Raw genomic sequence first — 72089 nt, forward strand, 5'->3', positions numbered from 1 at the left:
CAAAAACAAAGCTTCCGGCGTAGGTTCCGGCGAAGGCAAGCCAACCAATGATGTGAAGTTTAAAGTGAAAATTCCTTTTCAAGTTGAATATCACATAGTTCACAACCAAGCAAAACCGGTACCTACCGGTAATTTTGAAGAGAAGCCTAAACCGGTACCTACCGGTGTTCGTGTTATTCAAGTAAACACCAGATCATTTTTTACAACAAATGAAAGATGGAAAGATCGAGAAGAATTACTTGGTTGTCCTCTACCACCTCCTTCTAAGGAATGGATGACTCACAAGATTGGTGTGGCGGAGCAATGGCTTTTTCAGTTTTTGGATAGACAAGCCATCTTCGATGAGCTCATGTCTAAGGAGCCGATGCCGCCAAAGAAACCAACAAATGAGCACAATCCTATTAATTTGGACACTCCGAAAAAGCCAAAGCAAGATATCGAAGTCATGGATGAAGATGAAGAATAGGCACTATCAATAGTCTAGTTAGATAGGTTATGACACTTTTGGGTCGGTCGGTGTTCGTCATATTTTTTTGTGGTATTACACCCCGACATATTTTTTGGTGGCCGGTTGTGTAATTTTGATATTTATGGCCAATATGTAACTAATATTATATAAATATATGAAATGAATTATTTTGGATCGTTTACGTGTCATTAAGTGTGTTTAAATTATTACTGGTAATTACCGGCGAATTTGTGAAATTTGGACCGTTTGGATCGTTTATGCTTGATTACGTGATTGTGAGAAAAATGAGGTTTTTGAGTAATTTGGATCGATTACGCCGTATTATCCGATAATCTTGTTAAACTGGCGTAATTCAGTTAAGTTATGAATGTGGCGTGATTACGGGTCATTCTACACTTTTCAAGTTTCAGTTCTGTTACTGCACTGCATTTATTGCAGTTTCTGTTGTCTGCTATGAACGTGAGTTAACTCACGCTAGTGCAAATGGCAACGTGAGTTAACTCACGTTTCACAATACACTAGCGCATGTTAACTTGTGCTAAACATTCAACAAATAACTCACAAATAACACTAGCGCATGTTAAGTCACGCTACTTATCTTAAGTTACATTATAATTTGCACTAGCGCATGTTAACATGCGTAGGGGCATTTCGGTCATTTACTTTGGGAATGAGCAAATCCATTTGGATAATGAGCAGAAATCTATGAGACCCTCTTGAAGATTCATTGGGCCACCCACCATTTATGTCTACGAACCAAGCCCAATAGCGCTAGTCGTGACAGAGTGTGTTAAGAGTCCCACATCGGATATGAGATGGTCTGACAACCGTTTTTTTATCATTGTGGAATTGAAAGGTTTAGACGAATCTTGAAAGGTTGGCACTCAAAGTAAGCACATAATAAAACATTAAAAGGGTCCCTAAAGAAAGCAGGAAAGGGGTGCTTCATTTCATCTCTGATAACAACTGTTATAGGGGAAAGAAGAATGAGCAAAGAAATGATCTTGCAAGCAGTGGCGGAGCCAGGAAATTTATAGAGCCTGGGCAAAATAAAATAATGATAAGTTTTACCTACGGAAAAAACCGTAGGTAAAGGTGGAAAACATGTCGTGACAGCCATTTGACACTGACAGATGGATTTAGCAACATAATTTTTTCCTATATTGACGGATTTTGGCCGTCACAAAAATTCAAATTTGTTGTAGCGATACAAAGAAAGTATGCGCAGTGGCGGATCCTGATTATATTTGATACGGGTGCCTAAACTGTATATAATATATATAGAACCGTTTCAATATATAACATGAAGTGGTAAGTAGGTAAAGTGGTTAGGTTGTTTTAATTTTAGTGTGGGGGAGCCGGTTCAAGTCCCTATTGGGACACAAAAATTGTTTTGTGGTTCCACATAGCGTAAAATTAATTTTGTAAAGTGAACTTGAGTAATTACTTTTAAACCCTTCATTCAGATAAGCAAAAAATTCCCCAAGTGGAGATGCATTTTCCTCCTCCCTCTTTGAAGTTGGTTCCTTTGGATTAAGTTTTTTTTTTTTTTAGCAAATAGATTAAGTTTCTTTTGTTATAAGTGCTTTTGCAATTCGTGTTTCTTTACTTTAAAACAATTCAAGTTATATTGGATTGGAAAGGGACATGTCAACTTAAAATCAAAATGAGTTTGTTGTTAATATTTTTCCATGAAGTACATGGCATGATGGTATCATATATCCAACAAACCGTAGACACTTTATCTTACTATTCATCATTTCCCAAAATCAAACTCGTCAATAAATAGTAGTATCAAAAACATAGAACAAAAAACAAAGATACCACAAGAAATTCATATAATATCTGAGTTATGGGTTAAGATGTTGCCATGAGTTTGGCAATTAACATAGAGAGAGTGGAAGCATGGGTCATATTAGGCGCACCCATGAAATAATAGGCAATTATTTTGTAACGTACAATGACAATGCATGCCAATTATAACATAAATACATAAGAGATGTGGGAGGATGAAATTGGAAAGATGTGACAAAAAATGGAGGACAAAATAATTTAAAAAGGATTTCGACAAACTTATATTTAAATAATGTCTATTTTTTTTATGCAACAAATCAATTATTTTAGACATTAAGGCTGAAACGGCATCTCACTTATTTTTACAGTTTTAGATTTTTAGTTCTTTATGGTATCACATCAAGTCTTGGATAGGTATCTATGGAGCAGATCCTCAAAATATAATGGATCATTTCTATCAATTCATACATTATTTAGGTTACTCAAATGCTCGACGGTCGTTTCTTCAATTGATTTGACTGCTTTGTGTGTGGCTCGTGTGGCATGAACGTAATAACAAGTTATTTAATAACATCGAAACACCTATTGATCAGCTTTTAGAAAAGGCAAAATTTCACTCCTTATGGTGGTTAAAAGCTCATAACACTGTTTTTGTTTAAGGTTATCAAAGGTGGTGGTCGGATCCCTTATTTTGTTTAGGTATCGGCTGACTCCCTTTCCTGTAAATTCTTTGTATGCCTGTTTGATTTCGGGGTGGCTTATTTGGTACACCTTGTACTAAGGAGTATTACGTCGCCGTTGTTAATATATCCCATTTTAATTTCTTCAAAAAAAATTATTTTAGGCATTAATTGTATAAAAAAAATCTTGTACCAAGAAATACACGAGGGATGCTAGCAACATGCCAATACACACTCTAACACATTTTTCAACAAACTCTTTTTGATTGTTAAAAATTCACATAGATCTAAACAAATCATGTGGGTCCCATATGAATTTGGTGGGTACCATATAAATTTTAATTAATCGAAGATAGTGTATTAAAAAGTATGTTTTAAAATATGTGTTGATAGCATCAATTATTTTTTATGCATGTCAATCAATTAATGTCTATTTTTTATGATGTAGGAGTATCTAAAAAATCTAGATTTGTGCTCGTTATCCACAAAAAATTATCCACGGAAAAAACAATTGGCACGAGGACAAACAGTCCAAATAATAACGATATATATATATATATATATATATATATATATATATATATATATATATATATATATATATATATGAATAATAACGCTATTTTCAGTTTGATTTGATTGGGTTTCACGTGGACGTACACTTACAAATGCAAAATACTACAGAAATCAATAATCAATAATGGTCCCTATTTTCCTACACCAAATGAATCAGACACGATCCTATATACTGCCAAAAAGTTATCATATAGATTTCGTCTATCACACTTATTAACGAAACTCGAATACAAAAAACATATTTATTATGTGAATGTTTTTTTGTTTTTTTATATTTTGTTTTTATAAATATGTTAACTTTTTATTTTTATAAATATGTTAAATTTTTATTTTAGTCTTTTAAATTTATTTTTTTCAACTTTAAGTTCTCAAAAAGTTTTTTATTTTTACTTTTGACCTCTTTTAAATTAAACTCATATGTAAAATTTATTTTTTTTTAATAAAATTTTGCATAAAAAATTTATAATATTATAAAAATCTCTCTAAAAAAATTAAAATTTTTGAAAAAAAACATGAATTAAATATGAATTTTTCTATTTTTGGAGGTTAAAAATTCATATTTAATTTATTTTTTTTGAGAGATTTTTACAATATTCTACACATTTTCTGCAAAAAAATCATTAAAAAAATACAAAAGTAGTGATTGAAAATTTTATAGGGACTAAAAGTTGAAGAAATTTTTTAGAGGGATTAAAACGAAAAATTGATATATTTATATGGACCAAAAACGTTTTTAACTCATGTTTTTTAACACACTTATTATAAGGAGAATTCATTAATAACTTCAGAGTTTGGTTGAATATTGGTATCTATAGACAAAATAAGTTTAAATTTTAAATTTATTTAAATATAATTAAATATAAAAAATGACATAACATTGTATAATTGAATGATTAATACATATCCAAGCAATCTTTAGATTTAATGGAGTTTCACCTTACTATTACTACTTGTCCACATTTTTCTTTTGTATATATATATTTTATTGTTAAAGTATTTACTTTAATTTAGTCTAATTCAATTATGTGTTTTTAAATTTCTAACTTTTTTATCAAAGTTAGAAAAATTAAAATGCAAACCAAGTAGGAATAGGCTTGAACCTTATTACAACAATAAGCAAGCCAACTACGCCCAAGCTCAACTAAAATAAATCTCAACTAAAATAACATATATGCTAACAAGCAAATCAACTGCTAAACTAAGCTGACAAACAATTAGCTTCTAACACATATTAAGAAACATCTCATGACAGTCAACCATATTTGAATTGCTTTTGATTACACTCTTTTTGGAACGAGTTTGGATGTGCTACTTGTGATGCCATCAGAGCCTTTGCCTCTTGCAGAGCTGCTACCAGCCAGCTTCTTAGTACTGCTTTTATTCTTTCTTGACTTCCTGCTAGACTTAGCATCTGATTGTGCCTCCAAGTACTTCAAAACCACAGGGTGCATATTCATCTTTTCACTCTAATAGTGTCAGGATCCAAAGTGCCATCTGTTGTGTGGTCAAAGTCCACCACATCTCCCCAAAATTTACTAAGAATATGGACAATTTTCTTGCCTGCCTCTGAGCAATGCTTACAACTATTAGCTTTCTGAATTTTTCCATTGTTTGGTCCTAACATTTCAGTAATAGTCACAGGTTCCACCAATCTATTTGTAAAAGGCATCTTAGCAGAAGCACTCACAAATTCCACTAATTGAACAACAAATCGTGGCTTCCTTTTTCCCAATTCACTAGAAAACTCACAGTTTGTGTTGTCCACAAGACAAGCACTCTCCTTGGAAACCAATTTCTCAGGTTCAGTGTTATCCAAAGAAACCTTTTAATTGATATTTGGACCCATGTGAGCTAGACAAAACTCCCCAAAAGGATGTTTATTTTCTACTTCAAGCATATTGAAAGAGTTATGAAGAACTAGTGTTGAAGGAGCATTTTCTTTCAAGATTATTGGTACGACAATCACATCTCCACTAGTCCCTTCCTTTCCTGAAATGTCCTGAGCAATAGATTGCTCCCAAAATTCCAAATATGCAGGCATTTCAGTTGTGTTATAGTTTTGTGCAATCTCATGTTGAACCAGTTCAATGTCAGGGATGGCAACAAGAAGATTATCAGTATGTTTCTTGCCATTCAGCTCAGACCCAACATGATTCTTGCAGACAAGGTACGAGCAACAATGTTCTTGCCAGGCATAACATTGTCAACTTGTTTCTTGCTAGACAAGCCATTATCAACTTGTTTCTTTCCATTCATATCATTCCTAGATTTCAATCTTGTTGGGCCTTCATTTTTTTTTTTGTTATTCAATTTCATACAATTTTGCAAGCTATGTCCCAAAATCTTACATTTATCACATAAAGATGGTTGTCTCTCATATTGCACATCAATGGACAAGGTGTGACCCTCCCTTTCAACAACAAATATTTCAAATAGCTTTTTAGATAGATCAATATCAACAATGACCCTAGCAAAGAGCCTAAAACGTCTATGTTGAGTTGCTTCATCAATGGTTAGAGGGGTTCCCAAACCTGAAGCTATCTCATAGAGAGATTGTCTCCTCCATTGTTCTTGGGGCAAATGCATGAGAGACACCTAAATCTGAGCATGTGTTTGCACAAGAGCTTGGGGCTTGAAATCTCTAGTCCAACAGTAGAAATGTAGAAACCCAGGTTTCATATTCATAACACCTAAAGCCCAAACCTTGCACATATCATCAATTGAACTCGAAGAAACCCTTTAAGCGGAGTGAGGTTAGAATTTCGCAAATTGGGCCATAAATTGGTAAGCTTTTGCTTCAAATCTAAGGTTGTTAATGGAGAATCTCCTTTGCGTAGAGTAATTTTCCCATGGAGGTTACATTTACAGTGGCGATCCCAGATTCATACTCAGCTTGGGAGATTTTGACACGCATAAAGTTTCCCATCACTACATTAGGAGGTAGTTGATTCAATTGTAATTCACAAGAAGAAGAGAGAGCTTGCATGAAGGATTTACTAGATTCTGGTGGCTTCACCGTCGTAGCCGCTGCCGGATCCATAGTAGCTAGGCAAGGCTAAGGACAGATTGAAGACATCAAAACGAGCACCAATACTTAGCGAGAAAGAGATCTGCAGTAGAGAACTTCAGAGATGAACAACCCCACGCCGTAGAGAACACCGAAGCAAAACACCACCACCAATCCTAAAACCCAGCAAAACACGGCATGTGAGAGGTTGGGAGAGAGGGAGAAGCAAGCAACTCCTAAGATCAGCGGATAAAAGCGATAAAAACAAAGGAGAAAGGGTCACGCTTTGCCGGAGTTAGTTAATCTGCCGAGAGAAAAAAACGGTTATGGAGGAGAAAGAGAATTTCCGTGGAACATTTTTCTTTTGAGAACTTCTACGGTACACTCACAAAATAAGGTGTACCGGTACTATTGCTTCATATTTTATAAATTAACGATAATTTTTTATGTAATAAATAGCTATTTGTCAATATTTATATTTTATAGAACATCATTTTATTAGAAAAAACATCATTTCATTGTTTATAAGAATTATAGTAATTATTTTTACATATTATCGTAAAAAATAATCAATGTTCTCAATTATGAGTGATAAAAATTCAAAAAAAATAATTTTATTTCGTTGACACTTTTGATGAATAAGATTTAATTGTTATAATTATAAATGATAAAAAAATAATATTTTTCTTCAAAAAACAACTCTTTTAACTATTAATTTAAAGAGTGGGTGTATCGGTACACTCAAATATATTGGGTGTACCATAGAATTTGTCTTTTCTTTTTGATCTTGAAGTGAATAACTTGAAAATAAGATTAAATTGTTAAGGGTAAATTTGTAGTAGGAAAAATATTCACCTAAAAAACAGTTAATTTTCCATATTCCACATAATCATGATGTAAATTTAAATTTAATTTTAGGAAAGAGTTATGTTTTTTTTAGAGGAGAAAAGAATTTTCTTAAGCGTAATTTTGTCTAGAAAAATATGTAACCAAAAGATAGTTACTCGATAATTAATTTAAGTTGTCTTTAAATAATGGTATACTCCCTCCGTTCTAAAATGTAAGTAAAAATGGATCAACATAAGTTGATGTATCTGACACAAATTTTGTACAAAATACATTAATTTTTGTTGACAAATTTTTGCTTACATTTTGAGACAGAGAGAGTAAATTATTAGATAAAAGCGAATGTCAAATCTTGATCTCCAATCAAAATTATTATATTTTTTGTATTAATCTTTCAGTTCTTAGTAGAAATGATCCTTGATAATCTCGAGTTCAGTTAAAATGTAAATAAAAACGGTTTCAGAGTTGTTTCATTTAGAAATAAAAATCCGATCATTTTAAACAATTCATCCTTAATGAAACTTATTAACCATTTGATTCAACTGAAAATTATTATCATTGGCTTGTGTATATAAACATTAATTAAATTAACCAGTTCAATATTAATTATTCCATCTTTTCTGCCAAAACCTGCAAAGGAGAAATAAAGGAAAGATTAATCAATTTCTTTTGGTTGTTATTTTTTTTCTCTTCCAGGTAAACCATTTCTAACAAAAAAAATTTCTTCCTTTTGAGGGACAAAATAAAAAATAAGTAAAACTATTTTTCTCCCTTCCATTCTTTCCTCCAAAGACTGTTTCCAGGACTTGAACCCGTAACTTTACCGTCATATGATAACAACTTTAACATTTACATCAAGGTTACAAAGTCATATTATCTATGTGTAAATAAAAATATCATTATCACCAATGATCGATGTCAACTAATCTTTTCATGCATAGGTCCAAGCTATACAGACGATACGTTGCTATCTACCACGAGGCTTAGAACAGTACTGGAGATTTTATTTTTTGAATAAAGAACTGTACTGGATATTGTTTTCTTGCATGTGTGATGATAATTAATTTGGGATAAGAATAAGATCACATTAGTTCAATTATTATAAAACAACATTAAAAAGTTATATCATCATTAAAGAAAATGAAGAGTAGTTTGTCCTTACACCTTAGATTGATTTTGGAGTTTGGGTGAATAATAATACATATGTCCTCTATACTCATTCCATTTTTATATAAAATCATTTTGATTAGAAAAGAAGAAGAGAAAAAAAAAAACACGATTTCCAGTTTTATGGCTTTGAACAATGCATCGTCAGTGTCACCTTTACTATTCTTTTAGGGGTCTTGTTAACGAGTGTCCCTGAGACACTTTTTAAAGATTTCAAATTTAGAAAATATTCTTTAAAAAAGTTAAACGTTACAAATTCAAATGCATTGATTACACAATTTTTCACAATTTCTTAATATTAAAAGTGGTTAAAGAGTGCAGCGGTTAACATTTCCCTTCTTTTAATAGTAGAAGGTCAGTGTCGGCTTTTAATTTGTTGCATGTACACCTCTCTCATCATATGTGTCCTGAGTGAATATTTCATGCATTCTTGAAAGAATTTTTATATTATGTGTAAATTTGCAAATATTAAAAATTTAAAAAATATTAAGTTTGTATTGTAATTTGAGCATTTTATATTAAATATAATTTTTTAATATATAATAGTTGTTTTTTAATAATTATTTTCTATTTTCCTTATTTTGAGAAGGAACAAGTAAGAAATGACGAGAAATGAAGAATGAATGAATGAATATATATATGTTGAAGCAGGTAGGACTATTTATAGTCATAAACATATTTTAAATTGTAACTTCAGTCAAATGAAAATGTTTACGATGCATAAACTGACCAAAAATACATTAAACATGTCACAAAGCGTCTAAACCTTCGGTGTAATTAACACCACCGTCCACACAATCTTGGAGGGTTTAAATTATATAATCTGAAACTTTCTATAACTTTTCGAATTGTATAATTTTAACAGCCCTAGACTGTGTTTAAGTTTGGAATTTAGGGTTTGGATGTTTGATTCTAGGATTGGTACGTATATTATTGAGGGAACCTAAGGATTTGTACGTGTTGTTTGATTCTAGGATTGGTAATTATTGAGGGAACCTAAGGATTTGTACGTGTTGTTTGATGCTGCATTTTCATGGCTTATAGAGGGCAGAAGTATAACTAGGTGGTGTTGTTGCTGCACTTTCATGACTGTGTTTTCGGGAAATATTTGATATGCGTTTAAATTTAATGGAAAGATTTGATATGGCTGTGTTTTCTGGAAAGATTTGATATGCATTTGATTTATTTATTTTTAATCTTAATTGGACAAAAAAAAATGAAAAACAAAATTAATTAGTCAACCCAGCGTGCCACATAAGGCGTTGCTGCATGAGGGTTTAAAATCGAAGAATCTTGAAATTATAAAAGAAAACCTAAAAAAATATATTTTACAGGGGATAAACCAAAACTTGTTCAAATGACAGGGGTAACCATATATTAACCATAAAATAATAACATAACAGATCACGAATTAGCTAAACTAATTTATTTGTCTGGTTCATCTAGCAGAGCCCTAATCTTTTCGTAGTTTCGAGAACATTGACCCTTCAACTTGGAGAGCGTGAGGTGGCTTTCCACCGTTGTAGTAAACTGCAGCTATGTGTTCGGATCAATGGTCGAAAGTGTCCATAATTTTTTGTTGTGGTTTAGTACTTATTAAACACAGACACATTAATTTATAAAAGTTTTAGAGCGTCGTGGACCACAGAAACTGTCGGTGCAATGTGCATCACATAAAAAAAAATCATGTACCTAAGAGTTTTGGATCTTATAATTCGAAAGTTATCTCACCCTACAAAGTACAAAATTTAACACATTATTGAACCGGTTCAAATTATATAATTTGAAATATTATGGAACAGTTTCAGATTATATAATCCAAACTAGCTTAGAGTTTGGACGATTACTTGTTCAACAAGAATAACTCTTGGAATACGTTTTTTGACCCTATTTATGAATCGTTACACTCTGTGCACCTATTCTTCATAAATTTTCTCTATAGATAGCATTCATGAAAACTAATAAGTGTATCTTAGTGTATACACACACTTTGTGAAGATATTGAATGTTTATCAAATATTGACCTAAAGAATAAAATAAATTAGTGGTGTGTAGGCGTGAAACCCACTTGTCAAATAAATTTGTGTTATTGCTATATTAATGTTGTATAATGGTGTAAAAATGTGCTCACTTAATGTATCACTTGTTGAAAGACAAATGTGATATGAATTTTGTGAGTTTTGCTAGAATCAACAAATAATATCATTTTTGGTTGATAGTATATAACATTCAAGGTGTAAATTAATTTCATTAAAAACCATGTGCATAAATTCAAATCCAAAATAGTAAAGACAAAAAAGTGAACAACTATACGTTCAAGAATTTGGAAGAACTATATTTTCTCTCTGTCATTTGAGCTTGACATCTTCCTTTGTTATCATTGTTGTGAGAGACATTTTGTAGAAAACAAAGAGTATATATAGCTACTCTCCATCAAATAGGTTACACAAATAGTCTCTGTCTTTCATTTCTACCACAAAGTAAACATACAACAAATCTCTTTTTACATAACTATTAACGTACTAACATTTGTTTATCTAGAAAAAAGAAAATTAACATACTAACATTTGCAATTAAAAAAAACTAAAAATAAAAAATAGAAAATACAACAAGTCTTTTCTAGAGGCATCATGGCTTTCATAACACTTTGATATGCATGTTTGAAACTGCAACATCTAGAAATCTTTTATTGGCAATTTTTTTTTTCTTTTCACATAAATCTGTACATGAGTGAATTCCATATCACTATTTTCTAATCCTAAGTTCATTTAAACAGAACACTTTTCTTGGCAAGATTTTTTGAGGAAATTCTTGAACCAATGTGCCGAGAGTTTTGGGTGTCTTTTCAAGTCGTCGTTATAATCCACAAAGACGAGTCCAAATCGCAAGCTGAAGCCAGATTCCCATTCATGGTTATCCAACAATGACCATGCAAAATATCCCTTTACATTCACACCTTCCCTGTTATGCATAAAGCTCAATAATAGGTAAATGTAAAAATGAAGGGTAGAAAAAATGCATTGTGAATTGATATGTATAAAACCTACAAATCAATAACTAGAAGCTTAGAGGTTCTTCTGATAAAGCATTAGTTACCTGATTGCAGCTTGAACATAATAAAGATGACGATAAAAGTAATCGATTCTATAAGTATCTAAAAGGGATTCTTCAAGTGACAGTTTAGGATCGTTGAACTCATCACGACCTGTCAATTGATTTTGTCACACTTTCATTAGCTTAATTAATGTTTCAGTACTATGCACATGATATCTTAGAGAATAAGAACTATAATAGAGTTATTACCATTTTCAGTGATGTAAATTACGGGGTTGTTATACTTATTCTTGACGTAAAGCAACAGGTTTCCTAATCCTCTCGGATAAATGCATAACCAACTTGAAGCAGACTGCATATAATTAAAAAAAAAAAAGGTTATCGTTATATTTTAGAAATTATATTTTGGACCACAAAAGCTACAAATGAGAAGCATTGATATGCAAGTTAGATGCTAATGAAATGATAAAATATATACCATTGGACCAAGGGGCTTGCCATCACGATGAACTGTCATCGAAAAAATAATAAACAAATGATTAGATATAAATTTTAGAGTATGTATAATTACTTTTCTTTCAATTCTGTTTGGAAATTCAGCAGAACACAATTAATTAGTGCAAGCATATATTTAATTTGATAATTACATGTAGCATTGATAAGAGAATCAGTTTGTATGGCGGGTCTGGCATCGCGTAAGTGAGGTGCATCAGCAGCATAAGAGGATGAGTAATAGTTTAGGCCAAGAAAATCGAAGGACCCCTTAAGTTCCTCGGATTCTTTTTTGGAGAACTTTGGTAGCCGGCTTCCAACCAAAGATCGCATGCTTTTTGGATAGTTTCCTTTTGTGATTGGATCCATATACCTACAGAAAAAATGCAAAATGCAGATGCAATCAAAAAAATGTATTAGTCTTCTTTGATTTCCTATATTACTTTGCACAAATGGCATATAGTTACATTTGAATTCAGAAAATCTACATAACTTATTTCTTGAGTTGAAAACATAGAGTGAACCAAAATCAAATGTATTTCACATTCAATATTAACCAGATTATCATGATCATATCATGATCACATTTTTAGAAAAATTAATTAATATTTTCAAAAAAATTCATGATCATATCTGTTAATGTTGCGCTACGAATAGTTAAGATTAATCTTTACCATCCAAACATGAAGTCGAGGCCTCGTTGTGCAGCATCAACATCTGCTTTCGCTTGAGAGGCCGGCTCATACCAATGAGAGAGTAAGGTAATCCCTATTATACCATATTGAGATGCCTGCATTTTTCCAAATTTTGGTTATGTGGTTAGAAACAGCTCTAATTAGTTCACACTAAAAAATGAAGTATGATCTATCAAAAGAAAGCAATTGTGTATGCTTTTGTCCGACTTTCCCTTCTATTACAGAAGATCAAGTCTCATGTTATTTGAATTTCAGGACATAAAGATTTCAGTGCCGAATTTGAATAATATTTTTCTTTTAAAAACAGAAAACCTGATATTTGGTCTTGTATAGTTTTGTAGCAGCAGCATGAGCAAGAAGTTGGTAGTGTGCAGTCAAATATGGCTCGGTCCCTGAATCGCCTCCTGTGCAATTCAGATTTAACCAATCTGAACATCGACCCGGTGCAAACTTTCCATATGCATAAGCATTCATGCTCACACTCCATGGTTCATTCAAAGTAATCCAATGTTTCACCCTATCACCAAATTCCTTGTAGCAAAGTTCAGCATAGTCCTTAAAATCATCTCTGCAAGCTCGCGAATTACACATGTTAATCACTTATTTAGATTTACCGCAATCTTTCCCTAAATAGTCATAAAGAAATAGCTCTATATTGAAAATTGGTGTCACTCACACAATCCGTGGGCTTAAAAAACCGTCATACTCATCCTCTAAGGCTTGGGGAACGTCCCAATGGAAAAGGGTCACATATGGCTGCAAACCTGCATTATTCTCAATGATTATTTATGATTGACAAACCACATGGATATGAAAATAAGTAAATAAAAATTGATGAATCTTTACCATTAGCCAATAGTTCATCGATGAGGTTGTTGTAGTAGTTTATTCCCTCTTGGTTTACACCTCCACTAAGCTTTCCTTCTGCAAATAGTGATAGGATCATAGGAAATTTATGATGGTTTCTATAAATCACCAATATACAAGGAGGAATATTAACAAAAATAAGACTTACTTGGTAGCACTCTAGACCAAGCAATGGAAAATCTGTAAGCATCCATATTCAAATCCTTTATGATTCCAATATCTTCCTGAAATACATAGAGTAGCCTATCATGACTCTAAATATATGTTACATTTGTATTTTATATACTTCTGCAAAACTACATACCTTGTACCGATGATATGCGTCGTCGGCTACATCTCCATTACCTCCATCTCTTATTTTTTCTGCAAGCCATTTCATTTATATATATGAGAAGTCCATTCATGCTATGTAACTAGGCAATTCAATATATAAGTAAAGCAAGCAAAAACTTATGCTATGTTGGATCATCAAGGTATTCAGATGCTACTTATGCTGAAAATGACTATTGATCAAGATTCTAGCATCAAATACATCATTAAGGGAAAGATAGCAAATTGCACAAAATTTCCTTTGTTATTTTTTTTTTTTTGAAAAGGAAAATGTTGCACTAAATTGAATATGGAACTTGCAATATCTGACATGCCTAAAGAAAGGAGTTCCGGTCCACGTGAACATATCTCACTTAGCATGGACAGTGCAATATGTAAGGGGCTGGGTTCGAACTCTGGATTCTTCACTTATTCGCATTAATTAAGGAGTAAATTTCTAGCCATTAGGCTAATTGAAAAAAAAAAAAAGTAGTTCCACATGTCCGTTGATTTTTTCCCCAAATGAACGGCCATGAATTCTTTATGGTGCAGGTTGGACCGTTATATTAGGATAGCTATAGAGAGTTTCCCTCTCTTAATCTAACGATTTATGATCAGATGTGCAATTAAGCGTGATGTAGAGGATCTATTTTGCATATCAACATTAAATTTAAACACATACATATTTTTTTCGACGGAAAACACATGATATAATTTGTCTTATAAGTACATCTCAAATGGTAATATGTTGTAAGTTTGAACCCACATTACCCAAAAAAACATGATATTAGTATTTTCAAAATTGCAAAATGAAAGAGAAGTAATTAAAAATAACCTGGGTGTTCATGAGTGAAAGTATCCCAAATACTTGGTCCTTTTCCATCTTCAAATGCTGCACCTTCATACTACAAAAAATTAAAATAACATGAAACTTAATTAGTACACAAAATCAAATCTCTAATAGCTACATTTCTACATTGCATGCATATTGCATAAATAATAATAATAAAATTGAAAGATGTTTGTTTGTGCATGCCTGAAATGCAGAAGAAGCTGTTCCGAAAACAAAGTTTGGCGGGAAACAGCTCCGATTGAGATCGGAAAATTCGCGAAGATGGAGAAGTGAAGAAGGTTCAAAAGCATTGATATGAGTAACAATGGTAATGGTAATAATAGAAAAAATGAAGAGTAACGAAAACACGTTGAAATCAAATGCTGCCATATTAATTATGTTTATGCACAAAGTGAAATTAAATGGAATGTAACGTTCTATGGTTTCCCTTTATAGAAGGAGGAGGGAGGAAATTTCCTTGAATAAAAATAAATAAATTAAACTAAAAAGTAAAATAAATAATAAAATAAAATTATGGATTCGATTATTTAGGAAGTTACGTATTACTAGTTTCTTCATTGCTGCTTGTTTAGATTTGAAGTAATGAGCACGATTGTTTTACGGGGTCAGTTTTATTTTATTTAATTATTATTTTAAAAACTATTGTCAATATAATCAAATTCAATTCCTAAAAAAAAAAAATATAGTCAAATTCAAATTACCTACGTTTAATAATGGATAGGGTTGACACATAAACTCTTTAAAAGGAAGGTTTGACACATAAACTCTTACAAGGAAGGTTTGACAAATAAACCTTGCTCACGGATATATTCAAATCAAATAAAATCTAATAATTTTTAATTTGATAACATATATAAAAGGAGAAAACTTAGATGCAGTTCCCTGCATCCTGTAGGTGCTGTTCTCCAATCGACACATGACACGTCAATTATTTTGTCCACGTCAGATGTTAAGAGATTAACAGTAAACGTTTTGTTCAGTTACTGTTTCTTTCCATCTCCTCTTCAACTAACCTGATCTTCTCTTCGAGAATCAACATACCACAGCCACGCACTTTCCCCCTATCGATCTTCCATACCTCCCCCTCTGTAGGGCCACCAACGTATGTGCATCAAAACATGGGACATGATAAAAGCCCAAACTCTTTGATATAGACAAAACATTGACAACTTATTCTTATATAATCAAACAAAATATCTGTCATGGAGGAGGGTTCAGTTTGTGCTGCAACGGTTTAAGAGGAAATTTTACATACGCTCCTGCTTGGATTTTCTTAGATTCTTGTTTCTTTCCAAAATTTCAGCATATATGGTTTCTTCTTTCTTTTACTGTGTTGGTGTTTTGCTTTCTCTCTTGCATTGAGGGATCTGATTGTTATCTTAAAGTTTAATTACAGGGTGGGGTTTTGCCACTGTTAGTTCTTAGTAGTGATGATTTGACATCTATGAGAATGTAGATTGTGATAGAACGCAGATGATCACAACAGTTGCGAAGACGAAACATTGAAACGGAAAGAAATTAACGGACGTTAAATCATATAATTTAATATAATTAAATATCCAGGTGTCCTATTTTTATTCGTGAACAGTAAAAACTGTGCCTATGCAACTGTACATAAGTTTTCTCCTATATAAAATTCAATAATTTATAAGAATATTACTTTTATAAATAGTTATAGCAGAAATATGCTGTTGGAAATGATGATGCTACGATGAGTATGCACTAGTTAGTCTTATCGTGAAAAATAGTTATCATAAATTCAACAACCCTAGTCATGTCTTAGGTACGTACCACGTTAATGATAGACGACTCGGTTCTACGAAATTGTTGTTATTTGGTGGTGAGATTTTGATGTTATATGCATGTGATTTTCATGTTGTGTGTGTTTTTTTTTTTTATCAAAATAAAGTTAACTATTATCATTAATCAATCAATGTTCAATACAAAAAGAATAAGAATAAAAAGTACGGTGATTAGCTCAAAAACATATCACCCTAGATAAAGTATAAGCAACCGTGTTCGTTTGTCTCTTAACAAACTTCACCTCGAAGTTGGAATGTAAAGATAACTGATAAATAATACTAGAAACATAACATAGAATTTTGAATCACCGTGGCCCAGAGACGGTAGAGCTTGCACTAGAGTAGCTGAGTCAGACTCAAAGACAACATAATCCCATTAGTAAAGTGAATGACATCGAGTAAGGCTACTGTCTCCACTTCCAAAACTGTCATACATAACTATGTCGTTGTCGTATCTTTTCTTATTTGTACAACCATTTTAAAATAATTTTGTGACAATTTTTTTTCTTATACTCAAATTATGTTTTTTACTTTATCTTTTTATTGTTTTGGTTTTTGTATCGACACCTATTTTTCTTTGTAAATTTATGGTTGTCCCATAAGTTGTCATACAAATGATTATTCAAATAATCTAGTTAGGAACATGCTCATCAAGGTTTTGATGAACTACAAGAGGAATATTTTCTTGCTCCAAATTAGATATTCTACATGTAATTTTATCCTCTGTTGCTGCATCACTTGAAAGAATAACTAGTGCATATCATGAATTATGTTTACATGTTGCTACCCCTCTTTGAACCATATCATCTTACTTGACTAGATATGATAACGCCAAGGGTGTCACATTTTTATTTAAGTTTGGTTTATATTTTATTTATTTATTTGATTTAATTTTGAAACAAATTCTTAAGTTTAAACTTTGATCTTGCAAGTTTCTTCTGATCACAATTTGTAAAAATAATTTTACAAATAATTATTGCTATTAAACTAATAATGTGATGTAAAAATATTTAAATTCGTTTTAACAAATAAAAAGTATAGAAAATTAATCACATTTCAATTTTAATTAAGTTTGACTGGGTTCTGAAATTTGGTTGATCTAATAGTTTATCATGTAATTAATGGTTTAGCGTAATATATGTGTTATATTACGCTTACTTGACATGCGAGCAAGTCAAATACTACAATGCTTTTGAAAAAAGCAAGGATCACATCAATCAAATATTGATCATGTTATATATATATTTTTTTCTTCATATTTTGAATAAATATCAATCGTAGTTGAATGTATGATAGAAATTATTAGTGAAGAAAATACATGTCAAGCAAGTTTTTAAATTAGTGATTGAATTGTTTATCAATACTGTAAAACTTACTTTTTTTAATTTCTTAACACATACAAACTTATACATGTTAAAAAAACCATTATTAATACATAATTATCAGCATGATTAGTTCGGCACGATGAATAATCCGATAGTAGATGCTCTTGGAGTTAATGCATTATTAGATGTCGAATATGATGAGTTGCAAAATGATGTTAAATCAAATGAATCTCCAAATGAAGAAGCATAAATTTTTTAGAGTCTTTTTGAAAGATACAATTAAATCATTGTTTGAAGGATCTTCGAACTCAAAGTCAACAATGTGTGTTAGACATTTATGTATGAATTCTCAATTTCATGTTTTTGAATTGGCTGGTGACCAAAATGATGTTGGATGCAACACCTATAATTGTCAATTTGTCTCAAATTTACTTATAATTAGTGTCGAAGCTAGGACTAATGGTGGAAGATCAATTAAATGTTGTGTTAATGGCAACAAATTTGGTGTAAATGACCGAGACCTAGGTGAATGTAAAATTTGTCAGCAACCAATGTATCGTGGTATAAGCTTGAGATCTGGGAGTGTGTTGCTCCTCCTCAAGGTCTCAGGTTCGATTTTCTCTAGTACTAATTTGAGGGAGTTAGTTTAACTTCTTCAAAAAAAAAGTAGGGGAAAACATGTTCCATGCATGGAAAGCAATGTTCTACTTACCTGATAGAAACAAAAACAACCACAGCAACAATTTTCCAAGAATAGACGAGCAAATACCCACACTCCCCTATCCATGCCAGCAGAAGCAGCCACACCAACAATCACAATTCTGGAAAATGTATGTATTAGTATCAACAGACCCAGCTAGCTTCCAATCTCTCTAGGTGTCTTCATCAGCTCAGAGGTCATATTTGTCTGGTTCTTTTGAACTCAAAGATGAAAACATTAACATATGATAAATTCAATGAGTGTGGATTTTACTTTTAAGGGTTTACATAAGAAATTGCCAGCAAATAATCATAAAATCTAAAGAAATTCAGCGGAATTTACATATGAAATTACAAAAAATTAGGGTCGGAGTCCAGGCTCGCCGGGCCTTAGAACCGCCCCTGATTGTTATTTAATTTTAAAATTTAAATGTATTATTAACTAATGTTTAGTTAATGTGTGTTTTATTAAATTTAAATAATTAAATTTAGTTATTATTAATTATTGGTTATGAAATCCTCAAGTAATTACTTGCAGTCTAGACCACCATTACGGTCTTTTTTTATTTTATTTTTGAATTTATGACCAATTTTACTAAAGTAAAAGTCTGCTAGTAGCATTACCTACCCAATTATTTACTAGTAATGGCAGATAGAAATTTGGTCGTTACTGGTTAAATATGATCGCCAGTAATTTCATATTTTCTTGTTATGCAATGTTGCACCAAAGCAGTACAACTATGAGAATCTTTGTGTGTTATAATTTAATTGCGGCTGAAGAGATGCAAGACTCAATATCAAGTATTTCTAGGGATGCCGTTGAAAGCAAGGAAAAATTAGATTTGGAAACTTGTTAGATTACAAACGGAAAGTCAAATTTCGCAACTTTTGGTGCTACCTCAAAAGGATCTTGGAAAGTTGGATGCAAACTCTTCAACAAAGGAGAAGACATTCTAAGGATTGAAGAGATAAATGTTAATCTTATGAAACTACAAAATATATTTGGATGCAAAGACAAGCAGTAAGGTGGTTGATGATTAATTTGACATTACCGTCGATTTAGAGGCAATGAGGAGAATTATTGAAAAGTGTCGCAAGATAGATTTTTTTTTTACCATTCTACCAATTTACGCATAGGCCTGAGAGATTTACGCTCATGCACGCCATAACTTTGAGTCTGGTGTTTTGCATCCAGGCGCAGTTGCGCAATCAGGCATATAAAAATGCAATTTTGTGCAACTTTTTGTGGAGAATTTGGGAGACCAAATGAAGGAACTTTTACTATTAAAAGTTTAGTGCTTTTACACTACCAAAAAAAAAAAGTTTAGTGCTTTTGAGAAAATTATTCTAGGATTGAGAAACACATTTGTAAACACAATTATGATTTTACTACACACATAGGTTGCTAGTTTTGTTACTTGAGTTGTTTAGATTGTTTGTTGTCATTGTTATTGGTTCCGGACATCATTGAAATTGAAACCATTGTCTTGGTGTGATTTTTTTTTTTTTTGTTTGTTTTTGAAATTCACAACAAATGCTTTTTTTTTTTAATTTTAAAGTTTAATGATGATGAGTTGATGATACAAAACAATTTTGCACACATAATCAATCAAAATACTATGAATTGCCACGTAAATTAAAAACATTAAATGATGTGACAATTCTAAATGTTTTTATTAATTATAGGTGCAAAACTATTTTGAACTGTCAACCACCGTCATTAAAGTCTATTTATACCTATATGTATATATAAAAGAGATATAAATTTTTGATTTATCCTTTGTAATTTTAAGGATTTTTCTATCATGAGTAAGTTTACACATGCGCTTGTATCAGAATTTGTGCATTTTATATTAAATATTTTTTTAATAAATGATTGTTGTTTTTCAATAAAAAATCGTTTTTTTTAGTTCATTTAACATGTGCAATATTGCACATGTTAGATAGACCCTTCTTTTAATTTGACTCTTCATTTAAATAAAAAAGTCATGTAAAATATTTAAGACATTAACATTGTTAAAATATGATAATGAAGAAATAAATATATTCAATCTCAAGTTATCCTCCACTCATTCTAAGTCACAAAGGCTAGACAAAATCAAATCACACAATCGATTATAACATAGTACACGTTACTTTCTGTCATAAAAACATGGTACACGTTATATTGATACGACAAGGGGAACAAAACAAATTATTTTCCGTTTTCAACAATTTCATGCGCATCAACAATCTGAGGCTATTGATGCAAATGACAAGAAGATATCATTAGACTATTTTATCCTGATTTAATTTGTTGTTTGATTTATTCTGGTGGTCTGGAGGTTGGGGGGGGGGGTGCTTAGTAATTTGTTTCGGGTGTTAGATGGACCGATCGCTTTTGATTTGAGATTACGAGTCAGTTTTCTAAGCTTGTTTTGGTGTCTTCCCCAACAAACTGGATTAATTGGTGGTGGAATCTGAATGAAGAATGTAACAACTCCTTTTCAGGTGTTTAATTGGACTCATTTGTGGTGATGGGAAGACGAGGTGCTCTTGCTAGGGGTTTTGGTGGGTATGATGGGTTTTTGGAGGGTTTGGTGTGAATAGCGAACGATAGGTGTTTGAATTTAGTTTCTATGGGCATTCACAATGGAGTTTTGGGGTTTTTACTCAACTTTTTGTTTATGTTGAGTTGTGGGGGTTTAATATTGGGTTTTGGTGTTGGCTTTGAGTTTGGAGGTTTGCTTTTTATTGGTGTTGATGGTAATCGTCGATGGAGTCGTGTCTTTATTGGTATTTGTGGTGTAAGGTGTGTGAATTTTATTTTGGGTGTTCCGCATATATGCGGCGTCCTTTGTTGTGTAATTTATGTTTTGCTAGTCTTTGTTCTTCTTCTGCAGAGATTTAATTATTAATAAATTTTACTGTTAAAAAAAAAAATTCATTTATAATCCTATCCTACTCAACCTTTTATTTACTCTTAGAATACTTGCTCGATTTGCATTTGTGAAGTCCTTGATGGAGTAATTTATGTATGTATAAAAATGTTTTTACAATATTTTGTTGGTTGTTGTTTTATTGCTACTTATGTGTATGACATTTTACTTTTGACGTTATATTTCTTTTTGGTTATTAATTTGCTTAATTTAGTGCTAATTTTGTGTTTGAAAATTTTAATTTTTGCCAATGAATTATTTTTACAATTTAATTGATATTTTTCATCACTTATTATTGTTTTTTTGTCAATTAAAAATATGAAAATTAATTTTTTATTCTTGAAAAATATATATATTAATTTTTTAATCTCACTATCTATCTTATTTTTATTCATATGCCTCTATCTTATCATTCATATTAGAGTAATGATACATAGACACCCTTTATTCCCATACACCATTGTACACCCCATGCATTAAGAAGAGAGAAGAGGAGAGAAAAGAGAAAATGTGCTTGTGCGGGGTCCACGTGACTACGTGTCAAATTTTTATGTGGGTGTCAAAGGGTGTATTGCCATCTAAGGGTGTCCATATATCATTACTCTTCATATTAAAGTGAGCTCTCCCCTCCCTTCTCCTTCTAAGCTCTCGATCCAAACACACCTTAAACATGGTAAATGTTGACATGAATGGCCAAAACAAATCCTGCATATTCCAAGATCACATCCTTCGTACGTTGTAACAAAGTAGACGTGTCCAATATGATATGGTGTTCGAATGTTGTGAAGTTAATTTTATGATTGTTACGTGTCATGAACATGCACGAATTAGTTGTCGTGCCGGAACGAATTTTTCTATGCATGCATGTAAGGTCAAATATGGTGTCCTTTAAAACTACTGTAGTCACAAAAATTTCATCACTAGCTCCAGGTATGAATGACATGGATAATGGAAAATCACATTATGATGTGTCTGTTTTTTTCTCTTTTTGCACAAGTATTACAAAAATGATAATGTAATCCTCCTTTACCACATTTGTTGAATCAATCATCATATATCAAAGAGGACAGAGCCGTGTATAACTTTGATATTACTAAACGTACACTAATTAAGAAGAATTAAGAATGTTTTTTTTAAAGGAAAATAATGAAATATATCAAACGGAAGGAGCGTCTACGTAAGCTTAGCTCAGTTGGTATGAATAATGCATAATATATCCAATTTGATAACAACAACCACATGAGCAAAGAAATCTCCAAGGATGCTGCTTTATTCCAAACATTGTAAAATAAATCCATAACTCAGTCTGCACCGCAAAAGAGAGCAACTGATAGGCATCTCAACTTGAATCCCCTTTGTCTCGATCGAGACTCCAATCCCACCTATCCTCCACATACTATCCTGCAATATATTATATATTAGACTTCAAAAGACTACACCCCTATCTACTCTTCCTCCCACGCCAACAACATATGCTTCCATTTCCAACCATCCTTCCCCACTCCCAGACCTAATAAACACATCTCAAGCACTGCCACTGAATTGTTCTCAGATAAGTCAAATAACTGTCTAAACTTGTCATGCAACACACCGTATTCTAACAACTGATCTGACCAAAATAACATATTGGTCCCATCGCCCTCTACCTCGACCTTCCTCTCATCAAACCAACTTCCCACACACAGTCCTACACCTCTATGAATTTCCAAGATATCACTCCCCCAACTCGATACTATTCTCCCTCCCTCCTTCACGCTTCCTAAGAATTAAGAATGTTCTTTAATTTTTTTTCTAGTTGAATAAAGAGCAAGGAGGACATTAATTAAGGAGAGTAGACACCCCGACTAAGTCTGCACTCCCAAGGAACTTTCATCATATGTCACTTGCTCATAATAATATATATTATTAAAAAAGAAAAAATATGTACAAGAGGGAGCCAAACCAAAACCTTCTAAGGCCATAAAAAAACAAAAAAAAAACATAAAAAGACAACAAAAAAGGTTATAGAAAGCGAAAAATTAGGTAATACATAACGATCTCTAAAGAAGTTATCCCACCAAACCATATCAATTATATGATGACCATGGTTCGCCAACTTATCCGCACAACCATTGCCTTCCATAGAAATGAGAGATAAAATCACTCAAAGACTAAGAGAGATATAATTTGAAAGCATTTCTAGATTTGGAATTGCCAATTGATGTTATATTCCAGCCAAAATCTTCATTGAAAAAAATTAAAAGGATCAAGACCCTTAAAACGGGTTTGGTAAGCTCTATTCAACTTTTTCCTTTGGTTCTTAGATAAGAAATTAATACTTTTTCCTTTGACTCTTCGGAAATTTAATTTTATTTAGTTTTTTGATGTAATTAAATAAATGATTACTATGTTTTTAATTGACATTTCTCTTCATTTCATTTTTCCATGGAAACATTTTGTTTGAATGGGCTATGGTCTATGGAAACATATTTTTATTATTAATTTAACAGCTTTTAATAATTTCCTCATAAATATATTAGATTAATTGAAAGTTTTGTTTAACCAAAAAAAAGTAACATGAATTTCAAACCCGTAACTTTCAGTGACACGCAAGCACACGATGAAAAAACATTGCAGCAGCATGTGTCTGTTTAAGAAAACTAAGTCAAATCCATACTAGTAGGGAAAGTCGAAAATGTTAACATCCTCTCGATGAAAAACAATAAAATTATGAAAAACGCTGATCAGTTCTCATAACACTTTTCAAGACCTTTAAAGTTTAAACAGTATCATTTTCGTCAAATAGTCTAAGGACTATAACTCACACAATTTAATTATAAAAAATTGGGGGGTTTGCGGTTCGTACCCCAGTCTCTGTAAATAAAATGCAATATCCCTACCAACTGAGCTAAGCTCACGGGAATAAATACTATCATTTTCATAAAAATTTGTGTTTGGAAATTAAAATATTTATTTATTTTTTTATGAAAAAAGTTTCTTACGTTAGGATCCTTAAAAAATAGTTTTTTGACCCTCCTTAACAACAAGACTTTTAAAATATAAGCTTACTATATATGTAAGGTTCTTTGAGAGTGTCTCGCACCATTTTTGAAAAGCCGAAATAGCTTGAGTGAGGTTATGAAATCGAGTTAACATCATTTTCATTTTTTATCCTCTTCATTTCTTATAATTTGAGAGATAAAAACAAAAAAAAGTTTAATAAAAAGTATATAAAATAATTAAAGATGGTGGAACTCACTTGTTAATAGGATCCACTATAATTTTTTTGTATTTATTTCTTTTCAAATTGTACACTCTATTTATCTATTTTTCTCAGCAGTGCGGATAACTTAGAGTAGAAAGATCTAAATTTGAACACAATAACTATATATTCCGAAGATAAGCAAAAATTATCCATAATGTTAGCAACAATATGAGCTTGAGATTTTTTAAATTTAGGCTCCTAATCATTTAATTTTATTTGTTTTCTGAAACAAAATTTTGAGTTTGTTAGTTACAAATTAAAATACTAATGATTTTTATATTGCATAATTTTAAAATTTTATAAAAAATAGAATTAAATTTGCGTTTGTTTACCGTACTAATTTTATTTTTTTAATTAGTTAGTCTGTCTATAAAAAAAAATTGTTACAAAATTAATTCAATATGTTGATGCTTATTTAACATTTTCTCGTTAATTTTTTTTTATTCTAATTTTTTTTAAAAAAAAACAGTAACAAATTGATACAATCAATACTTTTTATTTTTAGGAATATAAAATCGATACTTTAAAAAGTGATTATTTTCTTAAAAAATCTACTAACAAATTGCCTCATTTGATTTTAATTAATTTGATCTAAAGTATATGTATATGTGTCATCTCTATCCACTATTAAATTTGATCCGATTTTTATTTGACTGTATTTCCTTAATTTAATCCATCAAGGAAAGTTCCTATGTCATCCTTATCTAATATTAAATGCAGGTAATGTCGACATAAGTTTCAAGATTAAGTGACAAAATTTTCCATATAAAGTAGGTGACATAATTTTCTATATAATTTTAATTTTTTTATATTACTTTTAGTCAAAGAAATGTCCTCCATCCTTCTATAAAACGAACCGAAAGTAATTTAGTTACTGAATTACACTTTCTGAATAATAATCAGAATTAAGAATGGCACCATTTAATTTCAACGTGTTTATGTTACTCTCTCTTTTATCCATTGTTGTTACTCATATTGATGCTATTAAACCTCTTCATCTTCAAGAATTTTCTGATTTCAATCGGACCAGTTTCCCACCAGGCTTTGTTTTTGGAACAGCCTCTTCTGCATTCCAGGTATGCACAAACAATCATCTTTCAATTTATGCAACATATATGCATGCAACGTAGAAGCGTTGTTATTAGACTATGAAGGACAGACACGGACATCTGACACGACACATACACTATATGCTGACACAGTTGATAATTTGAAAAAATCACACAATTCAGTGTAATTATGTCGTGTCGGTATCATGACACGCCTAATCCAAGGATTGTACGTGTTTCATAGTTATTAGACATTTAATTGTGTACTGATTTTATATTTTCATGTTATTTGAATTTTTAGTATGAAGGTGCAGTAAGAGAAGGTGGAAAAGGACCAAGTATATGGGATACCTTTACTCATAAATACCCAGGTTGTTATTAATCACTGTTCTTTTTATTTTTTATTTTTGAAACAAATATGAATATCGTCATGTGTTCTATTTTTATGTTCATTTGTGGCAAAAAATTGCATCATGTCCTGTATCTTTGAAACAAGTATCATGTGTTTTTTTTATATGATAAAGTATCATGTGTTCTATTTGGATTGGTATCACCATCTAAAAAGGTTTAGCTATGCAACAGAGCTTGTTGTCAGCTCGTCTTCGACTCATGTGTAACTTTCTTTTGTTTGAATTATATATAAAAGTATACGTGTTTTGATTTAATGTTTATTTGCAAAATGGACCCACTGCAAGCCAGTAGGATTAGTCTGATCGGCTGCAGTTAGTAAAGTGACACAGTCCTGTTTCGGTGTCTGTTCGATCAAGATCAGACGATCCTGATTTGAGTTAGGTATTTTATGATTTTTAGTATAAAAATCAAATCTGTTTTTTCTGGATCGTCCAATCAACATCGGACGGTCATTGATGACTCAATTACGTGAATGCGGGAAAATAGTGACTGAAGTGAATTTGATTTCGATTGGAAAAAATGGATCCGCTGCATCAGGCTTTACAGTGCATCTCACAATAAAGCCAGCTGTAGAGAATTGATGTTTGTTCATTTGGGCCGGGAAACATTTCATCATACCCTATGTATTTGATCATGGTTTTAAATTGCGGTCGTTTGTTAATGCAATTGTGGGTGGGCATTGTGGCTGTTGCGATGCTTATTTTAATTGCCTAGTTACATAACATGTAAATTCCTCATATTTATCAATGAAATGTCTTGCAGAAAAAATTAGAGATAGACATAATGGAGATGTAGCCGACGACTCGTATCATCGGTACAAGGTATGGTCCAAATTGTAGTTTTGCAGAGGTATATAAAATGCAAATGTAACTTATACTTAGAGTCCTGAAAGACTGCTTTATGTATTTTAGGAAGATATTGGAATCATGAAGGATTTGAATATGGATGCTTATAGATTTTCAATTTCTTGGTCTAGAGTGCTACCAAGTAAGTCATATTTTTGTTAATATTCGTCCTTGTATATTGGTGATTTATAGTATCCATCATAAATTTCTTATCAACTATTTGCAGAAGGAAAGTTTAGTGGAGGTGTAAACCAGGAGGGAATAAACTACTACAACGACCTCATCAACGAAGTATTGGCTAAAGGTAAAATTCATCAAAATTTATTTTGGTTTTCACTTTTCACACTGTATTAGAATTTAAAATCATATTTATATTGTTGTTAATGATAAATAATCATTGAGAATAAATAATGCAGGTATGCAACCATATGTTACCCTTTTCCATTGGGATGTTCCTCAAGCCTTAGAGGATGAGTATGACGGTTTTTTAAGCCGTCGCATTGTGTGAGTGACAACAATTTTCCATCTAGAGCTATTTCTGTATGATTATTTAGGGAAAGATTACGGTAAATGAAATTAACTGATTAACTTATGTAATTTACGATCTTGCAGAGATGATTTTAGGGACTATGCTGAACTTTGCTTCAAGGAATTTGGCGATAGGGTGAAACATTGGATTACTTTGAATGAACCATGGAGTGTGAGCATGAATGCTTATGCATATGGAAAGTTTGCACCGGGTCGATGTTCAGATTGGTTAAATCTGAATTGCACAGGTGGTGATTCAGGGACCGAACCATATTTGGCTGCACACTACCAACTTCTCGCTCATGCTGCTGCTGTAAAACTGTACCGGACCAAATATCAGGTCCGCTGTTTTAAAACCAAAATGTTATTCAAATTCGGAACTTGATCTTTATGTCTTGAAATTCAAATAAACGAGATTTGAATAACCAAGATTTTTAAAGATGGAACTTATTGTAGCTGTTGCTAACTAAAATTTTAAAAAATGCAGGCATCTCAAAATGGTAAAATAGGGATTACCTTACTCTCCCATTGGTATGAGCCAGCCTCTCAAGCAAAATCAGACGTTGATGCTGCGCTACGAGGCCTTGACTTTATGTTTGGCTGGTAAAGATTAAACCTAACTATTCGTAGCTCAAGACTAACAATTTTTGAAAATATGATCATGATATGATTTAGTTGTTTATCATTCCACTTAGTAAGAAGACTGTCGACCAACTACATCATTTACATATGCAACTATGTGAACTTCATTTGATTTTGGTTCACACTCTTTTGAATTTAAAAGAAATATAGTTATGTATGATTTGCTGAATGCAAATGCATCTATGTGCCATTTGATTGCATCTGCATATTTACATTTTGCTGTAGGTATATGCATCCAATCACAAAAGGAAACTATCCAAAAAGCATGCGATCCTTGGTGGGAAACCGGCTACCGAGGTTCTCCAAAAAAGAATCCAAGAATCTTAAAGGGTCCTTCGATTTTCTCGGCCTAAACTATTACTCATCCTTTTATGCTGCTGATGCACCTCACCCACGCAATGCCAGACCAGCCATACAAACTGATTCTCTCATTAATGCTACATGTAATTGTCAAGTTAATTATATGCTTACAGATGTTAATTAAGTTCATATTCTGAAATTTATATCTAAGCATGATTTATTAATTTTTTTCTATGACAGTTGAACATAATGGCAAGCCCCTTGGTCCAATGGTATGTATTTCATCATTTCATTAGAAGCTAGCTTATATATCAATTTTTTTCATTCGTAGCTTTTGTGCTCCAAAATATTATTTCTAAAGTATAATGATAGCTTTATTTATAATTATATGCAGTCTGCTTCCAGTTGGTTATGCATTTATCCACGAGGATTTCGACAATTGTTGCTTTACGTCAAGAAGCATTACAACGACCCCGTAATTTACATTACCGAAAATGGTAAAACTTCTATTTTACTTGTTATTTTCTAAGATATTATATGCATAATGTCGTAACATTAATAAAGCTAATGAAAAGTCTAACAAAATCAATTCATAGGTCGTGATGAATTCAACGATCCAACATTATCACTTGAAGAATCCCTTTTAGATACTGACAGAATTGATTACTTTTATCGTCATCTTTATTATCTTCAAACTGCAATCAGGTGAGTAATGCTTTATCAGAAGCGGATTTAAGCCCCTAGTTTTTTATTTTTACTAGGTTTATAACATATTAATTATTTTTATCGACCTTTATGCATAGCAGGGATGGCGTGAATGTAAAGGGATACTTTGCGTGGTCGTTGTTGGATAACTTTGAATGGGAATCTGGCTTCAGTTTGCGATTTGGACTCGTCTTTGTGGATTTCAAAGACAACTTGAAAAGACACCCAAAACTCTCCGCGCATTGGTTCAAGAATTTCCTCAAAAGATCTTAGACATACTATCTATTATGCATGGTTTCAAGAAAAGTTTTGTTTAAATGAACTTTTTTTGAGAAGTTGGTTAAATGAACTTAGGATTAGAAAAAAGTGATATGAAAGTCACTCAATGATTTATATGAAATATGAGAATCACTAATAAAAGAATTTATATGTGTTTATAAATGGATGGATTTATTATTCGCTCTCTTATACTCTAATGCAATTCTAGAAGTTGAATCGTCGAATATGTGAATTGTAAGCATTACATTCTTTTCACTCGCAGGTACATATATTAAATGTAAACGAGATAACATTTTCTGTTGGGAAATGCTGCATAATTTCCCTCTCCGTGAACTCAAAAATAGGAACTAAGCGGAAAACGTAAAATATCACACAAGAACGTAAAATATCACACAAGAAAATTTTAGTAGCATGGAAAACCTTCTCAATCTTCTCAATGTGAATAAGGAAAAACCACGGGATTTGTGGACCCTCTTGAACTCCACTGTAATAATGACTGGAGATACAAATTTTTACCTTAGATCAAACTATGTATCTTAATTTGTAGATACAATTCTTACAAATTACTTCATTATATTTTTTTTTTCTTTCTCAAAACACTATTTTTCTCGTAACTCTCTTGTGAGGAACTCCAATTTTTCTCTCAACTCTGAGATTATGTTGTTCTTCGTTACTTTGATTAGGTTTGTTGAAACCAAGTGCATTAAGTGTATGGTTCTCATTTTCCTACTTAGGCTATCAATTGCCAAGCTTTTCAAATTGTTTCTAACACATTGGAATTTAGTCACCACATACTAGAGGAGAAATTTAACATTTAATTTGGTGCACTTTTTGTCGTTGGATTCCAACAATTCTCTCCCTCCAGCCAAAGGGAAAATATCTTCAAATTAGTTTGGGGTTGCTGTATAGCTTTCATATTCTTTACAAACCTTTTCATTTGGTAGAGTTTTTGTCATCATATTTGTCCCTTTGTCATCGGTGTTTTTCTCTTTTTGCAGTAGTCTTTCTCTAACACATCACATTACCTCACATCTATGTGTTTGACCTTGATTGTATGTCGAGTTATTTCTGAGGTGAATTGCACTTTGACTATCACAATAGGGAACATAACTTTGTTGATTCAGGCCTGACTCTTGCATGAACTTCTTCATCCACGGGATCTCCTTACAACCGTTAGTGATTGTGCTGTAGAACCCCGGTACCTCCACTTGTGTGTGTGAGTTTATAATGGCTTTGCCATTTCGTCTATCTACCAAAAAAAAAAAAAAGAAATCATGAAGATAGCTTCAAACTAAATTTCGATGAAAGAAGTGGCAGCTACCGAAATAGGAGATTATATTATAAGATAAATTTGTAGGTATTGAGATTAGGGTGGATCAAGAGATAGTGATGAACCACATAGTGGGTAAGAGACCGACAAAGAGAGTATTAAACCAACTTTCCCCATGATGAAAAGGTATAGGAGAAATTTCAATGAATTATCTAATAAACAAATTATGGCATTAAACCATATTAAACCATTTATGGCATGAGAAAAACAGCAGTTATATAGATAGATATCCATGTAACCAAAAAAAGATGTATTATGCTTCTGTGGTACTTAAAGCAACACACTTTTGTAGTCATGACATCCATGAGACAACTCCACCTGTAAAAGTAATCAAATATCCAAATGCAGATTTCCTTGAATCTACATCTCCCGCCATATCAACTTCTACATATCCAACAAGAATTTGATCTCCATTGCCAAAAACATAAGCACTTTTTGCCTGTTCCTTTTAGATACCTCAGTATCCATTTCATAGCACTCTAGTGTTCATTTTCTAGGTTCGATTTGAATCTACTCAAAACCCTACAACATAATCGATTATGGTCTCGTGCAAACCATGACATACGTAAGACTATCCACAACTGAAGAAGAGGGAAACTAACCCATTTCTTCTTTTTCTTGGTCATTCCGTAGATATTATCTTACTAAGTTTCAAATGACCAGTAGTGGAACATGCACAAGTGGTGTATTTTGCACGTTGAACATTTCAAAAACTGTTTTGATATAAACTTCTTTTGACATCCACAACATTATTTTAGAACGATATCTTTAACGATTTTCATTTAAGAATTTTCTTCACTGCACCCATGTTTTTCATAGCAAAAGATTTGGTCAATGTCTTCTTGAGACTTGAGAGCATATATCTGTCTGACTGTCTTCTCCCAACAATAAACATATCATCATCATACATAAAAAAAAAAAAAAATCAAACTTAAAAAAAGAGAAAAAAAGCATTGAAGAAAAAGAAAGAAGAGTGAAAAAGGAAGCATATATATATATATTTTTTTTTTTTAAGTTCTTGCAATTCTAAACACACACACACCCTCTAATTTTTTACCTTCATTCCTTTGTTTCTTTGTTTTACCTTGTCTGCCTTTAATACTTGTTTTTATATTTTTATTGTTTTGTGTTTGTCTTTCATTCTAAGCCTTCATATCTTTTTTGGTTACTATTAGTAAATTTGTTTTCTTGTATTGATTGATTTGGTTTCTCTAAAGAACGAAAACGAGAAATTGAGTGGTAAAAGACAAGATTGGTTCATTACAGAAGAAGCCAAAAAATGAGTGTAATTAACACGTGAGTAGAGTGTTGAGGCCCAATTTTAAACACTTGTTTTTATTTTTCACTAAGTTTCATAATCATGTGTGGTCCATCTTCATTGGTGTGGTAGCATTGGCTCTTAAAATGAGAGCAACGATGGAACAAATGCAACATGTCAAATGAAATTAATGATGATAGTGGAGATGAGAAGGATAGGTAGCGTAGGAGAAGAGAGAGGAGAGAAAGGGTGGAAGGTATGAGAGGCATAAAAAAAGAAGTTCCAACTTTTATCGGAAAAAGTGATTCGGATGCCTATTTGAAGTGGGAGACTAAAATTGAACAAATTTTTAACTTTCACACTTACACTAACTTTCAAAAAGTGCATGTTGCATCCCTTGAATTTAAGGAGTATGCCTTAGTGTGGTGAGATCAAATTATCAAATATAGAAGGAGGTATGGAGAGCCACAAATTGATACTTGGGAGGAAATGAAGAGAATCATGAGGAGAATATTTGTGTCATTCCATTACAATAGAGAATTACACAATAAATTGCAAAGACTCACTTAGAAACCAAAAGTGTTGATGAATACTACAAGGCGATTAAGGTTGCAAAGATAAGAGCCAATGTGGTGCAAGAATGAAGCAACAATGACAGTAAAAGTAAAAACACAAATTCATCTCAAAGTGTGTGCATACTAACAAAAGTGTTTTGAAGTGTCAAGGTCAAGGGCATATTGCATCTCAATATTTTACAATGAGAACTATGTTCATTGAGATGAATGAACCAAATGAGAAAGAGAAGTATGATGGTTACGTTGAAGATGATTATGAAGCCGAGGAGGGAGAAATTCCAGGTGGAGAATTCCTTATGATTAGGAGGATGTTGGGAAATCAAGCCAAGAGGGAAGAATCAAATCAAAAAGAAAATCTTAGGATTACATTTTATTGTTCAATTTTATTCCACAAGGCTTCTGGATTTTCAATTGTGGTTGCATTAGCTTGAGTTATCACTGGTACAAAGTTTCCATCAGTTACTCACCAAATTTATGTATCTTGAGATTTGAGAAATAATTGAAACTTTCCTTTCCGTAAGTGCATGTTTGATCCATCAAAGATTGGTGGTCTAGTTGATGGTCCTCTTTTTCGAATGAGTTTGTTTTTTGACATTATACTTCTTCAAGAATGTTTCTCTGACACTTATTAGGTGCATGAACCCTTAGGTTAGGTGTACTTCTCTTTGATGCCAATTGAACTAAAAAATTAGTTTAAAAAATAGAGGTTTAAATTGTGACCCTTTTAAATATTTTTCCGTAGAACCAACTTGCATGAGTTTTCAATGGTGTAATTTTGAAGTATTTTATGGACTGATTCAATTGAAATGTTTTAATGTGTGATATTTTCTTAATGGTTTAAATGAAAATTAAGGAGCAAGGATAGAGAAATGTGACACACATAATTTATCATGGTTGGTCTAATGCGAGTTTCCTCACAGCTATGAGATTTTCCACTATGATGCTTGAGAAGGCTTCTCAACTTCCGCACCTACAACTTTAGTCATTGTGAATTTTACACTATAATCTCAATTGCTCAAAAGGCTTACACAATTTTATCTGAGCCTCTTTAGATCACTTACACTCACTTAATCTTTCTTTGCAACCCAAAGGAGATTAGTAGTTTTGATAGAAAATTGAAAAGAATTGTAAGTAAAAGTGATCTTATTCAGTAGAGTATGAAAGTGAATCTAAACACACTTGAACATATATACTTTGAAAAAGTAGATTATGTTTCGAATGAATCCTCTTTATGTTGAAAATGTGAATAGTTGAGTATTTATATATATATATATATATATATATATATATATATATATATATATATATATATATATATGAGGGCTTCATAATCTTGAAGAAAATGGTAGGAATATAGGCGTTGCATTGATTTCATAAGTGTGGACTTCAGAGTCTTGTTCTGATGTGAACCATGTTCTGATGTATGTATTTGTTTGCTTGATCTGATGTCTTGTTCTAAACCTGAATCTCAAGTCTTGGTCTAAAATCTTGGTTATAGTGTATTAAATCTCAACCCTTGATTCTGAAGTGTTGAATCTGAACCATTTGTTTTGGTGTCATGAATTTGAACCCTTGGTTCTCTTAATTCTACCAAATTTATATTTTGATGATCATATTTAGGTATTGTTTTGATGATCAAGGATCTTTGAACAAGTTAAATGATTGAAATTTTGCGTTCCTATACTTAAGAAAACTTAAATAAACTAGTCACATAGACCATATATTTGGTTAACTGAAATTTTCGAGAATGGTACAAAGGGTGTATACATTAAGAGTGTCTACCAATCTTTATTTGATAAAAAAATTATTTAGATTGGTTTATAGCTTTTATTTCTCTCTTTGCAATTGGTGAAACCTTAAAAATCAATGATTAGAGTAGGAAACTACGATAAGAACATAATCCTAAAATAATGATTAAACAAATGGAATGAATGAGACTTACCAATTGGTGGAGAGAGAGATTCATTCTATTGAAATTGCTTCATTAAGATTTGATATGAAGAGATCGGTGAAGAATGCAAGGTAATATACAAAGTGTAGATGATTTAGTGAGAGAATTCTATGAGTCTAGGATTTGAATTAATCAACTAATTACCAAACGGGCTAAAACTAATTTCCTTTACATCAATCCAAATCATAATCTTTATATGCTCTTTTGATGAATGTGAAATCTAACATATACACAAGCTATATCTCTCCAATACCCTAAAGTTAACATGCAATCCAAAAAAATAACATTCATCCTTTTGTGATTATCCCTTTTCTGTTGTGAACGGTTATCATATAATAGAAAAATGTGTAAATTACACTCCACTCTCCTAAAAAATGTTTGAATTACACTCTCTTCTCCTCTATGTTAAAATATACACTCCCTTCCCCTCTTATTCAAAACATATTAGACAATATTGAAGGTGAGAAAAACACAAGGGAGGGGGGGGGGGTTGAATTGTGTTTTCTTTTTCTTTCTTAAAAAACTTCAGAAGCAGTTTGTGAATGCTTCTGATGAAATGATCAGAATCAGATATGCAGCGGAAAAGATCAAAGCAGAGAAAAGAAAAGCAAGACACAAGCAGTTATCCTGGTTCCTTCCACAAAACGGAAGTAGTCCAGTCCCCCTTGCATTTCCAAGGAGATTTCACTATAATCACAAAGATTACAAATGCTCAATACTCTCTAAGTATGAGACTTCTAAAAAATGCTCAAGCACACACGCAAGAGTCTTCCAATGCTCAAGCACTAAGCAAGAGTCTTCTAATGCTCAAGCACGCAGGCAAGAGTCTTCTGATCAAACAAAAATACAAAGAAATAAGTTTGACTTGAACACTTGATATACAATCAGTGGTGTTCACAATACAATACAATAAAGACTCTAGACTTTTGAATTTCTAAGATGTATCAAATCAGTGCAGAAATTCAGTGTGCTTTGTAGAATCAAATTGACAGAGTTTTGGCGCTTTTTAACTTGTGTATCTCTATCTACAATCTTCAAGTCTTCACTCCTTTATATAGAGGCGTGAAAGAGACGTTGAAATGATTAGCACGTCTAAAGAGTCGTTGAGTTCCTTTGATCATTCACCAGTAATCCTTTGCCTGATTTGGGTGTAGTCCTTTGAAGAATTAGCTTCAAATTCATTCCCATCTTGAAGGAACATTTCTGCAGGCATGACTGTTTTTCTTGTCTTGTAGCGTGGACAAAAACAGAGTAGTGGAGGTAGTGGTTGTACACTTGTACTTTGTCAACTCTGTTAACGAAGGACAAGTACTTAGTTTTCTCCAAATGACCGTTGATGTCTCCCTTTCAATTCTTCGTTCTTCTTAGACAAGGTTGAAATGTTAAACAGCTACTTTGAATCTCCAGTTTAAATTTACGGATCAATTGAAGCTTCTGGTGATGATTTCGCTTCTGATGAAAACCTTGCTTCTGATGACCATCTGCTTCTGATGAGCTTCTGCTTCTGATGACGTCATCACTTCAGAAGCACTCCAGCTTCAGACGCAGTTTTCTTCAGATGCTTCGAATTCATTTGCTCTCCATTGTTCTTCCAAGACCTATTGAAATTACTTGACTTGCTTTTGGTCCTGTACACTTGAACAATTATTAGCAATAACCAATTGACAATTTTTAATACCTTGTTATCATCAAAACTCATTAAGGTTCATTGTGAAACACATTTTGTTCCAACAAATATTTCACTTCACTCCCTTGAGAGAAGCTTGAATTACATTCCCCTCCCCTCTTAAGTTAAAATCTACGCTTTAGTCCCTCAATAATTTTTTTTTTATTTCTAATAATTTAGCAAAAAAAGAATCTAACACACTTTAAAGAAAAATAGCATTGCGGGTTCATTTTAATATAATCAAATTTTGAATACATATCTTTCTCTATTTTTTATTCACAATTTCATTAACATATAGTTTTAAATCCTATTATAAAATATGAAACAACCCAAAATAAAATTAAAATATGTGAAAAATTACTAAAGTTGATTAAGTATGGTTATTTAAAAGTGAATTTTATACTCTAAACTGTAAAATTAATAACAAAAAATTTAAATTTAATTGTCATTGACATTTAGGTTATAAAGAAACGAATTTATATTTTTTAAATTGTGATTCAAAATTAATATATATTATAAAAATTATTATTTATGTTAAAATAGATTAAAGTGTATTCCATATTTAATTATTAAGGGAGGGGGATGTAATTCAAGCATCTTATAAGGGAGGGACGTATAAATTTTACTTTTCAAGGGAATGGAGTGTATATTTTAACATAAGAGGGGAGGAGAGTGTAATTCAAGCATCTTTGAAGGGAGGGGGGTGTAATTTACTCTAGAAAAATTGATAAAATAAAAAAGAATCGTAAGATTGGTAAGTTTTTTAGACGACCTCTTTGCTAAGTGTGCTAAAGAGGCAAACACAATAATTTAATATACTTGTTTCAAAAAAAAAATAATTAATATATTTAAGAGACATTTAATATGACTTTAACTTTAGAAGTTTTTTTTTTTTTTTTTTACAAATCCATATGCGCTAAAAACTAGTTAAGGTGGGTAAGAAAAGGATAAGACTTATAAATTGTCAAGTGATAAGACCATATAATATTTCATACATGCAAATGGTAGAAAACATGACTACTTATGTTATAATTATCTTTCTTTCTCTATTTTTTCTTTCAATGAATATTGACGGTAAGCCAATTTATTTTCAATTTTTTAGTTACTTACTGCATAATATTTTATCCCCTTTATCATCATCCTTTTACTCTCCTTTTTCATTACAGCTAAATGTTATCAAGATTCCGATTGTCCAAAAGATATGTGCTCATTTCTTTTTAAACCAAAGTGTATTTTTACAAGATATTTTCCTATTTATTTGGGAGGCATATGTGGATGTGATCGAAAAACGTGTCCATGAGATTCAGCAAGAAAACTCCATAAGCTGTCGTTTTGTTATTGTGTTAGCATCCAGTGATTTGTTTTTTCTTCTTCTTCTTTGTCTTCTTTATAGACCTTATATTTGTGGAAAATAGTATCATTTAGATTGCCTTCTAGAATTTATTTCCCGCTTTGCAATTGGTGAAATCTTAAGAATGAAGATCCAAGATAAGAACAAAATACTAAAGAACAAGTAAAACAAAATGGGATGAAAATATTTTTTTACATTTTGAAAAAACCATATAATATTTCTTACATGCAAAGGATAGAAAATATGGTTGAAATTGTCGAGTTTGTTTATATTATGATTATATTTTTTTTTCCTATTTCTTGTTGCAATAAACATTAAAAATAAGCCAACTTTATCCTTTTCAAACTGTCTTACTTACTTACTACATGATATTTATCCACTTTCGGTGCACTTTGTGCAAGGGTTTGAAATAGAAATGATCAACAAAAACTAGCAAGTGTACTAGTTTGTCGCCAAGTAGTAATATTTCTTAAGAAAGAGTTCGTATCCACAGGGGTAGCCTAGCTTCAACGTAACTCGTATGATTTTGATTAAGTTATAGTAACAAAAGGGGAGTTTTGGTTGTGGAAAATGATTGGGTTGAGTTTCCTTAAGAGAGAAATATAGAAAATGACTAGGTCACGTGAGATTTCCTTTCCTAAATTAATTAAGTAAAAAGAAACCATGAAGTTAGATGCTACTAATTACTTGTTTTTCAGTACCTTTGATCAAAATATTTAGGTCAATGTTTTGGTAACTAACACTTTTCACAACGGGTTTGGAGCAAATGTGATAAGTTGTTTTCCACATCTGGTCACATATTTGATATGTGATCAATTAAAGCAAAAATATAGGTTTTCACATCGTCTGTACCATTGAAACTGATGTCAAATATGCATATTTAAATGTGGAATCTCCTGTTAATTTTTTTTTTCAATTTTCTTACTACTTTACCAAATCTGCTTGATCTAATTTTTTCTTGGCTAAACTCCACTTTTCGTCCCCTAAGTTTCAAAATGTTGCGATTTTGGCCCCCTATTAAAAAAAATGGCAAAAGTGACCCCCTATGTTTAGGGAAATATGCTCTTTTGACCCCCTAACATAAGGGGGATATGTTTTTTGACCCCTTATCTTTACAAAAAGTTGGGATTATGATCCCTTTTTTGGGACACGTGGCATCTTCTGAGCAATTTTGGAATGAAAGGGGCCAAAATTGCTATTTTTTTAATAGGGGGCCAAAATTGCAACATTATGAAACATAGGGGGCGAAAAGTGCAGTTTAGCCTTTTTTCTTTTATATTAAAAATATGCATATTTAAATGGTTGTATTAGTCAATCTAATCTGGACATAATATTTTAACATAAACTATCTTATAACCTCATGTTCAAGCAAAAGTACCTCATATTTTTACCAAAAAACTGTACACTTGGAACTTGTTTTTACCAATATGTTCACGCACTTCATGTGTACGATGATCAATGATAAGACAAAATTACCTAAACATCAAATTATAGCCACTACACTGCTTCTCCAAAACTAACTAAACATCAAGCTATAGCACTACCAAGTGAGTGAGACTAGGAGCGAGTTCAGGAGATCGAGTGACCGAATAAGTGAGAATCAGATATCATCCAAATGAGAGAGATCAATACAACTATTGAGTTCGGGAGATCGACCTTTAATCCAATAATAAAAAAATCACATAAAATTAATGACATTTCTAAACTTTGGGGATATTTATCCAGCTCATATATAAAAAAATATAAATCAAGTGATACTATATTTATCTGCTACATACAGAGTCACAAACAAACCTCGAAGTTACTAAAATTAAAGTCAGATTCATCATCAATTCATCAATAAGTTAATTAATAAAATACGTGCAACAAACAACACTTTGACGATCCAGAATGATCAATTTATGTAATTGTTATGATAGCAGATACCCTCCCAAGTCAGAATGTCAAAATTATAGGAAGAAATGCAATAATTTTATGGTACAAAATTTAAGATTACACTAAAAATGGTTGTGATTATTATCCTTTGAGAACGATTAGCTAACCTGAGAATGCCAAATACAACCAGCCATCCAAATCTACATACCACCAACCAAAATCCACATACATCCAACCATCATATCAAAATACCCTGACCAGCCACTACACATTATATACATGTTAAATCCATAGAATATTTCACCAAAAATGAAAAACACAAACAAAGCGTGGGTTCCATTAACATTATGGACATGGACACATCACAAAGCAAGAAAGAAAGAGCATGAAAGCTAGGTAACATTACAGAAGAAAGAAACACAATACATATATACCTAGTGATGTGAAAATAATTAATGGTATTCAAGTGAAATGCTTTGTTTTGGTGTTTTGCTTGTGGTGATGAATAAATGATTAATGTACATGTTGGAAATGGACAAATAGGGATAATAGAGTCCTAATTGGACAAAGTGCATAACATTGCACAGACCACGTGATAAGAGAACTTTATCACTATATTTTGCAACTAGATTGAAAGAATATAATGAGCAGTACTATCACACTGCGCTCCCACATGCCCAACGAGGCATGCAAGACAAACAATGTGATGAGTTATAAAAAAAATAGGAACAAAAATAACACATTCAAGCCAAACAACCACTGTTCCACAAATCGAGTGTTAACACGTAAACTCGTTCGAGTTTACGTTTTTAGGTGGCAAAAACATGTTAACTCGGAGCTAAACTCAATTTTTAATGAAATCGGAAAGTTTGATATTATTAACACGTGTTAAACTCGGTAAACTCGTGTAAACTCGGAGTAAACTCGTTTGAGTTTACAAATTTACCTTTAAATTTTTTTATTTTTTTTTTTTGTTTTTTTTTTTTGTTTCATTTTCGTTCAAAATCTAATTATTTTTTCAATCCCAAGGTGCTGAAATGTTGCCTTTACGGTTAACATAACTCGGTTTTTCCATGCTTATTATGTATAGAAGCTACGCCAATGCGTGACAATGACATACATTGAATTTTAGGGAATGCATTCAGAAGCTTGTTATTATTGATTGATTTGAACTCATTCAAATATATTACTTGCTCAAGTATTTAAATTAGAAAATGAAACAATTGAAGTTAAAGTTACAACTGAAGATGAAAAAGAGTTTAAATGTACTGATAAATTTTGTTTTTTATTGTTAGAGTTTATTATTTAAATGTGGTTAATTGATTATGTTTTGTTTAAATATTAGCTTAAATATGTTATATATATAATAAATTTTATATAATTTTAATTTTAGGTAAACTCGTACGAGTTTACAATTCAAGTTTACATAGCTAAAACGAGTTGAGGTAAACTCTCGAGTTGTAAAACCTTGCAAACAACAATTTGATTAGATGTGTGTGATTATGAAATTCATAGAGGATAGTTTGAGTAGACAATTTTTCCTTATGTTCTTAAGTTTCCAAGGGACTATATAAGGAGACTTGAACGCCAAACAAGCTATTTTAGAATCACTTTCAATCCATAAGTGATTCCAATTCTTCATATAGTCAGTTTCCACAGCAATACTCACTCCCATTAATTAGCTCAGCAAAGAGAGCATTTGAAATACCAAGATTGATTGCAAAACAACCCTTTCTGAATATTCCAGCACAAGCAAACTGCCCTGGATTTCTTAGAGTTGTGTCATCTGTATTACATTTAGGGGTTTTCTAACCTGTGCAATGTTGCACAGCTTAAGAGTCATTTAATGCACATTTTTCTCTCTATCTAATCAACCTTTCTAGTCCAATTCTCTGTCATATTAATTAGCTTTAAAATTTCACCATCATCATTGCAACACAATTGCTGTACAACAACAAGTCTACCATCACACCTCAATAAGTCTAATCAACCTGAGGAATTGATGGATAGAATCATCAAACAAATTCAACGCACAGGAAACTAAAACCCCTTCAAAATCAGATCCAAACAAAATGAACTCGCAAAAGGAAAGCAGGGATCTCGCAAATCCGATCAGAAAAGGAAAGGGACACAACACAATCAATCGGAACAAGAAATAAAAGAACATAGGACATACAAAAGTAAACGATCAGATTGATTCAATAATCAACGGCATCGAGGGACAAACACTCACAAGATCAACACTTAGTCAAAGGACAAACAGACGGGAACCCAGGAGAGAAAAAAGATTGTCCACTGCAGGATTTATTTCGATTAAAGTATTCTTTTTAATTGATAAAAGAATAGTAAAAGGATTGATTCCTAATCTTCTCATTTTCTTTCAACAGTTATTTTCTTGGAAGAAAATAAAATATTCTTGTGTCTCTATCATCAATATCACAGAAAAAGGGGCTGAAATGGTTATTAGGAGAAAGAGAAAATGTGCATTAAATGACTCTTAAGCTATGCAACATTGCACAGGTTAGAAAAACCCTTACATTTAACCGTTAAAGATTGGAAGTTGCCAGATAACCTCAATGATTTTGGGAGCCTTTGGATGGTGAGTGTCAATTCCAAAGACTTTTAAGATCACAAAATTTTAATGCAAAGAAGATTAATTTAAAAAGCACACAAAAACACATTCTTTTTAACTAGTTAATGCAAATATTTGTCTCTAGATATATTATGCTCTAAGTTGTAATGGTTCCTTAAAGAACTCATTTTACCGGGGATTCAGATATGAGTGATGCTAACCATGATGAGCAAAATTCTCGCGAATCCATTGCGAAAGGCTAATTGCAATGGTAAAAAAAAAGAGGCTCCCACAAACCATACATATTGCAGTTATAAAAAATTAAGGAGTTATCTTTTAAGCATGTCGGGATGACTGGTGAAGCATCCTTTCGCTATAAACAGCATTTCCGTTCAGATAGAGATAGATACTTAGTATAAACTAAGGAAACTAATTCAAAATTAAAGTAGTTCTTGATTAATGACCAAGTTCATATCATATTATTGGGGATTATCATGACATACATCAAGTTGTAACACTAGTGTTTCTTAAGAAAGTTCCTAAACCAATGGGCAGAGAGCTTTTGGTGTCTTTTAAGATTATCATTGTAATTAACATAGTTCATTCCAAAACGTCTAGTGTATCCAGCCAGCCATTCAAAGTTGTCCAAAAGTGACCATGCAAAATATCCTTGTACTTTCACACCATGCCTTAACCAAAAAAAGTCGAAAATAATAATATATCAGAGATTAAAAAAAGGAAACTAAGGTTAGAGTGTGAAAATAATGTGATTCAATATCAAATAAGTAGAGAGATGGTGCTATTTACTTGATTGCAGATGAAACATAATAAAGATGGCGATAAAAGTAATCAATTCTGTAAGTATCCATTAGCGCTTCTTCAAGTGATAGTGTTGGATCATTGAGCTCGTCCATACCTAAAATTTTAATATTAAAATTTGAAAACTATAGTTTGTTAGAAATTTGATTTGATTAGGAAGAAAAAGAAGTAAACAATGTATTGAGATTTGAGAATAAGAGAAGATTAGGAATTCTCAAAGATCAAGTAGATTTAGTATATAAAAGGTTGATATGCAAACTAACTTGTCCTTTATAGTAACTTGAATTTTATGTTAAAAATAATGCATACTTATATCGCAAGTTAAAAGAAAAATAATTAAAGTATTACCATTTTCTGTTATGTAAATCAATGGATTATTATACTTTGTCTTTGTGTGCAACAGTAGTTCCTGAATCCCCCTTGGATAAACAAATAGCCAAGGTGAAGCAGCCTGTACGTAAATTTCTTTTGTTAGTTATTTATCAAACAAACAAATCGTAGAATAAAGTATTTAATCGTATAAATGTCAATACATGCGCACGCGCACATAGACACACATTCATATCTCAGATATAACAGTAACTGCAAGAGAGTCTTACTCACCATTGGTCCAATTGGTATCCCGTTACGCTCGGCTGTCATAAGTCATAGCAAGAAACATTTTACATCAAATAAAAGAATTATCTTCTTTTCATTAAATAAAAAATCAAAAGAAAGTATCACATTTTGACTTTTCTATCAATGGTTTAAGTTTATTTCAATTTAATCAATTAATGCATTTTCATTTTATATAACTCAAAATTTGATTAATTCCTTGGTTATAAATCAATTGATGCATTTTCATTTTGTATAACTCAGCATGTATATACTATGTATAATTCTTCATAAGGAGTTGTAAACAAGGTATTCTTACTTGTAAATTTGACATGAGTATCCTTGAGATAGCTTGGATCACTTGTGTCGCTATTTGATTGTGGTATATTGGCAGCATATTTGGAGGTGTAGTAATTGATTCCAATAAAATCAAATGAGCCAATAAGCATCTTAGATTGCTCTTTGGTGAACTTTGGTAAACGATTTCCCGCAAAAGACACCATGCTTAATGGATACTCTCCTGTGGTCAATGGCTGCATAAACCTGCAAACAAGTATATTAAGAAGCATGCTTGAAGCATAACATAAACATACATATAAATTACAGCCGCAATTATGTCTTGATCCATGATTTTGTGGACGATTGTGAATAAATGCGACATTACCATCCAAACATGTAATCAAGAGCACGTTCGGCAGCTTGATGATCTAATGTGTGATTTGAGAACGGCAGAAACCAGTGAGAGCTTAAGCTGATGCCTATTGAACCATTTTGAGAAGACTGCTGCCATTAATTCAAGTAGTTAATGTTTGGACAATCATAACAAATACAAGATTTTTATTACAAATAAATTTTAACATCATAGAAAAAAAAAGTTTATAGTTTTTCAGTGTTGCACCTGGTGATTGGTTCTATAAATTTTGACAGCAGCTGCATGAGCAAGGAGTTGGTTGTGTGTGGCCATGTATGGTTCTGAACCCAAACTGTAAACATGTGGGTCATTGAAGGTAATCCAATGCTTCACTCGGTCTCCAAATTCCTTGAAGCATAGCTCGGCATAGTCCTGAAAATCATTTCTGCATATATATATAGAAATTAACAACAAAAATGTCAGCAATCAAACCATATATCACCATGTGGGGTCAACTAAGTCATAAAACTCTATCACCATGTAGCGATCGATTTATTATTATTGCTTGAATGAAAATTTGTGTCATGCAACTTACATAATATAAGGGCTTAAGAAGCCACTGTACTCGTCTTGTAGGGCTTGGGGAAGATCCCAGTGAAAAAGGGTCACAAATGGTACCAGACCTATATACCAATAATTCCATCAATTTATATTACTATTATTATGAACATCATTTAGTAAAAAAAAAGTATTATGAACTTCATGAATATGATATACTTGTGAAGCATGTATTATTATGCATTACCATTATCAAGTAGCTCATTGATCAGATTGTTGTAATATTTGATTCCTTCTTGATTTATACCCGCACTTACTTTTCCTTCTGCATATTTGTTTAAGCCGTTAGTTAGTTCGTATAAATGAAAGATTCACCAATAGATGAAACTCTAGGTGAACTGAAGGATGTGACAATAAATTCATCATTTGTTATTACTTGGCAATATTCTTGGCCAAGAGATGGAGAATCTGTATGCATCTGTATTCATATACTTCATGATTGCGACATCTTCCTATTAAGATGTAAAAATAATGGTTACCACATTGTAAAAATAATGGTTACCACATATACTTGACAAAAAGTTGCAAACACAATAGGTAAAATCTATGATTGAATTTAATTCATACAAACCAATGATATATTATATCTCTGACTTGATACTAGATGCAATAGTTTTCTGAACTATTTTTTATTGTTGGTACAGGTAGTTTTCTGAACTCTAAATATCAATAATTGATTATATAATGTTTAGCCTATATCAAATTCCATTTCATGTGAAATTTTATAATGGTTGGATTATTTTTTTGTTTTTGTTTCTTTTGTACAAATAAATGGTTTCTTGTTGTACTAGTAGTTTCTGCATTTGTTTCCTGGTTTTACGTTCTTTCGGGGATTTGTACAAATAAGAGGTATTCACCAAAAAAAGAAAAAAGAAACCCACCTTGGGTGACTCTGGACAATGGTCCGAAGTCGAATCTCTTATAATGAAGTGAAAAAATTGAGGGCATCCAGTCTGTCAAATTATCCTATTTTTATCCTACTTCCTTTGAACATTATTGAAAAACACGTATAAATTATTATAGTTCTCAAAAATATTTTTGCCTAATGATGCATAGACCAAGTTTTTCGAAACCTCCATGTTCATAAATAACGTATGAGAAGCTATTTAATGTTTGATTTTGGAAACATTTTAGTAGTATTTGTTAGCAGACTGAAGTTCTTGATTTATCTGCATCCAAACTAAAATTTGTTCCAGGTTTTTATGTCATGCATCTTTGAGAATCATTACAAGTTGCTTGCCCGATCAGAAAATAAAATACAAGAGGTAATGTTATAGTGTTAGAGTCTATTTTAGCTTCTTGTCAAACAGATTTTGTTGTATCGTCATTCAAGAATGTCTTCCCTATACGCATATTTTTCTTTTCATAAAAATGTGGTCATTACGGCAATTCAAACTGCTACTGTATGCATAACTGTTTTTGTGAAAATGTGGTCATTACGGCGGTTCAAACTGCCATTATACGCATTTTTTTTTGCTGAAAAGTGTATATTATGGTGGTTAAAACTGCCGTTTTATTCAAAATATTAGCTGCCTTTTTATTCAACGTGTACTATGCCAATTTACATGGTGGTTCTTCTTAAACCACTGTTTTAAACTTTGTGGCATGCGAAATTACGACAGTTTTGAAAATCCCATTTTGGTATATAGCGGTGGCTAAAACTGTCGTAAACAAATTTTTGCCGCCCTAATTCACGCGATTTTTTTGTAGTGCATTAATAATGTAAAATTTGCATGATCAAGATAATGCTTTCATATCAAATTGGATGTACCTTATAACGATGGTACTGATCAACAGCTACATCTCCATTGCTTCCATCCAATATATTTTCTGTTTGAAATTAATTAGGCAATTACTAGATGTATTTTACTTTTATTAAAACAAAACATGTAAATGAAGCACCTTTTATTTTTCATTCAAGTTATTTTATTTTTGAAGGGACTTTCATTCAAGTTATTATTCACCAAATTGAGATAATTAAGAAAATTAAGTAAGAAATAAAGAAATATGTACCTGGATGTTCATGAGTATATTTATCCCAACCACTTTGTCCTCTTCCACCTTCATTTGCAGCACCTTCATACTACATTATCAACACAATATTATCTCTTAATCCATCCCTAAATCTTTGATCTTTAAGTAAAAAAATTTGTTCGAAAATTTTGATTGATTAAACTTGTTTTTGCTATGTAAAATTACAAAATTTGAAAACATACATTAAATGATTTTTTTTACAAAAATAATTGTGGATAAATGAAATTACATCTATCTCTAAGCTATGAAAAGTTTATAACATATAAAATGTTACAAAACACACCTTGTAGGAGGCCGAGCCAGTACCAAAAATGAAACCTTTGGGAAAACTGCTACGTTTTAGAGAAGTATGGTTAACAAGTGTTGTAGGAGTAAGAGCTGCTGCCATTGTTGGAACACAGGTGCTAATAGTAACAGTCAAGACACCAAGGTAGAGGAGACATAGAAGGCCATAGATTGCCATGATGCCCTTAAGAGAAATAGAATTACAGTTGTTGGTAAGAAGAGACAAAATAAAAGAGATATATATATAGGAAAACTAGGACTTGTAAATGAGAAGAGACAAGACATGAGAGAAAGTTGAAAATTGGAGTATGCTAGTGTCCACTCCTTTGGAACATGTTATGTTTTATTTTTCTGAACAAAGCATGTTATGTTTTAAAAGGAGTAAGTATACAATTTCATACATACATAATGTAATGCATAAATTATAATGACAATATTTTAAAATGATTTCTAAAGTTGAAAAGATGTTAATAAGATGCATATCTCGGATAGTATATGTTATTTTGCCTCTCTCTCTTTGTTTTAAAAAAAATATATATCTTATATATAAAAGTTGTCAAGTCTCTTAAACAAATTTTTGAAGTCATTTACAAATTTTCTAATTTTCTGCCTTCTTTATAGTTTTATCAAGCATATTGTTGCAAATTAATTTTTTAAAGGGTGATAGGATTAGTGGCTATATTTCCCTGAAAATAAGTATTAGTAGATATATTTGGTTTTATTTCAGAGGTATTTGGTTGTTTTTATTAATATGTATGTTTGGTTCTATTACAATGATATGGATCAACAAGCAGAAAAGTTAAATATTTCTTTTCAACAATCTATATGATATTAAAAAGAAAAGTCGAAGTTATTTAAGGTTTTGATTCTTTGTCTTTTGGAAACAACAACTCATGCTCAATGGTCCCTATTATTTTGAAAGTCACAAATATTTATATTCATATCTTTAATCAAAATTAAACTTTCATAAAAAAAAATATGGTTCATAATTTACAAATGTTAGCATAATTTAGTTCCTTTTGTAAATCTTGTACATGTTCCTCCTTATTTTTTCTGAGTCTCAAGTTTATAAAATAAGTTGTACATTCTTTCTTCTCCTGTTTGTGTTTTTAGTTTGTATACAGTATATCTTTTTGATGTTGTAGAGTATTCCAAGAATATTCCTTAATTTGACATGGAGTCATGTTTTTTATTTGTTGTTGCGTATATAGGAATAACATCCAAAAATATGGAGATAAAAAATATTTGGTTTTCTATTATTAAAAAGTTCACACGGGGTTTTGTTCTTTTCCTAATGGAAACACAGTTTTAAAAACATGGTAAACTATGTTAATGGATTCAGCCCAAAAACATTTATCTACATTTCATTCATTTAAGATTGTCCTAGCCATCTTTTGTAAAGTCCTATTTTCCTTTTCACAACTCCATTTTGTTACGGAGTTCATGGAAAACGAAAATTAAGAGAAATATCGTTCTCTTAGAAAAATGTCTTGAAGGATTGATTTTCAAACTCTCCTCATGAAAGTTGACGGTCGACAGAGATCTAGTTTAATAGTGAGCGGATGAATTTAGTGTTTGAATTTTTCTTTAATTTTTTTTTCCCTTTTAAATCATGATATTGTAAAGAAAACGCAAAAGGTTTGAACAACAAAAACTCTAATTTAACAATAATTTTTGGTACAGTTTGAAATCTTGAATTTAAAAAAATATTACAGCTTTGAACCAATTAAGAAAATCACGGAAGTCATCTTGAATAGGAAACCCAATTTTTTATTTTATTTTATTTTTCGTGAAAATCAATAGCTTTAATCGTGTATTGAGATTTCCATATCCGCCAAGTATTTCAACAATATATTTATGGCTACAATAAATAGGGACTAAAACGAAAAGTTGATATATTTATAGGGACTAAAAACATATTTAACACATAATTTAATAGGTCTATTTTATACGCCACTTGAGTTGTAATGATTCGTAAGTTTTTATGTGTCTCTCTTACTAAGTATGTTGAAGGGGTAACACAACACTTTGATGTACTTAAGAGATAATTAATATAATTTTAACTTTAAGAAGTTTTATTATACAACTTCATAGGCGTGAAAAACTATTTAAGGAATGTGATGAGAGAATAAGATTTATAAATTATAAAGTGATAAAATCACATAGTATTTGATACATGCAAATGACAGAGAACATAGTCGAAGCTTTCAAGTCTGTTTATGTCATGATTATCTTTCTTTCCTTATTTCTTCTTTCAACAAACATTGACGGTAAGCCAATTTAATCCTTTTTGAGTTTTCTATAGTTACTTACACTCTCCGATCATTATTATAAACACAAATTAACATTTTACATTCATTCATTAAATGATGTATGTGATCTATAATAAACACAATATACATCATTAATTAAATGAACATAATATTCATAATAGTGACCGAAGGATGTACTACATAATGTTTTATCCCTTTTAATATCATCATTTTATTCTCTTTCTTATTACAGCAGCTGAATGTTATCAAGATTCTGATTGTCCAGAAGATATGTGCTCATATCTTGCAAAACCGACGTGTATTTTCACAGAGTATTTTCCCATTTTTTGGATGGCCGTATGTGGATGTGATTGATCAATGTGTCCGTAAGATTATTTTAGCAAAAATCCATGAGCTACCATTTTGTTATTATGGTAGTAATAAAATAAAGTAGAAAATAGTTATTTAGATTGTCTTCTACCGGTACGAACCCAATGTTGGGTCATGTATGGCTAAAGACATCTATTTCCGAAAGTTTTTTTTTTTTTTTTTTTTATAAATAATAAAACACATAACTATATCAAAACACATCTTTCTCAGACGAAATAAATAAGTGCAATACATTTGTTATATTTATAAACTTTTGAAGTTGGTTTTGCTCTTGTGAATAACAACTACAAGTGTTGAACATGTTTTTTCTGCTGCGAAAGTTGTGAAAAGTCAACTATGTAACAAAATGAATGATCAGTGGCTAAATAACCGTCTTGTAACTTATATAGAAATAGATGTTCTTTTAACAATTAGCAATGATTTATTTTAGCGCATTTTAAACAAATAGATAGCTCGCAATTACTGTAATTGTATTGCATCAAACAATGCATTTATTATTTTTGGGCTTAATTGAACTTATAGTCCCTTAATTAATTTCTGCATTTCATTTTGGTCCCATAATTTATAAACGTGTTTATATTAATTTGTTATATTATTGATATCATTCAAAGAGACAAACATGGTATGTTTAATTTGTTATAATTTAAAACTTACAAATATTTATATTTATATTTTTAAATAATATTAAATTTTCATAAACAAATGTTCTCACAAAGATAAAAATCATAAATATTTATACATATATTATTATTATATGAGGGAACAGAGAGAAAATGCTCTATATTTTACTGCCATGTGTGAGGCGCGCCAAACCATGTACGGGGCGGGGCGCGTGCGATTCCGTGAAAAAACAACATTTTGTTGTTTTTATGCGGGTTTAGGGAGAAATCTAGGTTTTACAATACAAAACCAAGTGAAAACTTGCCTATAAATACAAGAGATTCCATTCACAAACATTCATTCAGAACTCAACAGTTCAACAAGAAGGCAAGCACTAAGACCATCAACAAAAAGAGTCTCTCATCAACCTTTGTTCTTATAGTTTGTTTTATTTATTTTTCTGTAATTTGTCTTTAGTTACCATGAGTATATAAACAACTATCTTAAGTAGACTATTTAAGTGATGATTCCGTCGGGACGTTCTAACCTAATCGGTTCGTCAAGTTGCACTTGTTGATTGCACAGTGATCCTACCAGCGTCTACCTTACCAAGGGTCGAGGAGAATGGATTTACTGGGATGATTTAAGTCATGCAGTCACTTGTTTCCTTAATTAATAACTAGTTACATCATAGGTTCAGCAGATTTTACTCAATATTAGTAATGTCACCTCCTAAGTACTTACTAATAGGGTCAACTAGCTTTTGGTATCTTTCGTGTAGTTACTAACTAATTACTTCCTAGATAGACAGATATAAATATCAATATTAGGCCCTGTCACTACCTAAGTGCCTAAACTATGGTTGCGCTCCAGATGAGACAAATCTTGCGCACAACAGTAAAACTAAATAGTAGACATAAAATAAATAAATAAACGTCATTAAATTAAATAATTATTCAAAAAAATAAGTAGAGGTTCATCTTAGAACCCTACTCTAAAAAGATTTAGTTACTCATGATAACTAAATAACTAAAAACTTGGAGAGAGGAGAGAGAAACTCCTCCTAAAAGCTCATAGAATCCGCCTTCCTCTTGAACTTCTCTCATTCTGAACGAGAAATTATGAATGAGGAAGGCACTATTTATAGGGAAGGTTTTCACCTGGACTTGGGCTAAAAACGCGGGCTTTCTACCACAAAAGTCACAAAATTGTGACTTTTCCCGCAAGCAACCAGGCGCCTCGCCCCCCGCCATGCACCTGGCGCATGTGCTTTGCTGGTCTAGGTGCCTAGCGCCTAATCCATGCGCCTGGGCGCTTTATGATCGACTATGGGCGCCTAGCTCCCATTGCATGCACCTTGGCACTTCTGAGTGCGTTCCGGGGGTGCTAAAATGCATATTTCTTCGTCTTTTAGGTGTTTGCTTCTATATAAGTTGTCTTGGAACTTCGGAACATATTTCTTCCCTTTGTAAAGTCTTTTGAGGCCTCTTGAATCTTCATTCTTCATCTTCCCGAAAACCACATAAATCTTCGGATGTCAATGTTTTGCCGATTTGCATGATTTCTTCGTGAATTACATAAAAACACCCTAAAATTACTATGTTTCGGAAAGAACAGGATTACATACTCAAATATAGAAAACATTACAAATGTCCCAAAATCATAGGCAATTGCACTAATGCTCCTTTGTTTTGCTGGTAAAACCTACTAAAAATGACTGAAAAACATGCTAAGAATAACGTAAGATGACCTGTCATCAGTATGCATCAGGCTTAATGCTTTCATAACCCTATAGAGTGTGACTGGACTTAGAAACATATTCCATAGGTACTTCTAGCTTATATTATGAATGGTTGCATATGATTTTTTTTTCCCCAGGTAAGATAGAGTTGGGCCTATCCATTTAATCTACTAGGACAAGTAAGGTTATATGGTGAAATTCTAAGATTCATAGATAAAAGTGGTCCCTTTATATGACAATTATGCTTATGTTTCAATTACAAGTAAGAGTGTAAGTCACTGCCTTAAATAACTAAGTGACCACATATGAAACTATAGAGGATTGACACCCTATACAATATTGCACGCGCGACCTTTAAGGTGATTGAGGAACAACATGACATCTAGAGACACATTACATTCCACTAATCCAATCAACTAAAAAGAACCCTTATTCAATAACTCATAATTGTTTGCATTAATCCAACAAGGAAATAAAGGGGATTTGAAGAATTATAATCATTGTTAAACTCTACAATCAAAACCTTAATTTTTTCTGTAATAAACTTCACTGCATTGCACAATCAAATCAAACTTGCAAACTCCCTCCATATTATTGTATTTAATTACATTTTAAATAAGTTTAGATAATTCTTTCAAAAAAAAAAGTTTAGATAATTGCTTAGTTAAAACGACAATCCATATACAAACGATTTTACTTACTACTTATCACTTCAAAATGGTTTGGTGCACTTGCCAAATTAAATCAATAAAAAAAACAAATTAAGGTTCATCAACAAATAACTAATATGCATGTCTTAAACACTAAGAACATAGTATGGTAGAACGAGAACTACATGATAACTTAATTATTAGTCAACATGAAATTTTATAAGATGACAATATATATCAAATATAATCGTCAAGCTATGTTGCTTTCTCTTTTCCTTTGGATATATACCTGCTTATCTCAAATAAACATTAACCTAACACGATGAGATTACATATCAATAAGTTCCTTAACTAAAACCCAAACAATCTATTATTGACAATTAGTTTTATTACTTTTACTAATATGTGGTTAATAGAAATGCAATAAGAATATTATCTCAAAGCATGCTTTGAGATATAATAGAATGCATTATCTTGTCAATTTTAAACTCTGAATTCCCTTGAGTGTGATTATTCTTAGGAGTCTCCTTCCACCAGGAGAAATTAAACCCCTTTCAGGTGTATATCTCATTGAGTAAATATTTTCATTTTAATTTTACTATTACATTATGTTTAGGTAATATATTACTTAGTAGGTCTAATGTACTGCTTTCTAGCTAGTAAGATTAGTAAAGTACATACATTCACCACTTAGTTGAAACACTAAGTTATTGCACTACTAAAAAAACTAAATTTAGTGAGGGAAAACGTAAAATCTCTCTCTAATTCCGTCACTAAATTTTGCGACTAAGGAATTTGTGAGAAATTTCATTTTTTCCGTCACTAATTTCCCTCACTAATTTTACTTTTTCTAATAGTGTTGGTTCTTAGTGTTAAACTTGGTATAATTCTTAGTAGAGCTGGAAACCTTAAGTTATAGGCATTAGTTTTTAGTCTTTAATTTTATTTGTTGAGTCCTAAACTCAACATTTGACTTAGTAAGTATATATAGTTGTACGGATCTTAGTTTAGTTATAGGTTATAGGTATTAGTTGTAGACCTTAGGTGTAACTAGTTCTTCATGTTTGTGCTTCTTATTTTTTTGTTGTTTGTATTTATATTTGTGTCTATGTTTGTGCTTGTTTGTGGTTTCAATTTTATTTTTGTCTCTATGCTTTTGTCTATGTGTTTGTCTCTGTTTTTGTTTTATTCTTTTTACGCATGTGATATCATCGTAAGTGCACAGTTTTATCGTTGTAAGGAAATATTGATATCATGGGGATTTGTGATCATCAAGGTAAGTCTTTTTCTCCCTATTATGTAAAAGAAAAGAAATATTTTTTGTATTTTTAAATATAAATATTAGATGATTAAAAGACAATATAATAATAAAAGGGAGCCTCAAAATCATTGGACTTCATCGTTATGATGAACGCATTAAATCCTATTCCTTCCTTTTATTTTGGAAATACATACCTAAGGGTGACTCGCTAACATAAATATTATCATGCTTCAAACCTTGGGTTTGGCTTTAAATTTCCTTCACTTTCTCTTATCGGAAAATTGCCCAACATTTTGATAAAAACTCAAAACTAGATTAGGTGAATACACTTCCTGCACAAAAGAAAGAAATAGAAACATGGAAAGTTTGTCATAAGACTACTTTCCATTACCCCAAGACCTAAACGAACTATTCACTTTTCATAGTGAATTGCAGAATCATAATAAAAATAAAGAAAAATAAAAGAAAAAAAGTATATTGAAACAAAATGCAAAAGTACAAGTGTTATTGATGGTAAGTGGTGCCAAAGCAAGGAGATCCTAAGTTTATTTATAGGCTAAGAGAGCTACTACATTCATGCTAAACTCTGTATTTACATATTAAAGAGTGCAAGTGCACAAAAATCATTTAGGTTTCACAAAGAAAAACCACAACAAAATTGAATTCACTTAGCTGTTACGGCCGTATTCTTAAGTCATGACTTCCACAATAAGTCTTAGTTCTTTGGGCGATTTTGGCCCATTTTGCACCAATGCTTCATGCACGTCCCACTTTACCTATTTATTTAGTAGCAAAGTATATAGTAAAATTAAAATTAAAATTAAAATTTATTAAACAATATAGTAGTAGAAAGTACTATAAAATACAATGGTATCAACAAGCTTATTACTTTCCTTTTTCATTCCAAAAGGGAAGTTATATTATTAATTTGATATTACATAATCAATCCTCAATTTTCCACATTAATTCATATATATATATATATATAAGGCATATGGATACAATATAGCTAGGAATATTCCAATAAAACATCTTTGGGTAGAATATTTAATAAAAAAAAGTCAACAACAGAATCATCATTGAAAATATGCGCAATAAAGCATAACCACAACATCTCAGCCAAAAGCATAGCCCCAACATCTCAGTCATAAGCACTGACAATATCATCTCATCTCAGCCACATCAGAATAAATTTTCCGCTGCAAAAAAAAAAAAATATCAATTGAACAAGCTATCTCAATTACAGAAAGACACTTCACACACACAAACCACCACACATTAAGACAACTACAAGTCTGTTCAAAATTCTAATCTCTATACAAATGTCAAATTTTGAGATTGACTTTGAAACATACCATATAAATCCTAAGCTTTAAACAAGTCAGGAAAACAAGTTACCCATTGGTTTCGCAAATCATATAACTCATCTTATCTTAATGCAGTTGGATTACTGAATACCTACAATGTGTAGGTTAATGTAAGTAATTAACATCAATAAGGATATGTTTATCTTTGACAATACATTAAGTTATCATAAAATTAAAATACCTCCATCCAAGACTTAGCGATGTTAGCAGAGATAATATCTAGTATATTCTTCATCACATAGTATCCAAAATCATTGCCATTAGGTTGCTTTCTTCGCTACAAATGAATGGCCATTTTTAAATAGTGAAAAGATATTAAAAAAAAAAACAAATTTCATTTATAAACATAAAAAAAATGACGGAATCTACACCAAACTTACTTTGGACGATACCATTGAGACTTCTTACTATTGCCCAGAGCTAATTGATAAACCTCAAAAGTTCTATGTCAAGAAAATTAAAAAAAAAAATCATCAAAGTAAGTTGTACATTTTATTGTTGTAGGAAGTAAAATATCAAATGAAAAATAAAATGTTTGAAACAATCTTAATCATTGCTTCATTAAGATCTTCGTGCAATGAACATAGGACAACTAAAATATTGTCCTTAGGACAAATAATTATTAGCTGCTAGTGTCCTCAGGACACGTGGAAGAACAATTATTAAGGTTTAATATGTAAAAGATAAATAAGAAAAAACACTAATTTAAATATATATACATACGAATATAGATATGGTGTTATGTAACATACTTTGTTCAAATAACACAACCTAGTTTGTATGTGTAACACCCTGTTTTCCCAACATAAAAATTTCATTTAATTAATCAGAGTATTCACATAAACGGAATGTCACATTCTTTTCTTAAAATCATAAACTGAATAAATAACTATTTATCCTTTAAAATTCAATAACAAAATCTTTAATACTTCGCAGCGGAATTTATTCAATAACTAAAACAGTCTTTGGCACGAAGGCCTCTTCATAAATGTCTTATAAAAATCCAATCTATATCATATTCCTAAATCTTCAAAAACAATACGGAAGGAATAGAAAAGCAATAACAAGGTTCCCATCCCGTTACGTATCAGAGCACCTAAGACACACGAGAGAGAAAGCTCACACGACATCAACTATTCTTGGTTACCTGCAAGTTACTCATACGAAGAGCAACATTTTCAAGCAGAAGGGGTGAGATTTCACAAAACAATAATATTAAGCATATAATTAAACAATTATATTTAACAACCCAACAAACAATTATATTTAACAACCCAAAATCATCATAATGTTCATCATAGATAATAATATATCATATATCACATCTTTAATAGTTCATATAAGGAATCACAACTTCAACAACTTGGCAACTTAAACATTACATCGTAAACATCATTAAGATCAATATCATAAACAACATAGCAATGTCATAATCATAATTATTCATAAGTACTTTATTAACAACACATGGATAGAAAACAACTCAACAACTTCATAACAACTCATGGATGATAATTCATCAACAACGACTTTGACTCGACAAATGCGACTCTAACTTCACTATGCAACTTAGACCTCTTATATGCATGTGGTACCAATACGGAGCATCAAGCCCCTATCGCTATTTGAGTATTATTATACTTCCGAATCATCAAGCCCCAATCGCTATTTGAGTATTATTATACTTCCGGAGCATCAAGCCCCAATCGCTGAATGCTAATGCATGGACTCGACCTCTTAAACATCTTAATTCAACGACCTCTTAAATAGTCCAATAATTTGGAACATCATCATCAACATCTTAATCAACTTAGACCGACTCATGCAGCTTAGTTAAATAACAACAGCAACACAGCAGTATACAAAAACAGCATGACATAATAATATCAAATGCAAGTCAACAACGTCTCAATTATTCACATATAATTCAAGTAATGCATATATAATTATATCACAATATAACAACATCAAATGGTAATCAACATCTTAAAACATCATATATACATATAACACTTCATCAATCATGAACAATATCATATTCACAAACATATACATACATATATTAATTCATCAATCATATTCAATTATTCATTGTGACCTACGTGCAGTAATTTGACCATAACTCAAGTCCTATAAATCATTTTGACATCAGACCAACGGCATTAGAAAGCTAACATACATACCTACAACTTTCGTGTTTACACCTAAGACCAGTTCTGTATCAATCAATACCAGTTTTCATTTCAAATTCGGACAAAGTTGTGCTGAAATTCATAAAAATTCACTAAGACCTCCTTGGAGTATTTTCATCATAACTCCTAAACCAAAATTAATTTTCAAGTCAAACCGACGCCACTGGAAAGCTAACACAATTATCTACAACTTTCATGTTTACAGTAAAGGCTAATTCAAAACAGAAACGTGTGAAAAAGACGCAAGAACATGAAACAGGACATGCTGTCAGATAGCAACTCGGGAAAAACCCATTTTTCACCCTAAAATCCCAATTTTAACTTCTCTATGCCCAAATTTGATCCCAAAGTTTGTCTAAACATTTATATACATCAAAAGAGACTCAAAACCATATAAAACTTGACCCAAAATATTATTTTAGAAAATCATCAATTAATCACTTTTAACCCTAATTCTCAAATTCTCAAAAACTAAAACCTACAACATGTTAAATCCAATTTTTAGAATCATAGACTTAAGATTATTGAATGTTAGTCCCACCCTTACCTTAACAGAATGAAATTGCAGCCCCTCTAGTCTTCTCCTTTCTCTTGGCTTTTTCTCCCTTTTCTCCAAAATTGGTCGTACGTTTTGTTTTTCTAAATTAGGTCTCTCCTATTTATAATCTTTTATATCACTAACCACTTTTCTTAATTCTACTTAAGCCCACTAAACTTCTTTAATTTCTAAATCAGCCCTACAAGTCTACTTATTCTATTATTTAGAATAAAACCACTTAATAAAATATCAACATACCACATAATCTAATAACTATAGTCTAAACTCTTCTTAATAAATTCTAGACTTAATTAAATAATTAAATAAATCAAAAACAGGTGTTACAGTATGTATCTCTGAACTTTATTTTTAGTCTTGGGATCAGTTGGATTAAAACTCAAGTTTACTGGTTCCAAAATTCCAAACACATCTGATCTATTTCTTTCGACACAAAGACGAGGCATACAGCTAGACAAAATTTCAAATCAACACCTAAATATTGAATTGATGAGATATACCGCTAATCCACATTTATCACAGTAAAAAAAAAAGTACCTACGTGCACCAAAGATGTAGAATAGAAAAGTCAAGCCAAGCATTACCCACCAACAAGTCTCTAATACACTTTGCAGGAATAAAAAACCTTTTGACATTCGGCTCATGTTCTAATGGTATGCATATATCTTCTTGATTTCTCAAAAGCATGCATAACAATTTTTGAACATTGTCAACGGTCGAGTCCTCCTTGTAATTTTCTTGTGCAGTGGTACAAGAACCTTTTGTGCTTCCATGCACAACAACTTTTTCAGGACTACTATGCTCAATTTCTTCATTTGCTTGCAAGGTTTGTGCGAAACCTATGGTCTTAAATTTCTCCAAAAGTGCTTGTTGCATCCACTCACGTTCGACGACCATCTTCTGTATAAACTCTGCATCAAATTTTTCTTTAATCTATCTTTCCAGGTTTGTTTGAAGTTGTGAGAGATGATGACTAACATCTATGGTTTGGGTTGGGCGTGAAGACCTTCCAATGTAATTGCTCAGAGTATAACCTGGTTCAACATCACGAACACGACCACCATGCTCAGATGTTCCAATTGACTTTATTAAGATATCATCACATCCTTGTGGAACAAAGGTGTCTTTGGAAGTCTCTTCAACTAGAGAATCCTACATATTTTTAAAAAAAAATAATGTTTTAATAGATAGTGCAAGCAAAAGTAACAATCACCAAATAGAATGAACTGGTTCTCACAATATTCCAGAGGTAGTTCCATTAATTGTATCAAAACTTGTGCTTGACTTTGCGTTGGGTTTTGGGGAGTAAAAACCTTGTACTACCATCAGCTCATTATATTTGGTGATTGTTACTTCTGCTTGCACTATTTATTAAACCATTAATTTTTTTTTAAAAATATGTAGGATTCTCTAGTTGAAGAGACTGCCAAAGGTACCTTTGTTCCACAAGGACATGACGATATCCTAACAAAATCAATTGGAACATCTGAGCATGGTGGTCGTGTCTGTGGTGTTGGACCAGGTTATACTCTGAAAAATTACTTTGGAAGGTCTTCATACCCTACCCAAACCATAGATGTTAGCTTGCATCTTTCACAACTTCAAACAAACCTGGAAAGATAGATCAAAGAAAAATTTGATGCAAAGTTTGAACAAAAGATGGTCGTCGAACGTGAGTTGATGCGAAAAGCATTTTTGGAGAAACTTAAGACTATGGGTTTCTCCAAAACCTTGCAAACAAATGAAGAAATTGAGCATAGTAGTTCTGAAAAAGTTGTTGTGCATGGAAGCACAAAAGGTTCTTGTACCGTTGCATAGGAAAATTACAAGGAGGACTCGACCTTCAACAATGTTCAAAATTTATTATGCATGCTTTTGAGAAATCAAGAAGATATATGCATACCATTAGAACATGAGCCGAATGTCGAAAGGTTTTTTATTCCAGCAAAATGTATTAGAGACTTGTTGGTGGGTAATGCTTGGCTTGACTTTTCTATTCTACAACTTCGTTGCACGTAAGTACATTTTTTTTGTTATCAATATGGATTAGCGGTATATCTACTCAATTCAATATTTAAGTGTTGATTTAAAATTTTGTATAGGTGTATGCAGTGTCTCTGTGTCGAAAGAAATATATCGGATGTGTTTGGAATTTTGGACCCAGTAAATTTGAGTTTTAATCCAACTGATCCCAAGACTAAAAATTATGTTCATAGAGACATGCAAACTAGGTTGCGTGATTTGAATAAAGTGTGTTACTTAGCAAAATATCTATATTCGTAAGTATATATTTAAATTAGTTTTTTTTTGCTTATTTATCTTTGATAGATTAAACCTTAATAATTGTTCTTCCACGTGTGCAGAGGACATTGTCAGTTAATAATTATCTGTCCTAAGGACAATATTTTAGTTGTCCTATGTTCATTGCACCAAAATCTTAATGAAGCAATGATTAAGATTGTTTCAAAGTAAATGTATATTTTATGGTTCATTTGATATATTACTTCATACAACAATAAAATGTATAACTTACTTTGATAATTTTTTTAATTTTCTTAACATAGAGCTTTTGAGGTTTATCAATAAGCTCGGAGCAATAGTAAGAAGTCTCAATGATATCGTCCCAAAGTAAATGTGGTGTAGATTCCGTCATTTTTTTTACGTTTATAAATGAAATTTACTTTTATATATATATATATATATATATATATATATATATATATATATATATATATATATATCTATTCACTGTATAAAAATGATCATTCATTTGTAGCCAAGAAAGCAACCTAATGGCAATGATTTTGGATACTATGTGATGAAGAATATAGTAGATATTATCTCTGCTAACATTACTAAGTCTTGGATGGAGGTATTTTAATTTTATGATAACTTAATGTTTATACTATATGTATTGTCAAAGATAAACATATCATTATTGATATTAATTACTTATATTAACCTACACATTGTAGGTATTCAATGATCCAACTGCAATATTAACAGAAGATGAGTTATATGATTTGCGAAACCAATGGGCAACTTGGTTTCTTGACTTGTTTAAAGTTTAGGATTTATATGGTATGTTTCAATGTCAATCTCAGAATTTGACATTTGTAGAGAGATTAGAATTTTGAACAGACTTGTAGTTGTCTTAATGAGTGGTGATTTGGGTGTGTGAAGTGTGTTTCTGTAGTTTCTATAGCTTTTTTAATTGATTTTTTTTTTTTTTTTGCAGCTGAAAATTTATTCTGATGTGGCTGAGATGAAATGATATTGTCGATGTTTATGGCTGTTGCAGCTATGCTTTTTGCTGAGATGTTGTGGCTATGTTTTATGAAGCATATTTACAATGATGATTCTGTTGTTGATTTTTTTTAAAAATATTCTGCCCAAAGATGTTTTATTGGAACATTCCTAGCTATATTGTATTCATATGCCTTTTTTATATATATTTGAATATTGATGTGGAAAGCAGAGGATTGATTATGTAATGTCAAATTAGATAATATAACTTCCTTTTTGGCATGAAAATTATCCATATTTAATTTCATTCTATTAATATAAAAGAAAAGTGCAGGTGTCAAACTTATTTGTAAAGCCATTTAAAAAAAATAAAAAAATTGATTTCACAATTGCGGTTTTGAGGACTGATGTGAAATACACATATTTAACTTCAGTGTCCATCTTATAACAGATGTGAAAACCCCGTTGTCAAATTTTAAAATGCGTCTATTACAACTGTGGAAGCAAGACCTGATGTAGAAAGCAAGATTTCACAACAGTCGAAACCCGATGTGAAAGGATGTGGATTTATGTGAAAAGTTATTTTCAGCTGATGTAAAAACTCTGTTCTACATTAGTGATCATTGCATTTTTGCACTTTACTCTTAGCTTTATACTTTTATGATTTGAAAAGATTTTAGGTCATAATTTTATATTTTTAGCTTGTTTCTAAACTTTGGGTTATTCTTGAGCTTTAATATATTTCTTTGATTAATTTTATGAATTATCCACATATTAACCCCTGATCATTATGTAGGCCATACCTTTAGCTATGGTTGTTTGATTGAGGCTTGCTAAAACTAGTTCGAAGGATGAGAAGGAGATCTGCAACTCTCATGTTGAAACTGAAATCCATTTCAAACATTTTGAAGCTCCAAATAACAAATCGAAGGGTTGTTGTCGACTATGGGTTTGGGTCACTCTTTTTGTAATGAGTCGATTTGTTTTGGGCCAAACTATTAAATTCATATCAAAGCACTAATGCCTCTAAGGTTAAGATCATAGGCATATAAATAATCTATTGTAGCAGCTGCAAATTATTTTTGTCTTATGTATTTTCATAGGAAGAAAATTCTATGCGAACCTACGATGCAAGGGTAAATGCCCTAGGTCGATCCACTAATTACAGGTGGATCATTAAGGATATTAAGGTTTAGTTTATAATATTAATTCCATCTCTATGATTATATTTCTTTTCTTTCAATCCTTAGTCTTGCAATTTCGATTTCTGATTATTGGTTAACGATTGAATTTCGTTGTTGCTTTTATCTAAATTAAAGTAATCTGTTGATATTTCAAATTAGAAATAAGATTATTTGAATTAATTTGAACGATTGTTTATCTTAATTCAAATAGGGTTTTTTAGAATCTATCATGGTTGTTTTAGAGTTTGATTGAATTAGGTTTTTAAATTGATTATGTTTTTGTAACGGTTGTGCAAGAATTTCAATTAATTATAATATGTGACGGTTTAACGGTTGTAATATGTTTTAGTAGGAATTCCTAAAAGAATTATCATTGTTTGATTTGTTAATCTTACAGTCAAACATGATTAGAATCATGAAAAGGAATACTTCCTTGAACCTATGATGTATCCCATCATGAACATCTTCATAAATGGTGGATCAGTCAACTTGATTTGAATTTTCTTTCATTTTTTTGTTAAATCAAGAGCGTAATGGCATCAAAGAAGCTGTAAGACATCCCAAACAAGTTGGCACCCCTTAGAACCTCTAATCCTCTGCCAAACACTCATATATATATTATTAAAAAAAGGAAATAATAAATACAAAAGGAGGGGACTAGGTCGTTACCCTAAAAAGAAAAAGGAAAAGGAGAAAAGAACAAAAACATAAACGGGAGGTTATAACAATCCCTATAAAAGCCCCATGAAAGCTCTATTAAAATTGTTGGAAAAGGACCCCTAGAACAGGTGTGATATGTCCTGTCTTTATTAAAATTGTTTTTGAACAAAAACCCCATTTAATTACTTAGTAATTTCGTTCTTGAATTGGTTGTTAACGAATTAAAGATCCTTGTGAGATGATCAATGTTAATTATCTTGTAATATATTTTCAAAATTACTTTGACCGCACACGACAACGATAACTCAACTTCCCTAACAAAAAAGAAATGTGGCTTAACATCCTAAGAAAAACATGAATCCATTAGGCTTAGATTGTGAATATCAAAAGTATTTAGTTTCCATGTGTCTTAATTTCACTCTTGTTTAGAAAGACTTACCATCAATTAGAAACAAGAAATGGTCTTCTTAGCCTTAACATCCTAATAAGAACATGAATCAGATAGACTTAAGATCCTATCTGACTTGTGAAATTTCAAAAGTCTAGAGTCAACCATTCATTGAGTCTCATTATGCATCTACATTCATAGTGAAATTTCAAATATTGAAAGAAAAAAAAGCACAAACACACTATTTTCAACTACTAATAATAATACAAATATTTGTATAGTTTATATATTCTCTAACCGTACCTTCAATCACCCATATGCTCTACTTCTTTTTAAGAAAATTCCTAAACCAATGGGCAGAAAGCTTTTGGTGTCTTTTAAGATTATCTTTGTAATCTACAAAGTTAATTCCAAAACGTCTTCTGTATCCGGCCAGCCATTCAAAGTTGTCTAAAAGTGACCATGCAAAATATCCTTGTACTTTCACACCATGCCTTAACCAAAAAAAAGCCAAAAATAATAATAGATTAGAGATAGAAAAAGGAAACTAAGTAAGGATAAAGTGTGAAAATAATGTGATTCAATATGAAATAAGAAGAGAGATGTTCTATTTACTTGATTGCAGATGAAATATAATAAAGATGTCGATAAAAGTAATCGATTCTGTAAGTATCCATGAGCGCCTCTTCAAGTGATAGCGTTGGATCATTTAACTCGTCCATACCTAAATTTAATTATTAAAATTTTAAAATTATAGTTTATTATACAATTGATTTGACTAAGAAGAAAAAGAAGAACTAAACAGTGTACTAATAATAAGAAAAGATTAGGAGTCCTCTCTATTAAGAATGAAGATTTAGTAGATTTAATATATAAAAAAAGATTGATTTACAATATATTGAATTTTATGTTAAATATATATTGAAAAATCAAATGAACTTAATTAAAGTAGTACCATTTTCGGTTATGTAAATCACAGGGTTGTTATACTTTGTCTTTGTGTACAACAGTAGTTCTTGAATCCCCCTTGGATAAACAAATAGCCAAGGTGAAGCAGCCTGTACATAAGTGTCGTATACAATTGTATAAATGTCAATACACGCGCCCGAGCACACACACATATTCATATCTCAGATATAGCAGTAACTGCAAGAGAGTCTTACTCACCCTTGGTCCAATTGGTATCCCGTTACGCTCAGCTGTCAAAACTCATAGCAGAAAATATTTTACGTCAACGAAATGAATTATCTTCTTTCCATGGAATAGAAAATCAAAGGAAGGCATGTGAGAAATTGATTTTTCTATCAATGGATTAAGGTTATTTCAGTTCTTCATAAGGAGTTGTGATCAAGGTGTTCTTACTTGTTAAATTGACATGAGTATCCTTGAAATATCCAGGTGTGCCTGTGTCATTATTTGATTGTGGTATATTAGCAGCATAATTGGAGGTGTAGTAATTGATTCCAATAAAATCAAATGAGCCAATAAGAATCTTAGATTGCTCTCTGGTGAACTTTGGTAAACGATTTCCCACATAAGACACCATGCTTGATGGATACTCTCCTGTTGTCAGTGGCTGCATAAACCTACAAACAAGTCTTGTATAATATAAACATGCATATAAATAAGATTTTAGATTATGGGCGCAAGTATGTCGTGATCGATGATTTTGCGAACAATTGGGAATAAATGCAACATTATACCATCCAAACATGAAATCAAGAGCACGTTCGGAAGCTTGATGATCTAACGTGTCATTTGAGAACGGCAAAAACCAGTGACAATTTAAGGTGATGCCTATTGAACCATTTTGAGAAGCCTGATGCCATTAATTCGAGTTAGTTAAAGTTTTTCGGAAAATCATAACAAATACAAGATTTTTATTACTAATAAATTTCAACATGCATGTAACAAAATAGGTTTATGGTTCTTCGGTGTTGCACCTGATGATTGGTTCTATAAAGTTTGACAGCAGCTGCATGAGCAAGGAGTTGGTTGTGTGAGACGATGTAAGGTTCTGAACCCAAACTGTAAGAGTGTGGCTCATTGAAGGTAATCCAATGCTTCACTCTATCTCCGAATTCCTTGAAGCATAGCTCTGCATAGTCTTGAAAATCATTTCTGCATATGTATAAAATTTAACAACAAAAACATCAGCAATGAAACCATATAAAATACATATTTCAATCGACGTCATAAAGCTCTATCATGGATCGTGCTCATATAAATTAACGCTGTTAAATAAAAATTCAATTTATATAAGTAGCCATCGATATATTATTATTGCTTGAATGAAAATTTGCACCATGCAACTTACATAATATTAGGGCTTAAGAAACCGCTGTACTCGTCTTGTAAAACTTGGGGAAGATCCCAATGGAAAAGGGTCACAAATGGTACCAGACCTGGATCAATAAGTCCATCAATTTATATTACTATGATTATATCATTTAGTAAAAAAATTATGAATTTCATGAATATGCATTACCATTATCAAGTAGTTCATTGATCAGGTTGTTGTAATATTTGATTCCTTCTTGGTTTATACCTTCACTTACTTTTCCTTCTGCATATTTGTTAAAACTGTTAATTAGTTCATGTAAATGAAAGATTCACCTAGACATGAAACTTTAGGTGAATAAAGGATGTGACTAAATTCAAGATTTGTTATTACTTGGCAATATTCTTGGCCAAGAGATGGAGAATCTGTATGCATCTGTATTCATATACTTCATGATTGCAACATCCTCCTATTAAGATGTAAAAATGGTTACAATATATATACTGGACAAAAAATTGCAAACTAAATATTAGAGCTTCATAAGGTAAAATCTATGATTGAATTCAATTCTTATAAATCAATTATACTTTATATATCTGACATGTTGCTTGATATACCGATAATTTGTATCATGTTAAATTGTACAAATATTATAATGGTTTCCATATATATGTGAACCAAAATAATAGCGCTTTTAGAAAAGTAATATCCAAATCCAATTTTTAACGTGTTTAGCTTAGCGCTAGGGTTGGGAATAGGTCAGACCGGCCTACAGGGGCCTACGGCTTGGCCTGTTTAGACATGGACTAGCCTAGCCTGTTTATGAAAAAGACTAGGCTTAGGCTTTTGAAATAGCCTATTTAAGTAAATAGGTCAGACTTAGGCTATCAAAAAAGCCTACGAAGCCTGATAGGCCGGCATATTTATGTATACTATTAAAACTTATTTTTTATTTATATTAAAATATAATTTATATTAAACATGAAATCAAGAAAAAAAACTCAAATAATGGACTTTTTTAAATAGGCTTTAAGGCCTTATAGTGAAATATGTTTTAGGGCCTTAATTATAGTGATAGACAAGTCTTACGGTGAAATAGGCTTTAAGGCCAATTTGGCCTATTTAGAAGTAGATAAAATAGAATAGACTATTTATTGTCTTTAATTTGAAGTAGGCCTTTAAATAGGCTTTCATGCCAAGTTAGACTTTTAAATAGGCCAGACCAGACAAAAAAAAAAGGCCTATGAAAGGCCTGTAAATAGGCTTGGAGAATTTCTCGTAGGCCAGACTCAAGCCTATCAAAGTCTGATCTGGCCTGACCTATTCCCACCCCTACGAGTTAGCACCCAAAGAAAAGCGCTATAACATGTTGGGTTGTGTTTTTAATAGCGTTTATCCATAAAAGCTATTAAAATTGCGCTATTAAAAACCAAAATTGTAGTAGTGAATAATTTCAATGATGTAAAATGTACAAGATCAAGAGAATGCTTTTATATCAAATTGGATATACCTTATAACGATGATACTGATCAACAGCTACATCTCCATTGCTTCCGTCCAATATTTTTTCTATATGAAATTACACAAATTATGCAATTACTACATTAAAATTAAAAATAAAAGTAAAAAGAATACTTTCATTAGCCACATTTGTTATCAAATTACATATACATTTTTTTGGTCCCACATTTATAGTCCTTTGTTTGAGTTTCTCATAGGTTTCTTAATTCGAGACAATCATATTTGAAACGTGTCTAATATTAAACATGGATACCTCACTCAATCGTAATTTGAACCTTAATTAAAAAGTAGGTTGTGTAGCGCCCGAAAGGTATTTATCGCATAATGTATGAAAATTTAAGAATGTCATTTCTCCAAATCCTATTCTTTCTCATGTGATATTTGTCTCAAATCGTTTTTAAACAGATTCTAAAATAGACAAGAGTTGCACGTAGGAGATGAGAAATACATGTAGATAAATGTTGAATAATTTTCATGTTACATTGAAATGTGTGCACTATTAGATATTGTAGACATGCATGATTAACGAGGCCATTGGTGGACCACATACAATTTGTGCTCACCTTAGACATTGGGATTAAAAGTTAACAAAATTGAACCAACTTGATTAATGGAGGTAAGTTATGAGACAATATCTTAACGAAAGTTAATTATAGTTCCGATATGAAACCGCATAAATAGTTAAGGGACTGAATATCTAATTTAGCCTAAAATATATCTTTACTTCTTAAAAAAAAAAAAAAAAAAAAAAAAAAAAAAAAAAAAACAACTAGCACAAGAAGTGCAAAGTGACTACAAAATATAGAGTACACCAACATAAGTATTATGACTACATAAACCTACAACACCACCAGATATAGCTACATACTATCAACTAAGTTTGAATTAACACCTCCCACTAACTTCCAGAACAAGACCAGTACATAAAATATCACTCATATAGTATAAAGAGGTTAAGGGTACTTAAACTCCTTTTTTTTTTATTTTTAAAGATGGGGTACTTAAACTCCTAACTCCATCACCTGCAACACTTTTATTTTTCATTCAAGTTATTTTATTTTTGAAGGGATAAGCAAGTAAGAAATAAAGAAATATACCTGGATGTTCATGAACATATTTATCCCATATACTTTGTCCTCTTCCACCTTCATTTGCAGCACCTTCATACTATATTATCAACACAGAAAATTATATCTTAATAATTAACCTCTAATTCTCAAGCTTTCATTAATACTATTACTCATACACTTCATCCCTAAATATTTGGTCTTTAAGTATTAAATTTTGTTAGAAAATTTTGATTGTTTAAGCTTATATTTGCTATGTACTATTACAAAATTTAAAAACATACATTAAATGATTTTGGTTTTTTAATATGTGAGTCAAGTTTTCAAATGTGAGTGAAGTTTTATAACATACAAAATTTTACAAAACGCACCTGGTAAGAGGATGAGGCAGTACCAAATATGAAACCTTTTGGAAAACTACTACGGTTTAGAGAAGTACGATCAACAAGTGGTGTAGGAGTAACAGATGCTGCCATTATTGGAACAAAGGAGCTAATGATAAAATTCAAGACACTGAAGTAGAGGAGATATTGATGGCCATTGAATGCCATGCCCTTGTGAAGTTCTGATTCTGCTCAAATATAGTTACAAGTATTGTGGAAGTTAATATATTTGGAACTTGATTATTTTTCAAGATAAAAGGGATATATAGGAAAAACTAGGACTTTCAAATGAGAAGAGACAAGACAAGACATGAGAGACAAATGAAAATTGGAGTATGCTTGTCTTGTGCCCACTCCTTTGGAGCATGCTATGTTTTTAAAAGAGTAAAAAAAAAAATTGTTCCCAAATAAAACTTATATGTTAACATATTAAAAGAAATTTGATATTTTGGGGTGCCGGTTAAAATCCGCAATTCCTTACTCCTCAACACTCACGTGTGTGAGTTTCGCCACTAGAATTTTTAGAGAAAAAATATTCATTTTCATACATAGGAAAATATAAGATTTGTAAATGAGAAAAGACAAGACATGATAGAGAATTTAAAATTGGAGTGTGTTCGTCTTTGTCTTACATTGTGTCCACTCCTTTGGAGTAAGTTATGTTTTTAAAAGAGGAAATATCTATATTTTTGTCCCGTAACTAGCTCAAATAACAAAATGTATATATTGTCATTTACCCATATACCCCATGCATAAATAGCTTTGAAGATTTTTCAAGTTTTTTTTTTATAAGGGAAATGTTAACTTTTTATAAAAGTTTGTGTAATCAGTACATTAGAAATTGAAAATTTTAACATTTTTAAAGAATACTTAATTTAGCATGCTTAAAGGAGAAATTATATTTTTGAAAGGAGAAATGATATTTAAAAAACTATTTTTGAACAATTTTTGGAACAACTCTCTCTCATGTTTATACTATGTCCTAATTCTCTCTCTGATCCCTCTCTCTCCCTCTCTCTGTATACATACATACATATACATATATATATATATATATATATATATATTGTTTTTGTCTGAAAAGAAGATGAAAGAATAAGGTTTTCCTAAAATGTTGTGCAAATATCATTAGTCATAGGAAAATTAGGACTTGTACATAGAGAAGAGACAAAACATGAGAGAAGTGAAAACTGGACTATGCTTGTGTCCACTCCTTTGGAGCATGTTATGTTTTCAAAAGCCTAAATATCCAATTTTGCACATAAAGAATGTAAGATGCATAAATTATATTAACAATATTTAAATAGATTTATAAAATTGAAAAGATGTTAATAAGATGTATATCTCTGCTACTAGTATATGCATAAATTATAATAATCATAACATTAAGATTGTAATGTTAGAAATACATTTTAAACTAAATGAATATTGTAAGGAGTGTAATTGATAACAAAATCCAGACATGGAGACAAACCTGAGTAACATTTTGTAATTCCATAGATATTTTAGAATACATATAATGTAGAGGATATGTTTGATAATGAGGAGGATCTTTCAGAGAGCAAATTGTAATCAATAATATAGTTTCCTCTCTATTCTCTGTTAGTGTCCTTAGTAAAACGAAAAACAAATTAGTTCCACATGAAAATGAGGATATATTTGCAGAATAACATGACTGCCATGTACCGTTTAAATCTAGAATTAAATAATTTATAAAGAAACGGATTTGAATAAAGCATTTAAAAAAAAAATTGATAATGTGTGTTGTTACGTTAATACTATATTAATATTAATAAAGGAAAGAGACAGTTTTGTTAGAAATATCTATTAAAAACTTGTGGCTCAAAATATATAACTTAACAAGTTGATGTTAAAACTTGTCAAAAAAGTTGATGTTAAAAGTGTTAATAAAAAGTGTATATACATTATGCAGTTATAGCTTTTTTGGCTACATTATGCAGTTATAGCTTGAAATAATGTGTTGGATATTTTGTAATATTTCAAGAGTGTTTTAACTAATTAATTAAAATTATTATGATTAAGTTCCCGTTAGCTATTTTAGTACGGACAATTATTATGTAGCGGTTGGAGTTCTAACTTGGATTCCTCACTTATTCATCCTAAAGGGTGAATTTCTAGCCATATAATTTTAATTGCAAATCTTTTTTTTTAAACTCAGTATCCAGCTTAAGGGGCGACTAATTGCAAATCTGGCTGCAGAATCAACTTAATTCAGGGCACACAAGTCGGTCTCAAGTATGTTTGGATAATTAGGTTCAAGAGACAAAACCTAATGTGTTTTATAGCTTACAATCATATGCATGTTAAACAGTGGAGGGTAAATAAGAAGTGCTTAACTAAATCTGAGTTTTTTTATTCACTATTCTTTTTATTTACAAGAGTTCTACATATGAGTGAATTTCATATCACTTTTTTCTGATCCAAAGTTCATCAAAACATAACACTTCTTCATTGAACCTTGCCAAATATATACATGTCTAAGACTTTTTGAGGAAATTTTTGAACCATTGCGCCGAGAGTTTTGGGTGTCTTTTCACACCATTTTTAAAATCCACAAAGACGAGTCCGAATCGCACTGTGTAGCCAGAGTCCCATTCCATGTTATCCAACAATGACCATGCAAAATATCCCTTTACATTCACACCATCCCTGCTATGCATAAAGGTCAATAAAAGCTAAAGAATTAAACCCAAAAAAAATAAAAACTAGTTACACTTATAGCAGTTTTCTACACATTCATTTTTTACACATAACATGAGAAAGAAATCACCTCCCATTTATCTTGTATAAGGTAAATGAAAAAAGGAAGGGTAGAAAACATGCATATGAATAAAACTACTATGAATCAATATGTATAAAATCGACAAATAAATAACTAGGCTTAGAGACTCATTCGATGAAGCATTACTTACTTGATTGCAGTTTGAAGATAATAAAGATGACGATAAAAGTAATCAATTCTGAGAGTATCTATAAGGGATTCTTCAAGCGACAGTGTTGGATCATTGAACTCATCATAACCTAACAATTGATTTTGTCAGATTTGCATTCACGTTATCAAATTGCCGTGTGCTTTATCAGAGATAAACAATATTTAAGCACACATATAATGTACCAACGTTTCAGCAAGTACAATAGAAGTGTTACCATTTTCAGTAATGTAAATTACAGGGTTATTGTACTGCCTCTTGATGTAAAGCAACAATTGTCGAAA

The 72089-nt window shown here is 31.5% G+C and overlaps 5 protein-coding genes and 2 long non-coding RNA genes across 8 annotated transcripts in view; 3 read left to right on the plus strand and 4 right to left on the minus strand.

Moving 5' to 3' along the window:
- Positions 1–11039: 11039 nt before the first annotated feature.
- LOC25492623 (cyanogenic beta-glucosidase) lies at positions 11040–15220 on the minus strand. Its single transcript, XM_013600790.3, has 13 exons — positions 14993–15220; positions 14792–14861; positions 13952–14010; positions 13796–13871; positions 13627–13704; positions 13457–13544; positions 13093–13348; positions 12760–12875; positions 12241–12458; positions 12072–12103; positions 11843–11945; positions 11636–11744; positions 11040–11500 (listed from the first exon to the last, which is right to left on the minus strand). The coding sequence occupies exons 1-13, from the start codon at positions 15176–15178 to the stop codon at positions 11308–11310; spliced, it is 1584 nt and encodes a 527-aa protein (XP_013456244.1). The 5' UTR covers positions 15179–15220; the 3' UTR covers positions 11040–11307.
- A 10393-nt stretch (positions 15221–25613) lies between these two features.
- On the plus strand, positions 25614–29780 carry LOC25492624 (cyanogenic beta-glucosidase). The gene is made up of 13 exons (XM_013600793.3): positions 25614–25873; positions 26148–26217; positions 27020–27078; positions 27169–27244; positions 27329–27406; positions 27519–27606; positions 27715–27970; positions 28118–28233; positions 28498–28715; positions 28813–28844; positions 28967–29069; positions 29169–29277; positions 29379–29780. The coding sequence occupies exons 1-13, from the start codon at positions 25709–25711 to the stop codon at positions 29548–29550; spliced, it is 1542 nt and encodes a 513-aa protein (XP_013456247.1). The 5' UTR covers positions 25614–25708; the 3' UTR covers positions 29551–29780.
- Positions 26229–26903, plus strand: LOC120580215 (uncharacterized). Its single transcript, XR_005645921.1, has 2 exons — positions 26229–26638; positions 26744–26903. It is a non-coding gene; the product is annotated as an uncharacterized lncRNA (long non-coding RNA).
- Positions 29781–42570: 12790 nt separating the features above from the next.
- On the minus strand, positions 42571–47557 carry LOC25492627 (beta-glucosidase 12). Its single transcript, XM_013600797.3, has 13 exons — positions 47114–47557; positions 46810–46879; positions 46568–46626; positions 45173–45248; positions 44984–45061; positions 44774–44861; positions 44446–44623; positions 44212–44327; positions 43867–44090; positions 43557–43588; positions 43302–43404; positions 42942–43050; positions 42571–42823 (listed from the first exon to the last, which is right to left on the minus strand). The coding sequence occupies exons 1-13, from the start codon at positions 47291–47293 to the stop codon at positions 42652–42654; spliced, it is 1485 nt and encodes a 494-aa protein (XP_013456251.1). The 5' UTR covers positions 47294–47557; the 3' UTR covers positions 42571–42651.
- Positions 47558–49224: 1667 nt separating this feature from the next.
- Positions 49225–50267, plus strand: LOC25492628 (uncharacterized). Its single transcript, XR_003011089.2, has 2 exons — positions 49225–49385; positions 49621–50267. It is a non-coding gene; the product is annotated as an uncharacterized lncRNA (long non-coding RNA).
- Positions 50268–63783: 13516 nt separating this feature from the next.
- LOC25492632 (beta-glucosidase 12) lies at positions 63784–69218 on the minus strand. Of its 2 annotated transcripts, XM_013600802.3 has the most exons (13): positions 68843–69218; positions 68502–68571; positions 67394–67452; positions 66277–66352; positions 66091–66168; positions 65920–66007; positions 65546–65723; positions 65306–65421; positions 64965–65188; positions 64770–64801; positions 64558–64660; positions 64218–64326; positions 63784–64096 (listed from the first exon to the last, which is right to left on the minus strand). In XM_013600802.3, the coding sequence occupies exons 1-13, from the start codon at positions 69020–69022 to the stop codon at positions 63925–63927; spliced, it is 1485 nt and encodes a 494-aa protein (XP_013456256.1). In that variant the 5' UTR covers positions 69023–69218; the 3' UTR covers positions 63784–63924. The 2 variants fall into 2 exon arrangements, with proteins under 2 accessions (XP_013456256.1, XP_024637132.1); XM_024781364.2 differs by having other exon boundaries at positions 64965–65421.
- A 1989-nt stretch (positions 69219–71207) lies between these two features.
- The window catches only part of LOC25492633 (cyanogenic beta-glucosidase), a 4532-nt gene continuing 3650 nt past the window's right edge, over positions 71208–72089 (minus strand). The window contains exons 11-13 of the mRNA XM_013600803.2: positions 72023–72089; positions 71788–71896; positions 71208–71524 (exon numbers count right to left, since the gene is read on the minus strand). The exon at positions 72023–72089 is cut by the window's right edge and continues 36 nt beyond it. Coding sequence (XP_013456257.2) covers positions 71353–71524; positions 71788–71896; positions 72023–72089 — 348 coding nt within the window. The 3' untranslated portion in view covers positions 71208–71352. The remainder of the gene's footprint in view (positions 71525–71787; positions 71897–72022) is intronic.

The sequence above is a fragment of the Medicago truncatula genome, chromosome 4 (genome assembly GCF_003473485.1).
Source record: "Medicago truncatula cultivar Jemalong A17 chromosome 4, MtrunA17r5.0-ANR, whole genome shotgun sequence".
Taxonomy (NCBI): domain Eukaryota; kingdom Viridiplantae; phylum Streptophyta; class Magnoliopsida; order Fabales; family Fabaceae; genus Medicago; species Medicago truncatula.

Coding starts and splice junctions, on each gene's coding strand:
- LOC25492623 (XM_013600790.3), bottom strand. CDS start 15,178: ATGGCAGCATTTGATTTCAACGTGTTTTCGTTACTCTTCATTTTTTCT. Junction 14,862..14,992: donor CAGCTTCTTCTGCATTTCAG/GCATGCACAAAC, acceptor AATTTTTTGTAG/TATGAAGGTGCAGCATTTGA. Junction 12,104..12,240: donor TTCTCTTATCAATGCTACAT/GTAATTATCAAA, acceptor TTTCGATGACAG/TTCATCGTGATGGCAAGCCC.
- LOC25492624 (XM_013600793.3), top strand. CDS start 25,709: ATGGCACCATTTAATTTCAACGTGTTTATGTTACTCTCTCTTTTATCC. Junction 27,607..27,714: donor TTTTTAAGCCGTCGCATTGT/GTGAGTGACAAC, acceptor ACGATCTTGCAG/AGATGATTTTAGGGACTATG. Junction 28,845..28,966: donor GCAAGCCCCTTGGTCCAATG/GTATGTATTTCA, acceptor AATTATATGCAG/TCTGCTTCCAGTTGGTTATG.
- LOC25492627 (XM_013600797.3), bottom strand. CDS start 47,293: ATGGCAATCTATGGCCTTCTATGTCTCCTCTACCTTGGTGTCTTGACT. Junction 44,862..44,983: donor CAATGAGCTACTTGATAATG/GTAATGCATAAT, acceptor ATTGGTATATAG/GTCTGGTACCATTTGTGACC. Junction 43,051..43,301: donor GATTTACATAACAGAAAATG/GTAATACTTTAA, acceptor TTAAAATTTTAG/GTATGGACGAGCTCAATGAT.
- LOC25492632 (XM_024781364.2), bottom strand. CDS start 69,022: ATGGCATTCAATGGCCATCAATATCTCCTCTACTTCAGTGTCTTGAAT. Junction 68,572..68,842: donor CTGCCTCATCCTCTTACCAG/GTGCGTTTTGTA, acceptor TTGATAATATAG/TATGAAGGTGCTGCAAATGA. Junction 64,097..64,217: donor TATATTTCATCTGCAATCAA/GTAAATAGAACA, acceptor TTTTTGGTTAAG/GCATGGTGTGAAAGTACAAG.